We start from the raw sequence: 69,678 nt of genomic DNA, 5'->3' as shown, positions 1-69,678 counted from the left end.
TGGGGCTCTGTGCTTTCTTTCCTTCTGAACAACTGTTACTGTTTTCTGCACAAAAGCGATTCTTGCGAAGCAATGTGAACACTTCTGCTTCCCAGGCACAGAGAAGGTGCTATCAGGGAATTCTCTGCCTGCCTTTCCCCAGTGCTCTGCAAGCTCTCCAGGACAACATAAAATCTGGGGCTCTGTGCTTTCTTTCCTTCTGAACAAGTGTTACTGTTTTCTGCACAAAAGCGATTCAGCGAAGCAATGTGAACAGGCACAGAGAAGGTGCTATCAGGGAATTCTCTGCCTGCCTTTCCCCAGTGCTCTGCAAGCTCTCCAGGACAACATAAAATCTGGGGCTCTGTGCTTTCTTTCATTCTGAACAAGTGTTACTGTTTTCTGCACAAAAGCGATTCTGCGAAGCAATGTGAACACTTCTGCTTCCCAGGCACAGAGAAGGTGCTAGCAAGGAATTCTCTGCCTGCCTTTCCCCAGTGCTCTGCAAGCTCTCCAGGACAACATAAAATCTGGGGCTCTGTGCTTTCTTTCCTTCTGAACAAGTGTTTCTGTTTTCTGCACAAAAGCGATTCTGCGAAGCAATGTGAACACTTCTGCTTCCCAGGCACAGAGAAGGTGCTAGCAGGGAATTCTCTGCCTGCCTTTCCCCAGTGCTCTGCAAGCTCTCCAGGACAACATAAAATCTGGGGCTCTGTGCTTTCTTTCGTTCTGAACAAGTGTTACTGTTTTCTGCACAAAAGCGATTCTTGCGAAGCAATGTGAACAGGCACAGAGAAGGTGCTATCAGGGAATTCTCTGCCTGCCTTTCCCCAGTGCTCTGCAAGCTCTCCAGGACAACATAAAATCTGGGGCTCTGTGCTTTCTTTCCTTCTGAACAAGTGTTAGTGTTTTCTGCACAAAAGCGATTCTTGCGAAGCAATGTGAACACTTCTGCTTCCCAGGCACAGAGAAGGTGCTAGCAGGGAATTCTCTGCCTGCCTTTCCCCAGTGCTCTGCAAGCTCTCCAGGACAACATAAAATCTGGGGCTCTGTGCTTTCTTTCCTTCTGAACAAGTGTTACTGTTTTCTGCACAAAAGCGATTCTGCGAAGCAATGTGAACAGGCACAGAGAAGGTGCTAGCAGGGAATTCTCTGCCTGCCTTTCCCCAGTGCTCTGCAAGCTCTCCAGGACAACATAAAATCTGGGGCTCTGTGCTTTCTTTCCTTCTGAACAAGTGTTAGTGTTTTCTGCACAAAAGCGATTCTGCGAAGCAATGTGAACACTTCTGCTTCCCAGGCACAGAGAAGGTGCTATCAGGGAATTCTCTGCCTGCCTTTCCCCAGTGCTCTGCAAGCTCTCCAGGGCAACATAGAATCTGGGGCTCTGTGCTTTCTTTCCTTCTGAACAAGTGTTACTGTTTTCTGCACAAAAGCGATTCAGCAAAGCAATGTGAACAGGCACAGAGAAGGTGCTAGCAGGGAATTCTCTGCCTGCCTTTCCCCAGTGCTCTGCAAGCTCTCCAGGACAACATAAAATCTGGGGCTCTGTGCTTTCTTTCCTTCTGAACAAGTGTTACTGTTTTCTGCACAAAAGCGATTCTGCGAAGCAATGTGAACACTTCTGCTTCCCAGGCACAGAGAAGGTGCTAGCAAGGAATTCTCTGCCTGCCTTTCCCCAGTGCTCTGCAAGCTCTCCAGGACAACATAAAATCTGGGGCTCTGTGCTTTCTTTCCTTCTGAACAAGTGTTTCTGTTTTCTGCACAAAAGCGATTCTGCGAAGCAATGTGAACAGGCACAGAGAAGGTGCTATCAGGGAATTCTCTGCCTGCCTTTCCCCAGTGCTCTGCAAGCTCTCCAGGACAACATAAAATCTGGGGCTCTGTGCTTTCTTTCGTTCTGAACAAGTGTTACTGTTTTCTGCACAAAAGCGATTCTTGCGAAGCAATGTGAACACTTCTGATTCCCAGGCACAGAGAAGGTGCTATCAGGGAATTCTCTGCCTGCCTTTCCCCAGTGCTCTGCAAGCTCTCCAGGACAACATAGAATCTGGGGCTCTGTGCTTTCTTTCGTTCTGAACAAGTGTTACTGTTTTCTGCACAAAAGCGATTCTGCGAAGCAATGTGAACACTTCTGCTTCCCAGGCACAGAGAAGGTGCTAGCAAGGAATTCTCTGCCTGCCTTTCCCCAGTGCTCTGCAAGCTCTCCAGGACAACATAAAATCTGGGGCTCTGTGCTTTCTTTCCTTCTGAACAAGTGTTTCTGTTTTCTGCACAAAAGCGATTCTGCGAAGCAATGTGAACAGGCACAGAGAAGGTGCTATCAGGGAATTCTCTGCCTGCCTTTCCCCAGTGCTCTGCAAGCTCTCCAGGACAACATAAAATCTGGGGCTCTGTGCTTTCTTTCGTTCTGAACAAGTGTTACTGTTTTCTGCACAAAAGCGATTCTGCGAAGCAATGTGAACAGGCACAGAGAAGGTGCTAGCAGGGAATTCTCTGCCTGCCTTTCCCCAGTGCTCTGCAAGCTCTCCAGGACAACATAGAATCTGGGGCTCTGTGCTTTCTTTCCTTCTGAACAAGTGTTACTGTTTTCTGCACAAAAGCGATTCTGCGAAGCAATGTGAACACTTCTGCTTCCCAGGCACAGAGAAGGTGCTAGCAAGGAATTCTCTGCCTGCCTTTCCCCAGTGCTCTGCAAGCTCTCCAGGACAACATAAAATCTGGGGCTCTGTGCTTTCTTTCGTTCTGAACAAGTGTTACTGTTTTCTGCACAAAAGCGATTCTGCGAAGCAATGTGAACAGGCACAGAGAAGGTGCTAGCAGGGAATTCTCTGCCTGCCTTTCCCCAGTGCTCTGCAAGCTCTCCAGGACAACATAAAATCTGGGGCTCTGTGCTTTCTTTCCTTCTGAACAAATGTTACTGTTTTCTGCACAAAAGCGATTCTTGCGAAGCAATGTGAACACTTCTGCTTCCCAGGCACAGAGAAGGTGCTAGCAGGGAATTCTCTGCCTGCCTTTCCCCAGTGCTCTGCAAGCTCTCCAGGACAACATAAAATCTGGGGCTCTGTGCTTTCTTTCCTTCTGAACAAGTGTTACTGTTTTCTGCACAAAAGCGATTCTGCGAAGCAATGTGAACAGGCACAGAGAAGGTGCTAGCAGGGAATTCTCTGCCTGCCTTTCCCCAGTGCTCTGCAAGCTCTCCAGGACAACATAAAATATGGGGCTCTGTGCTTTCTTTCCTTCTGAACAAGTGTTACTGTTTTCTGCACAAAAGCGATTCTGCGAAGCAATGTGAACAGGCACAGAGAAGGTGCTAGCAGGGAATTCTCTGCCTGCCTTTCCCCAGTGCTCTGCAAGCTCTCCAGGACAACATAGAATCTGGGGCTCTGTGCTTTCTTTCCTTCTGAACAAGTGTTACTGTTTTCTGCACAAAAGCGATTCAGCAAAGCAAAGTGAACACTTCTGCTTCCCAGACACAGAGAAGGTGCTAGCAGGGAATTCTCTGCCTGCCTTTCCCCAGTGCTCTGCAAGCTCTCCAGGGCAACATAAAATCTGGGGCTCTGTGCTTTCTTTCCTTCTGAACAAGTGTTAGTGTTTTCTGCACAAAAGCGATTCTTGCGAAGCGATGTGAACACTTCTGCTTCCCAGGCACAGAGAAGGTGCTAGCAAGGAATTCTCTGCCTGCCTTTCCCCAGTGCTCTGCAAGCTCTCCAGGACAACATAGAATCTGGGGCTCTGTGCTTTCTTTCCTTCTGAACAAGTGTTACCGTTTTCTGCACAAAAGCGATTCAGCAAAGCAATGTGAACAGGCACAGAGAAGGTGCTATCAGGGAATTCTCTGCCTGCCTTTCCCCAGTGCTCTGCAAGCTCTCCAGGACAACATAAAATCTGGGGCTCTGTGCTTTCTTTCCTTCTGAACAAGTGTTACTGTTTTCTGCACAAAAGCGACTCTGCGAAGCAATGTGAACACTTCTGCTTCCCAGGCACAGAGAAGGTGCTAGCAGGGAATTCTCTGCCTGCCTTTCCCCAGTGCTCTGCAAGCTCTCCAGGACAACATAAAATCTGGGGCTCTGTGCTTTCTTTCCTTCTGAACAAGTGTTACTGTTTTCTGCACAAAAGCGATTCTGCGAAGCAATGTGAACAGGCACAGAGAAGGTGCTATCAGGGAATTCTCTGCCTGCCTTTCCCCAGTGCTCTGCAAGCTCTCCAGGACAACATAAAATCTGGGGCTCTGTGCTTTCTTTCCTTCTGAACAAGTGTTTCTGTTTTCTGCACAAAAGCGATTCTGCGAAGCAATGTGAACAGGCACAGAGAAGGTGCTATCAGGGAATTCTCTGCCTGCCTTTCCCCAGTGCTCTGCAAGCTCTCCAGGACAACATAAAATCTGGGGCTCTGTGCTTTCTTTCGTTCTGAACAAGTGTTACTGTTTTCTGCACAAAAGCGATTCTGCGAAGCAATGTGAACACTTCTGCTTCCCAGGCACAGAGGAGGTGCTAGCAAGGAATTCTCTGCCTGCCTTTCCCCAGTGCTCTGCAAGCTCTCCAGGACAACATAGAATCTGGGGCTCTGTGCTTTCTTTCCTTCTGAACAAGTGTTACTGTTTTCTGCACAAAAGCGATTCTGCGAAGCAATGTGAACAGGCACAGAGAAGGTGCTAGCAGGGAATTCTCTGCCTGCCTTTCCCCAGTGCTCTGCAAGCTCTCGAGGACAACATAAAATCTGGGGCTCTGTGCTTTCTTTCGTTCTGAACAAGTGTTACTGTTTTCTGCACAAAAGCGATTCTGCGAAGCAATGTGAACAGGCACAGAGAAGGTGCTACCAGGGAATTCTCTGCCTGCCTTTCCCCAGTGCTCTGCAAGCTCTCCAGGACAACATAGAATCTGGGGCTCTGTGCTTTCTTTCGTTCTGAACAAGTGTTACTGTTTTCTGCACAAAAGCGATTCTGCGAAGCAATGTGAACAGGCACAGAGAAGGTGCTAGCAGGGAATTCTCTGCCTGCCTTTCCCCAGTGCTCTGCAAGCTCTCCAGGACAACATAAAATCTGGGGCTCTGTGCTTTCTTTCGTTCTGAACAACTGTTACTGTTTTCTGCACAAAAGCGATTCTTGCGAAGCAATGTGAACACTTCTGCTTCCCAGGCACAGAGAAGGTGCTAGCAGGGAATTCTCTGCCTGCCTTTCCCCAGTGCTCTGCAAGCTCTCCAGGACAACATAGAATCTGGGGCTCTGTGCTTTCTTTCGTTCTGAACAAGTGTTACTGTTTTCTGCACAAAAGCGATTCTGCGAAGCAATGTGAACACTTCTGCTTCCCAGGCACAGAGAAGGTGCTAGCAAGGAATTCTCTGCCTGCCTTTCCCCAGTGCTCTGCAAGCTCTCCAGGACAACATAAAATCTGGGGCTCTGTGCTTTCTTTCCTTCTGAACAAGTGTTACTGTTTTCTGCACAAAAGCGATTCTGCGAAGCAATGTGAACAGGCACAGAGAAGGTGCTAGCAGGGAATTCTCTGCCTGCCTTTCCCCAGTGCTCTGCAAGCTCTCCAGGACAACATAGAATCTGGGGCTCTGTGCTTTCTTTCGTTCTGAACAAGTGTTACTGTTTTCTGCACAAAAGCGATTCTTGCGAAGCAATGTGAACACTTCTGATTCCCAGGCACAGAGAAGGTGCTAGCAGGGAATTCTCTGCCTGCCTTTCCCCAGTGCTCTGCAAGCTCTCCAGGACAACATAGAATCTGGGGCTCTGTGCTTTCTTTCGTTCTGAACAAGTGTTACTGTTTTCTGCACAAAAGCGATTCTGCGAAGCAATGTGAACACTTCTGCTTCCCAGGCACAGAGAAGGTGCTAGCAAGGAATTCTCTGCCTGCCTTTCCCCAGTGCTCTGCAAGCTCTCCAGGACAACATAAAATCTGGGGCTCTGTGCTTTCTTTCCTTCTGAACAAGTGTTACTGTTTTCTGCACAAAAGCGATTCTGCGAAGCAATGTGAACAGGCACAGAGCAGGTGCTATCAGGGAATTCTCTGCCTGCCTTTCCCCAGTGCTCTGCAAGCTCTCCAGGACAACATAAAATCTGGGGCTCTGTGCTTTCTTTCATTCTGAACAAGTGTTACTGTTTTCTGCACAAAAGCGATTCTGCGAAGCAATGTGAACACTTCTGATTCCCAGGCACAGAGAAGGTGCTAGCAGGGAATTCTCTGCCTGCCTTTTCCCAGTGCTCTGCAAGCTCTCCAGGACAACAGCAAATCTGGGGCTCTGTGCTTTTTATTCGTTCTGAACAAGTGTTACTGTTTTCTGCACAAAAGCGATTCTTGCGAAGCAATGTGAACACTTCTGATTCCCAGGCACAGAGAAGGTGCTATCAGGGAATTCTCTGCCTGCCTTTCCCCAGTGCTCTGCAAGCTCTCCAGGACAACATAGAATCTGGGGCTCTGTGCTTTCTTTCCTTCTGAACAAGTGTTACTGTTTTCTGCACAAAAGCGATTCTGCGAGGCAAAGTGAAGAGGCACATAGAAGGTGCTAGCAGGGAATTCTCTGCCTGCCTTTCCCCAGTGCTCTGCAAGCTCTCCAGGACAACATAGAATCTTGGGCTCTGTGCTTTCTTTCCTTCTGAACAAGTGTTACTGTTTTCTGCACAAAAGCGATTCTGCGAAGCAATGTGAACACTTCTGCTTCCCAGGCACAGAGAAGGTGCTAGCAAGGAATTCTCTGCCTGCCTTTCCCCAGTGCTCTGCAAGCTCCCCAGGACAACATAAAATCTGGGGCTCTGTGCTTTCTTTCCTTCTGAACAAGTGTTACTGTTTTCTGCACAAAAGCGATTCTGCGAAGCAATGTGAACAGGCACAGAGAAGTTGCTATCAGGGAATTCTCTGCCTGCCTTTCCCCAGTGCTCTGCAAGCTCTCCAGGACAACATAAAATCTGGGGCTCTGTGCTTTCTTTCCTTCTGAACAAGTGTTACTGTTTTCTGCACAAAAGCGATTCTGCGAAGCAATGTGAACAGGCACAGAGAAGGTGCTAGCAGGGAATTCTCTGCCTGCCTTTCCCCAGTGCTCTGCAAGCTCTCCAGGACAACATAGAATCTGGGGCTCTGTGCTTTCTTTCCTTCTGAACAAGTGTTACTGTTTTCTGCACAAAAGCGATTCTGCGAAGCAATGTGAACACTTCTGCTTCCCAGGCACAGAGAAGGTGCTAGCAGGCAATTCTCTGCCTGCCTTTCCCCAGTGCTCTGCAAGCTCTCCAGGACAACATAAAATCTGGGGCTCTGTGCTTTCTTTCCTTCTGAACAAGTGTTTCTGTTTTCTGCACAAAAGCGATTCTGCGAAGCAATGTGAACAGGCACAGAGAAGGTGCTAGCAGGGAATTCTCTGCCTGCCTTTCCCCAGTGCTCTGCAAGCTCTCCAGGACAACATAAAATCTGGGGCTCTGTGCTTTCTTTCGTTCTGAACAAGTGTTACTGTTTTCTGCACAAAAGCGATTCTTGCGAAGCAATGTGAACACTTCTGATTCCCAGGCACAGAGAAGGTGCTAGCAAGGAATTCTCTGCCTGCCTTTCCCCAGTGCTCTGCAAGCTCCCCAGGACAACATAAAATCTGGGGCTCTGTGCTTTCTTTCCTTCTGAACAAGTGTTACTGTTTTCTGCACAAAAGCGATTCTGCGAAGCAATGTGAACAGGCACAGAGAAGGTGCTATCAGGGAATTCTCTGCCTGCCTTTCCCCAGTGCTCTGCAAGCTCTCCAGGACAACATAAAATCTGGGGCTCTGTGCTTTCTTTCCTTCTGAACAAGTGTTACTGTTTTCTGCACAAAAGCGATTCTGCGAAGCAATGTGAACAGGCACAGAGAAGGTGCTAGCAGGGAATTCTCTGCCTGCCTTTCCCCAGTGCTCTGCAAGCTCTCCAGGACAACATAGAATCTGGGGCTCTGTGCTTTCTTTCCTTCTGAACAAGTGTTACTGTTTTCTGCACAAAAGCGATTCTGCGAAGCAATGTGAACACTTCTGCTTCCCAGGCACAGAGAAGGTGCTAGCAGGGAATTCTCTGCCTGCCTTTCCCCAGTGCTCTGCAAGCTCTCCAGGACAACATAAAATCTGGGGCTCTGTGCTTTCTTTCCTTCTGAACAAGTGTTTCTGTTTTCTGCACAAAAGCGATTCTGCGAAGCAATGTGAACAGGCACAGAGAAGGTGCTAGCAGGGAATTCTCTGCCTGCCTTTCCCCAGTGCTCTGCAAGCTCTCCAGGACAACATAAAATCTGGGGCTCTGTGCTTTCTTTCGTTCTGAACAAGTGTTACTGTTTTCTGCACAAAAGCGATTCTTGCGAAGCAATGTGAACACTTCTGATTCCCAGGCACAGAGAAGGTGCTAGCAAGGAATTCTCTGCCTGCCTTTCCCCAGTGCTCTGCAAGCTCCCCAGGACAACATAAAATCTGGGGCTCTGTGCTTTCTTTCCTTCTGAACAAGTGTTACTGTTTTCTGCACAAAAGCGATTCTGCGAAGCAATGTGAACAGGCACAGAGAAGGTGCTATCAGGGAATTCTCTGCCTGCCTTTCCCCAGTGCTCTGCAAGCTCTCCAGGACAACATAAAATCTGGGGCTCTGTGCTTTCTTTCCTTCTGAACAAGTGTTACTGTTTTCTGCACAAAAGCGATTCTGCGAAGCAATGTGAACAGGCATAGAGCAGGTGCTAGCAGGGAATTCTCTGCCTGCCTTTCCCCAGTGCTCTGCAAGCTCTCCAGGACAACATAAAATCTGGGGCTCTGTGCTTTCTTTCCTTCTGAACAAGTGTTACTGTTTTCTGCACAAAAGCGATTCTGCGAAGCAATGTGAACACTTCTGATTCCCAGGCACAGAGAAGGTGCTAGCAGGGAATTCTCTGCCTGCCTTTTCCCAGTGCTCTGCAAGCTCTCCAGGACAACAGCAAATCTGGGGCTCTGTGCTTTGTTTCGTTCTGAACAAGTGTTACTGTTTTCTGCACAAAAGCGATTCTGCGAGGCAATGTGAAGAGGCACATAGAAGGTGCTAGCAAGGAATTCTCTGCCTGCCTTTCCCCAGTGCTCTGCAAGCTCTCCAGGACAACATAGAATCTTGGGCTCTGTGCTTTCTTTCCTTCTGAACAAGTGTTACTGTTTTCTGCACAAAAGCGATTCTGCGAAGCAATGTGAACACTTCTGCTTCCCAGGCACAGAGAAGGTGCTAGCAAGGAATTCTCTGCCTGCCTTTCCCCAGTGCTCTGCAAGCTCTCCAGGACAACATAGAATCTGGGGCTCTGTGCTTTCTTTCCTTCTGAACAAGTGTTACTGTTTTCTGCACAAAAGCGATTCTGCGAAGCAATGTGAACAGGCACAGAGAAGGTGCTATCAGGGAATTCTCTGCCTGCCTTTCCCCAGTGCTCTGCAAGCTCTCCAGGACAACATAAAATCTGGGGCTCTGTGCTTTCTTTCCTTCTGAACAAGTGTTACTGTTTTCTGCACAAAAGCGATTCTGCGAAGCAATGTGAACAGGCACAGAGAAGGTGCTAGCAGGGAATTCTCTGCCTGCCTTTCCCCAGTGCTCTGCAAGCTCTCCAGGACAACATAGAATCTGGGGCTCTGTGCTTTCTTTCCTTCTGAACAAGTGTTACTGTTTTCTGCACAAAAGCGATTCTGCGAAGCAATGTGAACACTTCTGCTTCCCAGGCACAGAGAAGGTGCTAGCAGGGAATTCTCTGCCTGCCTTTCCCCAGTGCTCTGCAAGCTCTCCAGGACAACATAAAATCTGGGGCTCTGTGCTTTCTTTCCTTCTGAACAAGTTTTTCTGTTTTCTGCACAAAAGCGATTCTGCGAAGCAATGTGAACAGGCACAGAGAAGGTGCTATCAGGGAATTCTCTGCCTGCCTTTCCCCAGTGCTCTGCAAGCTCTCCAGGACAACATAAAATCTGGGGCTCTGTGCTTTCTTTCCTTCTGAACAAGTGTTACTGTTTTCTGCACAAAAGCGATTCTGCGAAGCAATGTGAACAGGCACAGAGAAGGTGCTAGCAGGGAATTCTCTGCCTGCCTTTCCCCAGTGCTCTGCAAGCTCTCCAGGACAACATAAAATCTGGGGCTCTGTGCTTTCTTTCCTTCTGAACAAGTGTTTCTGTTTTCTGCACAAAAGCGATTCTGCGAAGCAATGTGAACAGGCACAGAGAAGGTGCTATCAGGGAATTCTCTGCCTGCCTTTCCCCAGTGCTCTGCAAGCTCTCCAGGACAACATAAAATCTGGGGCTCTGTGCTTTCTTTCGTTCTGAACAAGTGTTACTGTTTTCTGCACAAAAGCGATTCTGCGAAGCAATGTGAACACTTCTGCTTCCCAGGCACAGAGAAGGTGCTATCAGGGAATTCTCTGCCTGCCTTTCCCCAGTGCTCTGCAAGCTCTCCAGGACAACATAGAATCTGGGGCTCTGTGCTTTCTTTCGTTCTGAACAAGTGTTACTGTTTTCTGCACAAAAGCGATTCTGCGAAGCAATGTGAACACTTCTGCTTCCCAGGCACAGAGGAGGTGCTAGCAAGGAATTCTCTGCCTGCCTTTCCCCAGTGCTCTGCAAGCTCTCCAGGACAACATAGAATCTTGGGCTCTGTGCTTTCTTTCCTTCTGAACAAGTGTTACTGTTTTCTGCACAAAAGCGATTCTGCGAAGCAATGTGAACACTTCTGCTTCCCAGGCACAGAGAAGGTGCTAGCAAGGAATTCTCTGCCTGCCTTTCCCCAGTGCTCTGCAAGCTCTCCAGGACAACATAGAATCTGGGGCTCTGTGCTTTCTTTCCTTCTGAACAAGTGTTACTGTTTTCTGCACAAAAGCGATTCTGCGAAGCAATGTGAACAGGCACAGAGAAGGTGCTATCAGGGAATTCTCTGCCTGCCTTTCCCCAGTGCTCTGCAAGCTCTCCAGGACAACATAAAATCTGGGGCTCTGTGCTTTCTTTCCTTCTGAACAAGTGTTACTGTTTTCTGCACAAAAGCGATTCTGCGAAGCAATGTGAACAGGCACAGAGAAGGTGCTAGCAGGGAATTCTCTGCCTGCCTTTCCCCAGTGCTCTGCAAGCTCTCCAGGACAACATAGAATCTGGGGCTCTGTGCTTTCTTTCCTTCTGAACAAGTGTTACTGTTTTCTGCACAAAAGCGATTCTGCGAAGCAATGTGAACACTTCTGCTTCCCAGGCACAGAGAAGGTGCTAGCAGGGAATTCTCTGCCTGCCTTTCCCCAGTGCTCTGCAAGCTCTCCAGGACAACATAAAATCTGGGGCTCTGTGCTTTCTTTCCTTCTGAACAAGTTTTTCTGTTTTCTGCACAAAAGCGATTCTGCGAAGCAATGTGAACAGGCACAGAGAAGGTGCTATCAGGGAATTCTCTGCCTGCCTTTCCCCAGTGCTCTGCAAGCTCTCCAGGACAACATAAAATCTGGGGCTCTGTGCTTTCTTTCCTTCTGAACAAGTGTTACTGTTTTCTGCACAAAAGCGATTCTGCGAAGCAATGTGAACAGGCACAGAGAAGGTGCTATCAGGGAATTCTCTGCCTGCCTTTCCCCAGTGCTCTGCAAGCTCTCCAGGACAACATAAAATCTGGGGCTCTGTGCTTTCTTTCCTTCTGAACAAGTGTTTCTGTTTTCTGCACAAAAGCGATTCTGCGAAGCAATGTGAACAGGCACAGAGAAGGTGCTATCAGGGAATTCTCTGCCTGCCTTTCCCCAGTGCTCTGCAAGCTCTCCAGGACAACATAAAATCTGGGGCTCTGTGCTTTCTTTCGTTCTGAACAAGTGTTACTGTTTTCTGCACAAAAGCGATTCTTGCGAAGCAATGTGAACACTTCTGATTCCCAGGCACAGAGAAGGTGCTATCAGGGAATTCTCTGCCTGCCTTTCCCCAGTGCTCTGCAAGCTCTCCAGGACAACATAGAATCTGGGGCTCTGTGCTTTCTTTCGTTCTGAACAAGTGTTACTGTTTTCTGCACAAAAGCGATTCTGCGAGGCAATGTGAACACTTCTGCTTCCCAGGCACAGAGGAGGTGCTAGCAAGGAATTCTCTGCCTGCCTTTCCCCAGTGCTCTGCAAGCTCTCCAGGACAACATAGAATCTGGGGCTCTGTGCTTTCTTTCCTTCTGAACAAGTGTTACTGTTTTCTGCACAAAAGCGATTCTGCGAAGCAATGTGAACACTTCTGCTTCCCAGGCACAGAGGAGGTGCTAGCAAGGAATTCTCTGCCTGCCTTTCCCCAGTGCTCTGCAAGCTCTCCAGGACAACATAAAATCTGGGGCTCTGTGCTTTCTTTCCTTCTGAACAAGTGTTACTGTTTTCTGCACAAAAGCGATTCTGCGAAGCAATGTGAACAGGCACAGAGAAGGTGCTAGCAGGGAATTCTCTGCCTGCCTTTCCCCAGTGCTCTGCAAGCTCTCCAGGACAACATAGAATCTGGGGCTCTGTGCTTTCTTTCCTTCTGAACAAGTGTTTCTGTTTTCTGCACAAAAGCGATTCTGCGAAGCAATGTGAACACTTCTGCTTCCCAGGCACAGAGAAGGTGCTAGCAGGGAATTCTCTGCCTGCCTTTCCCCAGTGCTCTGCAAGCTCTCCAGGGCAACATAAAATCTGGGGCTCTGTGCTTTCTTTCCTTCTGAACAAGTGTTAGTGTTTTCTGCACAAAAGCGATTCTTGCGAAGCGATGTGAACACTTCTGCTTCCCAGGCACAGAGAAGGTGCTAGCAAGGAATTCTCTGCCTGCCTTTCCCCAGTGCTCTGCAAGCTCTCCAGGACAACATAGAATCTGGGGCTCTGTGCTTTCTTTCGTTCTGAACAAGTGTTACTGTTTTCTGCACAAAAGCGATTCTGCGAAGCAATGTGAACAGGCACAGAGAAGGTGCTATCAGGGAATTCTCTGCCTGCCTTTCCCCAGTGCTCTGCAAGCTCTCCAGGACAACATAAAATCTGGGGCTCTGTGCTTTCTTTCCTTCTGAACAAGTGTTACTGTTTTCTGCACAAAAGCGATTCTGCGAAGCAATGTGAACAGGCACAGAGCAGGTGCTAGCAGGGAATTCTCTGCCTGCCTTTCCCCAGTGCTCTGCAAGCTCTCCAGGACAACATAAAATCTGGGGCTCTGTGCTTTCTTTCCTTCTGAACAAGTGTTACTGTTTTCTGCACAAAAGCGATTCTGCGAAGCAATGTGAACACTTCTGATTCCCAGGCACAGAGAAGGTGCTAGCAGGGAATTCTCTGCCTGCCTTTTCCCAGTGCTCTGCAAGCTCTCCAGGACAACAGCAAATCTGGGGCTCTGTGCTTTGTTTCGTTCTGAACAAGTGTTACTGTTTTCTGCACAAAAGCGATTCTGCGAGGCAATGTGAAGAGGCACATAGAAGGTGCTAGCAAGGAATTCTCTGCCTGCCTTTCCCCAGTGCTCTGCAAGCTCTCCAGGACAACATAGAATCTGGGGCTCTGTGCTTTCTTTCCTTCTGAACAAGTGTTACTGTTTTCTGCACAAAAGCGATTCTGCGAAGCAATGTGAACACTTCTGCTTCCCAGGCACAGAGAAGGTGCTAGCAAGGAATTCTCTGCCTGCCTTTCCCCAGTGCTCTGCAAGCTCTACAGGACAACATAAAATCTGGGGCTCTGTGCTTTCTTTCCTTCTGAACAAGTGTTACTGTTTTCTGCACAAAAGCGATTCTGCGAAGCAATGTGAACAGGCACAGAGAAGGTGCTATCAGGGAATTCTCTGCCTGCCTTTCCCCAGTGCTCTGCAAGCTCTCCAGGACAACATAAAATCTGGGGCTCTGTGCTTTCTTTCCTTCTGAACAAGTGTTACTGTTTTCTGCACAAAAGCGATTCTGCGAAGCAATGTGAACAGGCACAGAGAAGGTGCTAGCAGGGAATTCTCTGCCTGCCTTTCCCCAGTGCTCTGCAAGCTCTCCAGGACAACATAGAATCTGGGGCTCTGTGCTTTCTTTCCTTCTGAACAAGTGTTACTGTTTTCTGCACAAAAGCGATTCTGCGAAGCAATGTGAACACTTCTGCTTCCCAGGCACAGAGAAGGTGCTAGCAGGGAATTCTCTGCCTGCCTTTCCCCAGTGCTCTGCAAGCTCTCCAGGACAACATAAAATCTGGGGCTCTGTGCTTTCTTTCCTTCTGAACAAGTTTTTCTGTTTTCTGCACAAAAGCGATTCTGCGAAGCAATGTGAACAGGCACAGAGAAGGTGCTATCAGGGAATTCTCTGCCTGCCTTTCCCCAGTGCTCTGCAAGCTCTCCAGGACAACATAAAATCTGGGGCTCTGTGCTTTCTTTCCTTCTGAACAAGTGTTACTGTTTTCTGCACAAAAGCGATTCTGCGAAGCAATGTGAACAGGCACAGAGAAGGTGCTAGCAGGGAATTCTCTGCCTGCCTTTCCCCAGTGCTCTGCAAGCTCTCCAGGACAACATAAAATCTGGGGCTCTGTGCTTTCTTTCCTTCTGAACAAGTGTTTCTGTTTTCTGCACAAAAGCGATTCTGCGAAGCAATGTGAACAGGCACAGAGAAGGTGCTATCAGGGAATTCTCTGCCTGCCTTTCCCCAGTGCTCTGCAAGCTCTCCAGGACAACATAGAATCTGGGGCTCTGTGCTTTCTTTCGTTCTGAACAAGTGTTACTGTTTTCTGCACAAAAGCGATTCTGCGAGGCAATGTGAACACTTCTGCTTCCCAGGCACAGAGGAGGTGCTAGCAAGGAATTCTCTGCCTGCCTTTCCCCAGTGCTCTGCAAGCTCTCCAGGACAACATAGAATCTGGGGCTCTGTGCTTTCTTTCCTTCTGAACAAGTGTTACTGTTTTCTGCACAAAAGCGATTCTGCGAAGCAATGTGAACACTTCTGCTTCCCAGCACAGAGGAGGTGCTAGCAAGGAATTCTCTGCCTGCCTTTCCCCAGTGCTCTGCAAGCTCTCCAGGACAACATAGAATCTGGGGCTCTGTGCTTTCTTTCCTTCTGAACAAGTGTTACTGTTTTCTGCACAAAAGCGATTCTGCGAAGCAATGTGAACAGGCACAGAGAAGGTGCTACCAGGGAATTCTCTGCCTGCCTTTCCCCAGTGCTCTGCAAGCTCTCCAGGACAACATAAAATCTGGGGCTCTGTGCTTTCTTTCCTTCTGAACAAGTGTTACTGTTTTCTGCACAAAAGCGATTCTGCGAAGCAATGTGAACAGGCACAGAGAAGGTGCTAGCAGGGAATTCTCTGCCTGCCTTTCCCCAGTGCTCTGCAAGCTCTCCAGGACAACATAGAATCTGGGGCTCTGTGCTTTCTTTCCTTCTGAACAAGTGTTTCTGTTTTCTGCACAAAAGCGATTCTGCGAAGCAATGTGAACACTTCTGCTTCCCAGGCACAGAGAAGGTGCTAGCAGGGAATTCTCTGCCTGCCTTTCCCCAGTGCTCTGCAAGCTCTCCAGGGCAACATAAAATCTGGGGCTCTGTGCTTTCTTTCCTTCTGAACAAGTGTTAGTGTTTTCTGCACAAAAGCGATTCTTGCGAAGCGATGTGAACACTTCTGCTTCCCAGGCACAGAGAAGGTGCTAGCAAGGAATTCTCTGCCTGCCTTTCCCCAGTGCTCTGCAAGCTCTCCAGGACAACATAGAATCTGGGGCTCTGTGCTTTCTTTCGTTCTGAACAAGTGTTACAGTTTTCTGCACAAAAGCGATTCTGCGAAGCAATGTGAACAGGCACAGAGAAGGTGCTAGCAGGGAATTCTCTGCCTGCCTTTCCCCAGTGCTCTGCAAGCTCTCCAGGACAACATAGAATCTGGGGCTCTGTGCTTTCTTTCCTTCTGAACAAGTGTTACTGTTTTCTGCACAAAAGCGATTCTGCGAAGCAATGTGAACAGGCACAGAGAAGGTGCTAGCAGGGAATTCTCTGCCTGCCTTTCCCCAGTGCTCTGCAAGCTCTCCAGGACAACATAGAATCTGGGGCTCTGTGCTTTCTTTCCTTCTGAACAACTGTTACTGTTTTCTGCACAAAAGCGACTCTGCGAAGCAATGTGAACACTTCTGCTTCCCAGGCACAGAGAAGGTGTTAGCAAGGAATTCTCTGCCTGCCTTTCCCCAGTGCTCTGCAAGCTCTCCAGGACAACATAAAATCTGGGGCTCTGTGCTTTCTTTCCTTCTGAAAAAGTGTTTCTGTTTTCTGCACAAAAGCGATTCTGCGAAGCAATGTGAACAGGCACAGAGAAGGTGCTAGCAGGGAATTCTCTGCCTGCCTTTCCCCAGTGCTCTGCAAGCTCTCCAGGACAACATAAAATCTGGGGCTCTGTGCTTTCTTTCGTTCTGAACAACTGTTACTGTTTTCTGCACAAAAGCGATTCTTGCGAAGCAATGTGAACACTTCTGCTTCCCAGGCACAGAGAAGGTGCTAGCAGGGAATTCTCTGCCTGCCTTTCCCCAGTGCTCTGCAAGCTCTCCAGGACAACATAAAATCTGGGGCTCTGTGCTTTCTTTCCTTCTGAACAAGTGTTACTGTTTTCTGCACAAAAGCGATTCTGCGAAGCAATGTGAACAGGCACAGAGAAGGTGCTATCAGGGAATTCTCTGCCTGCCTTTCCCCAGTGCTCTGCAAGCTCTCCAGGACAACATAAAATCTGGGGCTCTGTGCTTTCTTTCCTTCTGAACAAGTGTTTCTGTTTTCTGCACAAAAGCGATTCTGCGAAGCAATGTGAACACTTCTGCTTCCCAGGCACAGAGAAGGTGCTAGCAGGGAATTCTCTGCCTGCCTTTCCCCAGTGCTCTGCAAGCTCTCCAGGACAACATAAAATCTGGGGCTCTGTGCTTTCTTTCGTTCTGAACAACTGTTACTGTTTTCTGCACAAAAGCGATTCTTGCGAAGCAATGTGAACAGGCACAGAGAAGGTGCTATCAGGGAATTCTCTGCCTGCCTTTCCCCAGTGCTCTGCAAGCTCTCCAGGACAACATAAAATCTGGGGCTCTGTGCTTTCTTTCCTTCTGAACAAGTGTTACTGTTTTCTGCACAAAAGCGATTCTGCGAAGCAATGTGAACACTTCTGCTTCCCAGGCACAGAGGAGGTGCTAGCAAGGAATTCTCTGCCTGCCTTTCCCCAGTGCTCTGCAAGCTCTCCAGGACAACATAGAATCTGGGGCTCTGTGCTTTCTTTCCTTCTGAACAAGTGTTACTGTTTTCTGCACAAAAGCGATTCTGCGAAGCAATGTGAACAGGCACAGAGAAGGTGCTACCAGGGAATTCTCTGCCTGCCTTTCCCCAGTGCTCTGCAAGCTCTCCAGGACAACATAAAATCTGGGGCTCTGTGCTTTCTTTCCTTCTGAACAAGTGTTACTGTTTTCTGCACAAAAGCGATTCTGCGAAGCAATGTGAACAGGCACAGAGAAGGTGCTAGCAGGGAATTCTCTGCCTGCCTTTCCCCAGTGCTCTGCAAGCTCTCCAGGACAACATAGAATCTGGGGCTCTGTGCTTTCTTTCCTTCTGAACAAGTGTTTCTGTTTTCTGCACAAAAGCGATTCTGCGAAGCAATGTGAACACTTCTGCTTCCCAGGCACAGAGAAGGTGCTAGCAGGGAATTCTCTGCCTGCCTTTCCCCAGTGCTCTGCAAGCTCTCCAGGGCAACATAAAATCTGGGGCTCTGTGCTTTCTTTCCTTCTGAACAAGTGTTAGTGTTTTCTGCACAAAAGCGATTCTTGCGAAGCAATGTGAACACTTCTGCTTCCCAGGCACAGAGAAGGTGCTAGCAAGGAATTCTCTGCCTGCCTTTCCCCAGTGCTCTGCAAGCTCTCCAGGACAACATAGAATCTGGGGCTCTGTGCTTTCTTTCGTTCTGAACAAGTGTTACAGTTTTCTGCACAAAAGCGATTCTGCGAAGCAATGTGAACAGGCACAGAGAAGGTGCTAGCAGGGAATTCTCTGCCTGCCTTTCCCCAGTGCTCTGCAAGCTCTCCAGGACAACATAGAATCTGGGGCTCTGTGCTTTCTTTCCTTCTGAACAAGTGTTACTGTTTTCTGCACAAAAGCGATTCTGCGAAGCAATGTGAACAGGCACAGAGAAGGTGCTAGCAGGGAATTCTCTGCCTGCCTTTCCCCAGTGCTCTGCAAGCTCTCCAGGACAACATAGAATCTGGGGCTCTGTGCTTTCTTTCCTTCTGAACAACTGTTACTGTTTTCTGCACAAAAGCGACTCTGCGAAGCAATGTGAACACTTCTGCTTCCCAGGCACAGAGAAGGTGTTAGCAAGGAATTCTCTGCCTGCCTTTCCCCAGTGCTCTGCAAGCTCTCCAGGACAACATAAAATCTGGGGCTCTGTGCTTTCTTTCCTTCTGAAAAAGTGTTTCTGTTTTCTGCACAAAAGCGATTCTGCGAAGCAATGTGAACAGGCACAGAGAAGGTGCTAGCAGGGAATTCTCTGCCTGCCTTTCCCCAGTGCTCTGCAAGCTCTCCAGGACAACATAAAATCTGGGGCTCTGTGCTTTCTTTCGTTCTGAACAACTGTTACTGTTTTCTGCACAAAAGCGATTCTTGCGAAGCAATGTGAACACTTCTGCTTCCCAGGCACAGAGAAGGTGCTAGCAGGGAATTCTCTGCCTGCCTTTCCCCAGTGCTCTGCAAGCTCTCCAGGACAACATAAAATCTGGGGCTCTGTGCTTTCTTTCCTTCTGAACAAGTGTTACTGTTTTCTGCACAAAAGCGATTCTGCGAAGCAATGTGAACAGGCACAGAGAAGGTGCTAGCAGGGAATTCTCTGCCTGCCTTTCCCCAGTGCTCTGCAAGCTCTCCAGGACAACATAAAATCTGGGGCTCTGTGCTTTCTTTCCTTCTGAACAAGTGTTTCTGTTTTCTGCACAAAAGCGATTCTGCGAAGCAATGTGAACACTTCTGCTTCCCAGGCACAGAGAAGGTGCTAGCAGGGAATTCTCTGCCTGCCTTTCCCCAGTGCTCTGCAAGCTCTCCAGGACAACATAAAATCTGGGGCTCTGTGCTTTCTTTCGTTCTGAACAACTGTTACTGTTTTCTGCACAAAAGCGATTCTTGCGAAGCAATGTGAACAGGCACAGAGAAGGTGCTATCAGGGAATTCTCTGCCTGCCTTTCCCCAGTGCTCTGCAAGCTCTCCAGGACAACATAAAATCTGGGGCTCTGTGCTTTCTTTCCTTCTGAACAAGTGTTACTGTTTTCTGCACAAAAGCGATTCTTGCGAAGCAATGTGAACACTTCTGATTCCCAGGCACAGAGAAGGTGCTATCAGGGAATTCTCTGCCTGCCTTTCCCCAGTGCTCTGCAAGCTCTCCAGGACAACATAGAATCTGGGGCTCTGTGCTTTCTTTCGTTCTGAACAAGTGTTACTGTTTTCTGCACAAAAGCGATTCTGCGAAGCAATGTGAACACTTCTGCTTCCCAGGCACAGAGGAGGTGCTAGCAAGGAATTCTCTGCCTGCCTTTCCCCAGTGCTCTGCAAGCTCTCCAGGACAACATAGAATCTGGGGCTCTGTGCTTTCTTTCCTTCTGAACAAGTGTTACTGTTTTCTGCACAAAAGCGATTCTTGCGAAGCAATGTGAACACTTCTGCTTCCCAGGCACAGAGGAGGTGCTAGCAAGGAATTCTCTGCCTGCCTTTCCCCAGTGCTCTGCAAGCTCTCCAGGACAACATAGAATCTGGGGCTCTGTGCTTTCTTTCCTTCTGAACAAGTGTTACTGTTTTCTGCACAAAAGCGATTCTGCGAAGCAATGTGAACAGGCACAGAGAAGGTGCTACCAGGCAATTCTCTGCCTGCCTTTCCCCAGTGCTCTGCAAGCTCTCCAGGACAACATAAAATCTGGGGCTCTGTGCTTTCTTTCCTTCTGAACAAGTGTTACTGTTTTCTGCACAAAAGCGATTCTGCGAAGCAATGTGAACAGGCACAGAGAAGGTGCTAGCAAGGAATTCTCTGCCTGCCTTTCCCCAGTGCTCTGCAAGCTCTCCAGGACAACATAAAATCTGGGGCTCTGTGCTTTCTTTCCTTCTGAACAAGTGTTTCTGTTTTCTGCACAAAAGCGATTCTGCGAAGCAATGTGAACACTTCTGCTTCCCAGGCACAGAGAAGGTGCTAGCAAGGAATTCTCTGCCTGCCTTTCCCCAGTGCTCTGCAAGCTCTCCAGGACAACATAAAATCTGGGGCTCTGTGCTTTCTTTCCTTCTGAACAAGTGTTTCTGTTTTCTGCACAAAAGCGATTCTGCGAAGCAATGTGAACAGGCACAGAGAAGGTGCTATCAGGGAATTCTCTGCCTGCCTTTCCCCAGTGCTCTGCAAGCTCTCCAGGACAACATAAAATCTGGGGCTCTGTGCTTTCTTTCGTTCTGAACAAGTGTTACTGTTTTCTGCACAAAAGCGATTCTGCGAAGCAATGTGAACAGGCACAGAGAAGGTGCTAGCAGGGAATTCTCTGCCTGCCTTTCCCCAGTGCTCTGCAAGCTCTCCAGGACAACATAGAATCTGGGGCTCTGTGCTTTCTTTCCTTCTGAACAAGTGTTACTGTTTTCTGCACAAAAGCGATTCTGCGAAGCAATGTGAACACTTCTGCTTCCCAGGCACAGAGAAGGTGCTAGCAAGGAATTCTCTGCCTGCCTTTCCCCAGTGCTCTGCAAGCTCTCCAGGACAACATAAAATCTGGGGCTCTGTGCTTTCTTTCCTTCTGAACAAGTGTTACTGTTTTCTGCACAAAAGCGATTCTGCGAAGCAATGTGAACAGGCACAGAGAAGGTGCTAGCAGGGAATTCTCTGCCTGCCTTTCCCCAGTGCTCTGCAAGCTCTCCAGGACAACATAAAATCTGGGGCTCTGTGCTTTCTTTCCTTCTGAACAAGTGTTACTGTTTTCTGCACAAAAGCGATTCTGCGAAGCAATGTGAACAGGCACAGAGAAGGTGCTAGCAGGGAATTCTCTGCCTGCCTTTCCCCAGTGCTCTGCAAGCTCTCCAGGGCAACATAAAATCTGGGGCTCTGTGCTTTCTTTCCTTCTGAACAAGTGTTAGTGTTTTCTGCACAAAAGCGATTCTTGCGAAGCGATGTGAACACTTCTGCTTCCCAGGCACAGAGAAGGTGCTAGCAAGGAATTCTCTGCCTGCCTTTCCCCAGTGCTCTGCAAGCTCTCCAGGACAACATAGAATCTGGGGCTCTGTGCTTTCTTTCCTTCTGAACAAGTGTTACTGTTTTCTGCACAAAAGCGATTCAGCAAAGCAATGTGAACAGGCACAGAGAAGGTGCTATCAGGGAATTCTCTGCCTGCCTTTCCCCAGTGCTCTGCAAGATCTCCAGGACAACATAAAATCTGGGGCTCTGTGCTTTCTTTCCTTCTGAACAAGTGTTACTGTTTTCTGCACAAAAGCGACTCTGCGAAGCAATGTGAACACTTCTGCTTCCCAGGCACAGAGAAGGTGCTATCAGGGAATTCTCTGCCTGCCTTTCCCCAGTGCTCTGCAAGCTCTCCAGGACAACATAAAATCTGGGGCTCTGTGCTTTCTTTCCTTCTGAACAAGTGTTACTGTTTTCTGCACAAAAGCGATTCTGTGAAGCAATGTGAACAGGCACAGAGAAGGTGCTATCAGGGAATTCTCTGCCTGCCTTTCCCCAGTGCTCTGCAAGCTCTCCAGGACAACATAAAATCTGGGGCTCTGTGCTTTCTTTCCTTCTGAACAAGTGTTTCTGTTTTCTGCACAAAAGCGATTCTGCGAAGCAATGTGAACAATCACAGAGAAGGTGCTATCAGGGAATTCTCTGCCTGCCTTTCCCCAGTGCTCTGCAAGCTCTCCAGGACAACATAAAATCTGGGGCTCTGTGCTTTCTTTCGTTCTGAACAAGTGTTACTGTTTTCTGCACAAAAGCGATTCTTGCGAAGCAATGTGAACACTTCTGATTCCCAGGCACAGAGAAGGTGCTAGCAGGGAATTCTCTGCCTGCCTTTCCCCAGTGCTCTGCAAGCTCTCCAGGACAACATAGAATCTGGGGCTCTGTGCTTTCTTTCCTTCTGAACAAGTGTTACTGTTTTCTGCACAAAAGCGATTCTGCGAAGCAATGTGAACACTTCTGCTTCCCAGGCACAGAGGAGGTGCTAGCAAGGAATTCTCTGCCTGCCTTTCCCCAGTGCTCTGCAAGCTCTCCAGGACAACATAGAATCTGGGGCTCTGTGCTTTCTTTCCTTCTGAACAAGTGTTACTGTTTTCTGCACAAAAGCGATTCTGCGAAGCAATGTGAACAGGCACAGAGAAGGTGCTAGCAAGGAATTCTCTGCCTGCCTTTCCCCAGTGCTCTGCAAGCTCTCCAGGACAACATAAAATCTGGGGCTCTGTGCTTTCTTTCCTTCTGAACAAGTGTTTCTGTTTTCTGCACAAAAGCGATTCTGCGAAGCAATGTGAACAGGCACAGAGAAGGTGCTACCAGGGAATTCTCTGCCTGCCTTTCCCCAGTGCTCTGCAAGCTCTCCAGGACAACATAGAATCTGGGGCTCTGTGCTTTCTTTCGTTCTGAACAAGTGTTACTGTTTTCTGCACAAAAGCGATTCTGCGAAGCAATGTGAACAGGCACAGAGAAGGTGCTAGCAGGGAATTCTCTGCCTGCCTTTCCCCAGTGCTCTGCAAGCTCTCCAGGACAACATAAAATCTGGGGCTCTGTGCTTTCTTTCCTTCTGAACAAGTGTTTCTGTTTTCTGCACAAAAGCGATTCTGCGAAGCAATGTGAACACTTCTGCTTCCCAGGCACAGAGAAGGTGCTAGCAGGGAATTCTCTGCCTGCCTTTCCCCAGTGCTCTGCAAGCTCTCCAGGACAACATAAAATCTGGGGCTCTGTGCTTTCTTTCCTTCTGAACAAGTGTTTCTGTTTTCTGCACAAAAGCGATTCTGCGAAGCAATGTGAACAGGCACAGAGAAGGTGCTATCAGGGAATTCTCTGCCTGCCTTTCCCCAGTGCTCTGCAAGCTCTCCAGGACAACATAAAATCTGGGGCTCTGTGCTTTCTTTCGTTCTGAACAAGTGTTACTGTTTTCTGCACAAAAGCGATTCTGCGAAGCAATGTGAACAGGCACAGAGAAGGTGCTAGCAGGGAATTCTCTGCCTGCCTTTCCCCAGTGCTCTGCAAGCTCTCCAGGACAACATAGAATCTGGGGCTCTGTGCTTTCTTTCCTTCTGAACAAGTGTTACTGTTTTCTGCACAAAAGCGATTCTGCGAAGCAATGTGAACACTTCTGCTTCCCAGGCACAGAGAAGGTGCTAGCAAGGAATTCTCTGCCTGCCTTTCCCCAGTGCTCTGCAAGCTCTCCAGGACAACATAAAATCTGGGGCTCTGTGCTTTCTTTCCTTCTGAACAAGTGTTACTGTTTTCTGCACAAAAGCGATTCTGCGAAGCAATGTGAACAGGCACAGAGAAGGTGCTAGCAGGGAATTCTCTGCCTGCCTTTCCCCAGTGCTCTGCAAGCTCTCCAGGACAACATAAAATCTGGGGCTCTGTGCTTTCTTTCCTTCTGAACAAGTGTTACTGTTTTCTGCACAAAAGCGATTCTGCGAAGCAATGTGAACACTTCTGCTTCCCAGGCACAGAGAAGGTGCTAGCAAGGAATTCTCTGCCTGCCTTTCCCCAGTGCTCTGCAAGCTCTCCAGGACAACATAGAATCTGGGGCTCTGTGCTTTCTTTCCTTCTGAACAAGTGTTACTGTTTTCTGCACAAAAGCGATTCAGCAAAGCAATGTGAACAGGCACAGAGAAGGTGCTATCAGGGAATTCTCTGCCTGCCTTTCCCCAGTGCTCTGCAAGATCTCCAGGACAACATAAAATCTGGGGCTCTGTGCTTTCTTTCATTCTGAACAAGTGTTACTGTTTTCTGCACAAAAGCGACTCTGCGAAGCAATGTGAACACTTCTGCTTCCCAGGCACAGAGAAGGTGCTATCAGGGAATTCTCTGCCTGCCTTTCCCCAGTGCTCTGCAAGCTCTCCAGGACAACATAAAATCTGGGGCTCTGTGCTTTCTTTCCTTCTGAACAAGTGTTTCTGTTTTCTGCACAAAAGCGATTCTGCGAAGCAATGTGAACAGGCACAGAGAAGGTGCTATCAGGGAATTCTCTGCCTGCCTTTCCCCAGTGCTCTGCAAGCTCTCCAGGACAACATAAAATCTGGGGCTCTGTGCTTTCTTTCGTTCTGAACAAGTGTTACTGTTTTCTGCACAAAAGCGATTCTTGCGAAGCAATGTGAACACTTCTGATTCCCAGGCACAGAGAAGGTGCTAGCAGGGAATTCTCTGCCTGCCTTTCCCCAGTGCTCTGCAAGCTCTCCAGGACAACATAGAATCTGGGGCTCTGTGCTTTCTTTCCTTCTGAACAAGTGTTACTGTTTTCTGCACAAAAGCGATTCTGCGAAGCAATGTGAACACTTCTGCTTCCCAGACACAGAGGAGGTGCTAGCAAGGAATTCTCTGCCTGCCTTTCCCCAGTGCTCTGCAAGCTCTCCAGGACAACATAGAATCTGGGGCTCTGTGCTTTCTTTCCTTCTGAACAAGTGTTACTGTTTTCTGCACAAAAGCGATTCTGCGAAGCAATGTGAACAGGCACAGAGAAGGTGCTAGCAAGGAATTCTCTGCCTGCCTTTCCCCAGTGCTCTGCAAGCTCTCCAGGACAACATAAAATCTGGGGCTCTGTGCTTTCTTTCCTTCTGAACAAGTGTTTCTGTTTTCTGCACAAAAGCGATTCTGCGAAGCAATGTGAACAGGCACAGAGAAGGTGCTACCAGGGAATTCTCTGCCTGCCTTTCCCCAGTGCTCTGCAAGCTCTCCAGGACAACATAGAATCTGGGGCTCTGTGCTTTCTTTCGTTCTGAACAAGTGTTACTGTTTTCTGCACAAAAGCGATTCTGCGAAGCAATGTGAACAGGCACAGAGAAGGTGCTAGCAGGGAATTCTCTGCCTGCCTTTCCCCAGTGCTCTGCAAGCTCTCCAGGACAACATAAAATCTGGGGCTCTGTGCTTTCTTTCGTTCTGAACAACTGTTACTGTTTTCTGCACAAAAGCGATTCTTGCGAAGCAATGTGAACACTTCTGCTTCCCAGGCACAGAGAAGGTGCTATCAGGGAATTCTCTGCCTGCCTTTCCCCAGTGCTCTGCAAGCTCTCCAGGACAACATAGAATCTGGGGCTCTGTGCTTTCTTTCCTTCTGAACAAGTGTTACTGTTTTCTGCACAAAAGCGATTCAGCAAAGCAATGTGAACAGGCACAGAGAAGGTGCTAGCAGGGAATTCTCTGCCTGCCTTTCCCCAGTGCTCTGCAAGCTCTCCAGGACAACATAAAATCTGGGGCTCTGTGCTTTCTTTCGTTCTGAACAAGTGTTACTGTTTTCTGCACAAAAGCGATTCTGCGAAGCAATGTGAACACTTCTGCTTCCCAGGCACAGAGAAGGTGCTAGCAAGGAATTCTCTGCCTGCCTTTCCCCAGTGCTCTGCAAGCTCTCCAGGACAACATAAAATCTGGGGCTCTGTGCTTTCTTTCCTTCTGAACAAGTGTTACTGTTTTCTGCACAAAAGCGATTCTGCGAAGCAATGTGAACAGGCACAGAGAAGGTGCTAGCAGGGAATTCTCTGCCTGCCTTTCCCCAGTGCTCTGCAAGCTCTCCAGGACAACATAGAATCTGGGGCTCTGTGCTTTCTTTCCTTCTGAACAAGTGTTACTGTTTTCTGCACAAAAGCGATTCTGCGAAGCAATGTGAACACTTCTGATTCCCAGGCACAGAGAAGGTGCTATCAGGGAATTCTCTGCCTGCCTTTCCCCAGTGCTCTGCAAGCTCTCCAGGACAACATAGAATCTGGGGCTCTGTGCTTTCTTTCGTTCTGAACAAGTGTTACTGTTTTCTGCACAAAAGCGATTCTGCGAAGCAATGTGAACACTTCTGCTTCCCAGGCACAGAGAAGGTGCTAGCAAGGAATTCTCTGCCTGCCTTTCCCCAGTGCTCTGCAAGCTCTCCAGGACAACATAAAATCTGGGGCTCTGTGCTTTCTTTCCTTCTGAACAAGTGTTACTGTTTTCTGCACAAAAGCGATTCTGCGAAGCAATGTGAACAGGCACAGAGCAGGTGCTAGCAGGGAATTCTCTGCCTGCCTTTCCCCAGTGCTCTGCAAGCTCTCCAGGACAACATAAAATCTGGGGCTCTGTGCTTTCTTTCCTTCTGAACAAGTGTTACTGTTTTCTGCACAAAAGCGATTCTGCGAAGCAATGTGAACAGGCACAGAGCAGGTGCTAGCAGGGAATTCTCTGCCTGCCTTTCCCCAGTGCTCTGCAAGCTCTCCAGGACAACATAAAATCTGGGGCTCTGTGCTTTCTTTCCTTCTGAACAAGTGTTAGTGTTTTCTGCACAAAAGCGATTCTGCGAAGCAATGTGAACACTTCTGCTTCCCAGGCACAGAGAAGGTGATAGCAAGGAATTCTCTTCCTGCCTTTCCCCAGTGCTCTGCAAGCTCTCCAGGACAACATAAAATCTGGGGCTCTGTGCTTTCTTTCGTTCTGAACAAGTGTTACTGTTTTCTGCACAAAAGCGATTCTGCGAAACAATGTGAACAGGCACAGAGAAGGTGCTAGCAGGGAATTCTCTGCCTGCCTTTCCCCAGTGCTCTGCAAGCTCTCCAGGACAACATAGAATCTGGGGCTCTGTGCTTTCTTTCGTTCTGAACAAGTGTTAGTGTTTTCTGCACAAAAGCGATTCTTGCGAAGCAATGTGAACACTTCTGCTTCCCAGGCACAGAGAAGGTGCTAGCAGGGAATTCTCTGCCTGCCTTTCCCCAGTGCTCTGCAAGCTCTCCAGGACAACATAGAATCTGGGGCTCTGTGCTTTCTTTCGTTCTGAACAAGTGTTACTGTTTTCTGCACAAAAGCGATTCTGCGAAGCAATGTGAACAGGCACAGAGAAGGTGCTAGCAGGGAATTCTCTGCCTGCCTTTCCCCAGTGCTCTGCAAGCTCTCCAGGACAACATAAAGTCTGGGGCTCTGTGCTTTCTTTCCTTCTGAACAAGTGTTACTGTTTTCTGCACAAAAGCGATTCTTGCGAAGCAATGTGAACACTTCTGCTTCCCAGGCACAGAGAAGGTGCTAGCAAGGAATTCTCTGCCTGCCTTTCCCCAGTGCTCTGCAAACTCTCCAGGACAACATAGAATCTGGGGCTCTGTGCTTTCTTTCCTTCTGAACAAGTGTTACTGTTTTCTGCACAAAAGCGATTCTGCGAAGCAATGTGAACAGGCACAGAGAAGGTGCTAGCAGGGAATTCTCTGCCTGCCTTTCCCCAGTGCTCTGCAAGCTCTCCAGGACAACATAAAATCTGGGGCTCTGTGCTTTCTTTCCTTCTAAACAAGTGTTAGTGTTTTCTGCACAAAAGCGATTCTGCGAAGCAATGTGAACAGGCACAGAGAAGGTGCTAGCAGGGAATTCTCTGCCTGCCTTTCCCCAGTGCTCTGCAAGCTCTCCAGGACAACATAGAATCTGGGGCTCTGTGCTTTCTTTCGTTCTGAACAAGTGTTACTGTTTTCTGCACAAAAGCGATTCTGCGAAGCAATGTGAACACTTCTGCTTCCCAGGCACAGAGAAGGTGCTAGCAAGGAATTCTCTGCCTGCCGTTACCCAGTGCTCTGCAAGCTCTCCAGGACAACATAAAATCTGGGGCTCTGTGGTTTCTTTCCTTCTGAACAAGCGTTACTGTTTTCTGCACAAAAGCGATTCTGCGAAGCAATGTGAACAGGCACAGAGAAGGTGCTATCAGGGAATTCTCTGCCTGCCTTTCCCCAGTGCTCTGCAAGCTCTCCAGGACAACATAAAATCTGGGGCTCTGTGCTTTCTTTCCTTCTGAACAAGTGTTAGTGTTTTCTGCACAAAAGCGATTCTTGCGAAGCAATGTGAACACTTCTGCTTCCCAGGCACAGAGAAGGTGCTAGCAGGGAATTCTCTGCCTGCCTTTCCCCAGTGCTCTGCAAGCTCTCCAGGACAACATAGAATCTGGGGCTCTGTACTTTCTTTCGTTCTGAACAAGTGTTACTGTTTTCTGCACAAAAGCGATTCTGCGAAGCAATGTGAACAGGCACAGAGAAGGTGCTATCAGGGAATTCTCTGCCTGCCTTTCCCCAGTGCTCTGCAAGCTCTCCAGGACAACATAGAATCTGGGGCTCTGTGCTTTCTTTCCTTCTGAACAAGTGTTAGTGTTTTCTGCACAAAAGCGATTCTGCGAAGCAATGTGAACACTTCTGCTTCCCAGGCACAGAGAAGGTGCTAGCAGGGAATACTCTGCCTGCCTTTCCCCAGTGCTCTGCAAGCTCTCCAGGACAACATAGAATCTGGGGCTCTGTGCTTTCTTTCCTTCTGAACAAGTGTTACTGTTTTCTGCACAAAAGCGATTCTGCGAAGCAATGTGAACAGGCACAGAGAAGGTGCTAGCAGGGAATTCTCTGCCTGCCTTTCCCCAGTGCTCTGCAAGCTCTCCAGGACAACATAAAATCTGGGGCTCTGTGCTTTCTTTCCTTCTGAACAAGTGTTAGTGTTTTCTGCACAAAAGCGATTCTTGCGAAGCAATCTGAACACTTCTGCTTCCCAGGCACAGAGAAGGTGCTAGCAGGGAATTCTCTGCCTGCCTTTCCCCAGTGCTCTGCAAGCTCTGCAGGACAACATAAAATCTGGGGCTCTGTGCTTTCTTTCCTTCTGAACAAGTGTTACTGTTTTCTGCACAAAAGCGATTCTGCAAAGCAATGTGAACAGGCACAGAGAAGGTGCTATCAGGGAATTCTCTGCCTGCCTTTCCCCAGTGCTCTGCAAGCTCTCCAGGACAACACAGAATCTGGGACTCTGTGCTTTCTTTCCTTCTGAACAAGTGTTACTGTTTTCTGCACAAAAGCGATTCTGCGAAGCAATGTGAACACTTCTGCTTCCCAGGCACAGAGAAGGTGCTAGCAAGGAATTCTCTGCCTGCCTTTCCCCAGTGCTCTGCAAGCTCTCCAGGACCTCATAAAATCTGGGGCTCTGTGCTTTCTTTCCTTCTGAACAAGTGTTAGTGTTTTCTGCACAAAAGCGATTCTGCAAAGCAATGTGAACACTTCTGCTTCCCAGGCACAGAGAAGGTGCTATCAGGGAATTCTCTGCCTGCCTTTCCCCAGTGCTCTGCAAGCTCTCCAGGACAACATAGAATCTGGGGCTCTGTGCTTTCTTTCCTTCTGAACAAGTGTTACTGTTTTCTGCACAAAAGCGATTCTGCGAAGCAATGTGAACAGGCACAGAGAAGGTGCTAGCAGGGAATTCTCTGCCTGCCTTTCCCCAGTGCTCTGCAAGCTCTCCAGGACAACATAAAATCTGGGGCTCTGTGCTTTCTTTCCTTCTGAACAAGTGTTAGTGTTTTCTGCACAAAAGCGATTCTGCGAAGCAATGTGAACACTTCTGCTTCCCAGGCACAGAGAAGGTGATAGCAAGGAATTCTCTGCCTGCCTTTCCCCAGTGCTCTGCAAGCTCTCCAGGACAACATAAAATCTGGGGCTCTGTGCTTTCTTTCCTTCTGAACAAGTGTTTCTGTTTTCTGCACAAAAGCGATTCTGCGAAGCAATGTGAACACTTCTGCTTCCCAGGCACAGAGAAGGTGCTAGCAGGGAATTCTCTGCCTGCCTTTCCCCAGTGCTCTGCAAGCTCTCCAGGACAACATAAAATCTGGGGCTCTGTGCTTTCTTTCCTTCTGAACAAGTGTTTCTGTTTTCTGCACAAAAGCGATTCTGCGAAGCAATGTGAACAGGCACAGAGAAGGTGCTATCAGGGAATTCTCTGCCTGCCTTTCCCCAGTGCTCTGCAAGCTCTCCAGGACAACATAAAATCTGGGGCTCTGTGCTTTCTTTCGTTCTGAACAAGTGTTACTGTTTTCTGCACAAAAGCGATTCTGCGAAGCAATGTGAACAGGCACAGAGAAGGTGCTAGCAGGGAATTCTCTGCCTGCCTTTCCCCAGTGCTCTGCAAGCTCTCCAGGACAACATAGAATCTGGGGCTCTGTGCTTTCTTTCCTTCTGAACAAGTGTTACTGTTTTCTGCACAAAAGCGATTCTGCGAAGCAATGTGAACACTTCTGCTTCCCAGGCACAGAGAAGGTGCTAGCAAGGAATTCTCTGCCTGCCTTTCCCCAGTGCTCTGCAAGCTCTCCAGGACAACATAAAATCTGGGGCTCTGTGCTTTCTTTCCTTCTGAACAAGTGTTACTGTTTTCTGCACAAAAGCGATTCTGCGAAGCAATGTGAACAGGCACAGAGAAGGTGCTAGCAGGGAATTCTCTGCCTGCCTTTCCCCAGTGCTCTGCAAGCTCTCCAGGACAACATAAAATCTGGGGCTCTGTGCTTTCTTTCCTTCTGAACAAGTGTTACTGTTTTCTGCACAAAAGCGATTCTGCGAAGCAATGTGAACACTTCTGCTTCCCAGGCACAGAGAAGGTGCTAGCAAGGAATTCTCTGCCTGCCTTTCCCCAGTGCTCTGCAAGCTCTCCAGGACAACATAGAATCTGGGGCTCTGTGCTTTCTTTCCTTCTGAACAAGTGTTACTGTTTTCTGCACAAAAGCGATTCAGCAAAGCAATGTGAACAGGCACAGAGAAGGTGCTATCAGGGAATTCTCTGCCTGCCTTTCCCCAGTGCTCTGCAAGATCTCCAGGACAACATAAAATCTGGGGCTCTGTGCTTTCTTTCATTCTGAACAAGTGTTACTGTTTTCTGCACAAAAGCGACTCTGCGAAGCAATGTGAACACTTCTGCTTCCCAGGCACAGAGAAGGTGCTATCAGGGAATTCTCTGCCTGCCTTTCCCCAGTGCTCTGCAAGCTCTCCAGGACAACATAAAATCTGGGGCTCTGTGCTTTCTTTCCTTCTGAACAAGTGTTACTGTTTTCTGCACAAAAGCGATTCTGTGAAGCAATGTGAACAGGCACAGAGAAGGTGCTATCAGGGAATTCTCTGCCTGCCTTTCCCCAGTGCTCTGCAAGCTCTCCAGGACAACATAAAATCTGGGGCTCTGTGCTTTCTTTCCTTCTGAACAAGTGTTTCTGTTTTCTGCACAAAAGCGATTCTGCGAAGCAATGTGAACAGGCACAGAGAAGGTGCTAGCAGGGAATTCTCTGCCTGCCTTTCCCCAGTGCTCTGCAAGCTCTCCAGGACAACATAAAATCTGGGGCTCTGTGCTTTCTTTCGTTCTGAACAAGTGTTACTGTTTTCTGCACAAAAGCGATTCTTGCGAAGCAATGTGAACACTTCTGATTCCCAGGCACAGAGAAGGTGCTAGCAGGGAATTCTCTGCCTGCCTTTCCCCAGTGCTCTGCAAGCTCTCCAGGACAACATAGAATCTGGGGCTCTGTGCTTTCTTTCCTTCTGAACAAGTGTTACTGTTTTCTGCACAAAAGCGATTCTGCGAAGCAATGTGAACACTTCTGCTTCCCAGGCACAGAGGAGGTGCTAGCAAGGAATTCTCTGCCTGCCTTTCCCCAGTGCTCTGCAAGCTCTCCAGGACAACATAGAATCTGGGGCTCTGTGCTTTCTTTCCTTCTGAACAAGTGTTACTGTTTTCTGCACAAAAGCGATTCTGCGAAGCAATGTGAACAGGCACAGAGAAGGTGCTAGCAAGGAATTCTCTGCCTGCCTTTCCCCAGTGCTCTGCAAGCTCTCCAGGACAACATAAAATCTGGGGCTCTGTGCTTTCTTTCCTTCTGAACAAGTGTTTCTGTTTTCTGCACAAAAGCGATTCTGCGAAGCAATGTGAACAGGCACAGAGAAGGTGCTACCAGGGAATTCTCTGCCTGCCTTTCCCCAGTGCTCTGCAAGCTCTCCAGGACAACATAGAATCTGGGGCTCTGTGCTTTCTTTCGTTCTGAACAAGTGTTACTGTTTTCTGCACAAAAGCGATTCTGCGAAGCAATGTGAACAGGCACAGAGAAGGTGCTAGCAGGGAATTCTCTGCCTGCCTTTCCCCAGTGCTCTGCAAGCTCTCCAGGACAACATAAAATCTGGGGCTCTGTGCTTTCTTTCCTTCTGAACAAGTGTTACTGTTTTCTGCACAAAAGCGATTCTGCGAAGCAATGTGAACACTTCTGCTTCCCAGGCACAGAGAAGGTGCTAGCAAGGAATTCTCTGCCTGCCTTTCCCCAGTGCTCTGCAAGCTCTCCAGGACAACATAGAATCTGGGGCTCTGTGCTTTCTTTCCTTCTGAACAAGTGTTACTGTTTTCTGCACAAAAGCGATTCAGCAAAGCAATGTGAACAGGCACAGAGAAGGTGCTATCAGGGAATTCTCTGCCTGCCTTTCCCCAGTGCTCTGCAAGATCTCCAGGACAACATAAAATCTGGGGCTCTGTGCTTTCTTTCATTCTGAACAAGTGTTACTGTTTTCTGCACAAAAGCGACTCTGCGAAGCAATGTGAACACTTCTGCTTCCCAGGCACAGAGAAGGTGCTATCAGGGAATTCTCTGCCTGCCTTTCCCCAGTGCTCTGCAAGCTCTCCAGGACAACATAAAATCTGGGGCTCTGTGCTTTCTTTCCTTCTGAACAAGTGTTACTGTTTTCTGCACAAAAGCGATTCTGTGAAGCAATGTGAACAGGCACAGAGAAGGTGCTATCAGGGAATTCTCTGCCTGCCTTTCCCCAGTGCTCTGCAAGCTCTCCAGGACAACATAAAATCTGGGGCTCTGTGCTTTCTTTCCTTCTGAACAAGTGTTTCTGTTTTCTGCACAAAAGCGATTCTGCGAAGCAATGTGAACAGGCACAGAGAAGGTGCTAGCAGGGAATTCTCTGCCTGCCTTTCCCCAGTGCTCTGCAAGCTCTCCAGGACAACATAAAATCTGGGGCTCTGTGCTTTCTTTCGTTCTGAACAAGTGTTACTGTTTTCTGCACAAAAGCGATTCTTGCGAAGCAATGTGAACACTTCTGATTCCCAGGCACAGAGAAGGTGCTAGCAGGGAATTCTCTGCCTGCCTTTCCCCAGTGCTCTGCAAGCTCTCCAGGACAACATAGAATCTGGGGCTCTGTGCTTTCTTTCCTTCTGAACAAGTGTTACTGTTTTCTGCACAAAAGCGATTCTGCGAAGCAATGTGAACACTTCTGCTTCCCAGGCACAGAGGAGGTGCTAGCAAGGAATTCTCTGCCTGCCTTTCCCCAGTGCTCTGCAAGCTCTCCAGGACAACATAGAATCTGGGGCTCTGTGCTTTCTTTCCTTCTGAACAAGTGTTACTGTTTTCTGCACAAAAGCGATTCTGCGAAGCAATGTGAACAGGCACAGAGAAGGTGCTAGCAAGGAATTCTCTGCCTGCCTTTCCCCAGTGCTCTGCAAGCTCTCCAGGACAACATAAAATCTGGGGCTCTGTGCTTTCTTTCCTTCTGAACAAGTGTTTCTGTTTTCTGCACAAAAGCGATTCTGCGAAGCAATGTGAACAGGCACAGAGAAGGTGCTACCAGGGAATTCTCTGCCTGCCTTTCCCCAGTGCTCTGCAAGCTCTCCAGGACAACATAGAATCTGGGGCTCTGTGCTTTCTTTCGTTCTGAACAAGTGTTACTGTTTTCTGCACAAAAGCGATTCTGCGAAGCAATGTGAACAGGCACAGAGAAGGTGCTAGCAGGGAATTCTCTGCCTGCCTTTCCCCAGTGCTCTGCAAGCTCTCCAGGACAACATAAAATCTGGGGCTCTGTGCTTTCTTTCGTTCTGAACAACTGTTACTGTTTTCTGCACAAAAGCGATTCTTGCGAAGCAATGTGAACACTTCTGCTTCCCAGGCACAGAGAAGGTGCTATCAGGGAATTCTCTGCCTGCCTTTCCCCAGTGCTCTGCAAGCTCTCCAGGACAACATAGAATCTGGGGCTCTGTGCTTTCTTTCCTTCTGAACAAGTGTTACTGTTTTCTGCACAAAAGCGATTCAGCAAAGCAATGTGAACAGGCACAGAGAAGGTGCTAGCAGGGAATTCTCTGCCTGCCTTTCCCCAGTGCTCTGCAAGCTCTCCAGGACAACATAAAATCTGGGGCTCTGTGCTTTCTTTCGTTCTGAACAAGTGTTACTGTTTTCTGCACAAAAGCGATTCTGCGAAGCAATGTGAACACTTCTGCTTCCCAGGCACAGAGAAGGTGCTAGCAAGGAATTCTCTGCCTGCCTTTCCCCAGTGCTCTGCAAGCTCTCCAGGACAACATAAAATCTGGGGCTCTGTGCTTTCTTTCCTTCTGAACAAGTGTTACTGTTTTCTGCACAAAAGCGATTCTGCGAAGCAATGTGAACAGGCACAGAGAAGGTGCTAGCAGGGAATTCTCTGCCTGCCTTTCCCCAGTGCTCTGCAAGCTCTCCAGGACAACATAGAATCTGGGGCTCTGTGCTTTCTTTCCTTCTGAACAAGTGTTACTGTTTTCTGCACAAAAGCGATTCTGCGAAGCAATGTGAACACTTCTGATTCCCAGGCACAGAGAAGGTGCTATCAGGGAATTCTCTGCCTGCCTTTCCCCAGTGCTCTGCAAGCTCTCCAGGACAACATAGAATCTGGGGCTCTGTGCTTTCTTTCGTTCTGAACAAGTGTTACTGTTTTCTGCACAAAAGCGATTCTGCGAAGCAATGTGAACACTTCTGCTTCCCAGGCACAGAGAAGGTGCTAGCAAGGAATTCTCTGCCTGCCTTTCCCCAGTGCTCTGCAAGCTCTCCAGGACAACATAAAATCTGGGGCTCTGTGCTTTCTTTCCTTCTGAACAAGTGTTACTGTTTTCTGCACAAAAGCGATTCTGCGAAGCAATGTGAACAGGCACAGAGCAGGTGCTAGCAGGGAATTCTCTGCCTGCCTTTCCCCAGTGCTCTGCAAGCTCTCCAGGACAACATAAAATCTGGGGCTCTGTGCTTTCTTTCCTTCTGAACAAGTGTTACTGTTTTCTGCACAAAAGCGATTCTGCGAAGCAATGTGAACAGGCACAGAGCAGGTGCTAGCAGGGAATTCTCTGCCTGCCTTTCCCCAGTGCTCTGCAAGCTCTCCAGGACAACATAAAATCTGGGGCTCTGTGCTTTCTTTCCTTCTGAACAAGTGTTAGTGTTTTCTGCACAAAAGCGATTCTGCGAAGCAATGTGAACACTTCTGCTTCCCAGGCACAGAGAAGGTGATAGCAAGGAATTCTCTTCCTGCCTTTCCCCAGTGCTCTGCAAGCTCTCCAGGACAACATAAAATCTGGGGCTCTGTGCTTTCTTTCGTTCTGAACAAGTGTTACTGTTTTCTGCACAAAAGCGATTCTGCGAAACAATGTGAACAGGCACAGAGAAGGTGCTAGCAGGGAATTCTCTGCCTGCCTTTCCCCAGTGCTCTGCAAGCTCTCCAGGACAACATAGAATCTGGGGCTCTGTGCTTTCTTTCGTTCTGAACAAGTGTTAGTGTTTTCTGCACAAAAGCGATTCTTGCGAAGCAATGTGAACACTTCTGCTTCCCAGGCACAGAGAAGGTGCTAGCAGGGAATTCTCTGCCTGCCTTTCCCCAGTGCTCTGCAAGCTCTCCAGGACAACATAGAATCTGGGGCTCTGTGCTTTCTTTCGTTCTGAACAAGTGTTACTGTTTTCTGCACAAAAGCGATTCTGCGAAGCAATGTGAACAGGCACAGAGAAGGTGCTAGCAGGGAATTCTCTGCCTGCCTTTCCCCAGTGCTCTGCAAGCTCTTCAGGACAACATAAAATCTGGGGCTCTGTGCTTTCTTTCCTTCTGAACAAGTGTTACTGTTTTCTGCACAAAAGCGATTCTTGCGAAGCAATGTGAACACTTCTGCTTCCCAGGCACAGAGAAGGTGCTAGCAAGGAATTCTCTGCCTGCCTTTCCCCAGTGCTCTGCAAACTCTCCAGGACAACATAGAATCTGGGGCTCTGTGCTTTCTTTCCTTCTGAACAAGTGTTACTGTTTTCTGCACAAAAGCGATTCTGCGAAGCAATGTGAACAGGCACAGAGAAGGTGCTAGCAGGGAATTCTCTGCCTGCCTTTCCCCAGTGCTCTGCAAGCTCTCCAGGACAACATAAAATCTGGGGCTCTGTGCTTTCTTTCCTTCTGAACAAGTGTTAGTGTTTTCTGCACAAAAGCGATTCTGCGAAGCAATGTGAACAGGCACAGAGAAGGTGCTAGCAGGGAATTCTCTGCCTGCCTTTCCCCAGTGCTCTGCAAGCTCTCCAGGACAACATAGAATCTGGGGCTCTGTGCTTTCTTTCGTTCTGAACAAGTGTTACTGTTTTCTGCACAAAAGCGATTCTGCGAAGCAATGTGAACACTTCTGCTTCCCAGGCACAGAGAAGGTGCTAGCAAGGAATTCTCTGCCTGCCGTTACCCAGTGCTCTGCAAGCTCTCCAGGACAACATAAAATCTGGGGCTCTGTGGTTTCTTTCCTTCTGAACAAGCGTTACTGTTTTCTGCACAAAAGCGATTCTTGCGAAGCAATGTGAACAGGCACAGAGAAGGTGCTATCAGGGAATTCTCTGCCTGCCTTTCCCCAGTGCTCTGCAAGCTCTCCAGGACAACATAAAATCTGGGGCTCTGTGCTTTCTTTCCTTCTGAACAAGTGTTAGTGTTTTCTGCACAAAAGCGATTCTTGCGAAGCAATGTGAACACTTCTGCTTCCCAGGCACAGAGAAGGTGCTAGCAGGGAATTCTCTGCCTGCCTTTCCCCAGTGCTCTGCAAGCTCTCCAGGACAACATAGAATCTGGGGCTCTGTACTTTCTTTCGTTCTGAACAAGTGTTACTGTTTTCTGCACAAAAGCGATTCTGCGAAGCAATGTGAACAGGCACAGAGAAGGTGCTATCAGGGAATTCTCTGCCTGCCTTTCCCCAGTGCTCTGCAAGCTCTCCAGGACAACATAGAATCTGGGGCTCTGTGCTTTCTTTCCTTCTGAACAAGTGTTAGTGTTTTCTGCACAAAAGCGATTCTGCGAAGCAATGTGAACACTTCTGCTTCCCAGGCACAGAGAAGGTGCTAGCAGGGAATACTCTGCCTGCCTTTCCCCAGTGCTCTGCAAGCTCTCCAGGACAACATAGAATCTGGGGCTCTGTGCTTTCTTTCCTTCTGAACAAGTGTTACTGTTTTCTGCACAAAAGCGATTCTGCGAAGCAATGTGAACAGGCACAGAGAAGGTGCTAGCAGGGAATTCTCTGCCTGCCTTTCCCCAGTGCTCTGCAAGCTCTCCAGGACAACATAAAATCTGGGGCTCTGTGCTTTCTTTCCTTCTGAACAAGTGTTAGTGTTTTCTGCACAAAAGCGATTCTTGCGAAGCAATCTGAACACTTCTGCTTCCCAGGCACAGAGAAGGTGCTAGCAGGGAATTCTCTGCCTGCCTTTCCCCAGTGCTCTGCAAGCTCTGCAGGACAACATAAAATCTGGGGCTCTGTGCTTTCTTTCCTTCTGAACAAGTGTTACTGTTTTCTGCACAAAAGCGATTCTGCAAAGCAATGTGAACAGGCACAGAGAAGGTGCTATCAGGGAATTCTCTGCCTGCCTTTCCCCAGTGCTCTGCAAGCTCTCCAGGACAACACAGAATCTGGGACTCTGTGCTTTCTTTCCTTCTGAACAAGTGTTACTGTTTTCTGCACAAAAGCGATTCTGCGAAGCAATGTGAACACTTCTGCTTCCCAGGCACAGAGAAGGTGCTAGCAAGGAATTCTCTGCCTGCCTTTCCCCAGTGCTCTGCAAGCTCTCCAGGACCTCATAAAATCTGGGGCTCTGTGCTTTCTTTCCTTCTGAACAAGTGTTAGTGTTTTCTGCACAAAAGCGATTCTGCAAAGCAATGTGAACACTTCTGCTTCCCAGGCACAGAGAAGGTGCTATCAGGGAATTCTCTGCCTGCCTTTCCCCAGTGCTCTGCAAGCTCTCCAGGACAACATAGAATCTGGGGCTCTGTGCTTTCTTTCCTTCTGAACAAGTGTTACTGTTTTCTGCACAAAAGCGATTCTGCGAAGCAATGTGAACAGGCACAGAGAAGGTGCTAGCAGGGAATTCTCTGCCTGCCTTTCCCCAGTGCTCTGCAAGCTCTCCAGGACAACATAAAATCTGGGGCTCTGTGCTTTCTTTCCTTCTGAACAAGTGTTAGTGTTTTCTGCACAAAAGCGATTCTGCGAAGCAATGTGAACACTTCTGCTTCCCAGGCACAGAGAAGGTGATAGAAAGGAATTCTCTTCCTGCCTTTCCCCAGTGCTCTGCAAGCTCTCCAGGACAACATAAAATCTGGGGCTCTGTGCTTTCTTTCGTTCTGAACAAGTGTTACTGTTTTCTGCACAAAAGCGATTCTGCGAAACAATGTGAACAGGCACAGAGAAGGTGCTAGCAGGGAATTCTCTGCCTGCCTTTCCCCAGTGCTCTGCAAGCTCTCCAGGACAACATAGAATCTGGGGCTCTGTGCTTTCTTTCGTTCTGAACAAGTGTTAGTGTTTTCTGCACAAAAGCGATTCTTGCGAAGCAATGTGAACACTTCTGCTTCCCAGGCACAGAGAAGGTGCTAGCAGGGAATTCTCTGCCTGCCTTTCCCCAGTGCTCTGCAAGCTCTCCAGGACAACATAGAATCTGGGGCTCTGTGCTTTCTTTCGTTCTGAACAAGTGTTACTGTTTTCTGCACAAAAGCGATTCTGCGAAGCAATGTGAACAGGCACAGAGAAGGTGCTAGCAGGGAATTCTCTGCCTGCCTTTCCCCAGTGCTCTGCAAGCTCTTCAGGACAACATAAAATCTGGGGCTCTGTGCTTTCTTTCCTTCTGAACAAGTGTTACTGTTTTCTGCACAAAAGCGATTCTTGCGAAGCAATGTGAACACTTCTGCTTCCCAGGCACAGAGAAGGTGCTAGCAAGGAATTCTCTGCCTGCCTTTCCCCAGTGCTCTGCAAACTCTCCAGGACAACATAGAATCTGGGGCTCTGTGCTTTCTTTCCTTCTGAACAAGTGTTACTGTTTTCTGCACAAAAGCGATTGTGCGAAGCAATGTGAACAGGCACAGAGAAGGTGCTAGCAGGGAATTCTCTGCCTGCCTTTCCCCAGTGCTCTGCAAGCTCTCCAGGACAACATAAAATCTGGGGCTCTGTGCTTTCTTTCCTTCTGAACAAGTGTTAGTGTTTTCTGCACAAAAGCGATTCTGCGAAGCAATGTGAACAGGCACAGAGAAGGTGCTAGCAGGGAATTCTCTGCCTGCCTTTCCCCAGTGCTCTGCAAGCTCTCCAGGACAACATAGAATCTGGGGCTCTGTGCTTTCTTTCCTTCTGAACAAGTGTTAGTGTTTTCTGCACAAAAGCGATTCTGCGAAGCAATGTGAACACTTCTGCTTCCCAGGCACAGAGAAGGTGCTAGCAAGGAATTCTCTGCCTGCCGTTACCCAGTGCTCTGCAAGCTCTCCAGGACAACATAAAATCTGGGGCTCTGTGGTTTCTTTCCTTCTGAACAAGCGTTACTGTTTTCTGCACAAAAGCGATTCTGCGAAGCAATGTGAACAGGCACAGAGAAGGTGCTATCAGGGAATTCTCTGCCTGCCTTTCCCCAGTGCTCTGCAAGCTCTCCAGGACAACATAAAATCTGGGGCTCTGTGCTTTCTTTCCTTCTGAACAAGTGTTACTGTTTTCTGCACAAAAGCGATTCTTGCGAAGCAATGTGAACACTTCTGCTTCCCAGGCACAGAGAAGGTGCTAGCAGGGAATTCTCTGCCTGCCTTTCCCCAGTGCTCTGCAAGCTCTCCAGGACAACATAGAATCTGGGGCTCTGTACTTTCTTTCGTTCTGAACAAGTGTTACTGTTTTCTGCACAAAAGCGATTCTGCGAAGCAATGTGAACAGGCACAGAGAAGGTGCTATCAGGGAATTCTCTGCCTGCCTTTCCCCAGTGCTCTGCAAGCTCTCCAGGACAACATAGAATCTGGGGCTCTGTGCTTTCTTTCCTTCTGAACAAGTGTTAGTGTTTTCTGCACAAAAGCGATTCTGCGAAGCAATGTGAACACTTCTGCTTCCCAGGCACAGAGAAGGTGCTAGCAGGGAATACTCTGCCTGCCTTTCCCCAGTGCTCTGCAAGCTCTCCAGGACAACATAGAATCTGGGGCTCTGTGCTTTCTTTCCTTCTGAACAAGTGTTACTGTTTTCTGCACAAAAGCGATTCTGCGAAGCAATGTGAACAGGCACAGAGAAGGTGCTAGCAGGGAATTCTCTGCCTGCCTTTCCCCAGTGCTCTGCAAGCTCTCCAGGACAACATAAAATCTGGGGCTCTGTGCTTTCTTTCCTTCTGAACAAGTGTTAGTGTTTTCTGCACAAAAGCGATTCTTGCGAAGCAATCTGAACACTTCTGCTTCCCAGGCACAGAGAAGGTGCTAGCAGGGAATTCTCTGCCTGCCTTTCCCCAGTGCTCTGCAAGCTCTGCAGGACAACATAAAATCTGGGGCTCTGTGCTTTCTTTCCTTCTGAACAAGTGTTACTGTTTTCTGCACAAAAGCGATTCTGCGAAGCAATGTGAACACTTCTGCTTCCCAGGCACAGAGAAGGTGCTAGCAAGGAATTCTCTGCCTGCCTTTCCCCAGTGCTCTGCAAGCTCTCCAGGACAACATAAAATCTGGGGCTCTGTGCTTTCTTTCGTTCTGAACAAGTGTTACTGTTTTCTGCACAAAAGCGATTCTGCAAAGCAATGTGAACACTTCTGCTTCCCAGGCACAGAGAAGGTGCTAGCAAGGAATTCTCTGCCTGCCTTTCCCCAGTGCTCTGCAAGCTCTCCAGGACAACATAAAATCTGGGGCTCTGTGCTTTCTTTCCTTCTGAACAAGTGTTAGTGTTTTCTGCACAAAAGCGATTCTTGCGAAGCAATGTGAACACTTCTGCTTCCCAGGCACAGAGAAGGTGCTAGAGTGGAATTCTCTGCCTGCCTTTCCCCAGTGCTCTGCAAGCTCTCCAGGACAACCTAAAATCTGGGGCTCTGTGCTTTCTTTTGTTCTGAACAAGTGTTAGTGTTTTCTGCACAAAAGCGATTCTGCGAAGCAATGTGAACACTTCTGCTTCCCAGGCACAGAGAAGGTGCTAGCAAGGAATTCTCTGCCTGCCGTTACCCAGTGCTCTGCAAGCTCTCCAGGACAACATAAAATCTGGGGCTCTGTGCTTTCTTTCCTTCTGAACAAGTGTTACTGTTTTCTGCACAAAAGCGATTCTGCGAAGCAATGTGAACAGGCACAGAGAAGGTGCTAGCAGGGAATTCTCTGCCTGCCTTTCCCCAGTGCTCTGCAAGCTCTCCAGGACAACATAGAATCTGGGGCTCTGTGCTTTCTTTCGTTCTGAACAAGTGTTACTGTTTTCTGCACAAAAGCGATTCTGCGAAGCAATGTGAACACTTCTGCTTCCCAGGCACAGAGAAGGTGCTAGCAAGGAATTCTCTGCCTGCCTTTCCCCAGTGCTCTGCAAGCTCTCCAGGACAACATAAAATCTGGGGCTCTGTGCTTTCTTTCCTTCTAAACAAGTGTTACTGTTTTCTGCACAAAAGCGATTCTGCGAAGCAATGTGAACAGGCACAGAGAAGGTGCTAGCAGGGAATTCTCTGCCTGCCTTTCCCCAGTGCTCTGCAAGCTCTCCAGGACAACATAAAATCTGGGGCTCTGTGCTTTCTTTCCTTCTGAACAAGTGTTACTGTTTTCTGCACAAAAGCGATTCTGCGAAGCAATGTGAACACTTCTGCTTCCCAGGCACAGAGAAGGTGCTAGCAAGGAATTCTCTGCCTGCCTTTCCCCAGTGCTCTGCAAGCTCTCCAGGACAACATAAAATCTGGGGCTCTGTGCTTTCTTTCGTTCTGAACAACTGTTACTGTTTTCTGCACAAAAGCGATTCTGCGAAGCAATGTGAACAGTTCTGCTTCCCAGGCACAGAGAAGGTGCTATCAGGGAATTCTCTGCCTGCCTTTCCCCAGTGCTCTGCAAGCTCTCCAGGACAACATAGAATCTGGGGCTCTGTGCTTTCTTTCCTTCTGAACAAGTGTTACTGTTTTCTGCACAAAAGCGATTCTGCGAAGCAATGTGAACAGGCACAGAGAAGGTGCTAGCAGGGAATTCTCTGCCTGCCTTTCCCCAGTGCTCTGCAAGCTCTCCAGGACAACATAAAATCTGGGGCTCTGTGCTTTCTTTCCTTCTGAACAAGTGTTAGTGTTTTCTGCACAAAAGCGATTCTGCGAAGCAATGTGAACACTTCTGCTTCCCAGGCACAGAGAAGGTGCTAGCAAGGAATTCTCTTCCTGCCTTTCCCCAGTGCTCTGCAAGCTCTCCAGGACAACATAAAATCTGGGGCTCTGTGCTTTCTTTCGTTCTGAACAAGTGTTACTGTTTTCTGCACAAAAGCGATTCTGCGAAACAATGTGAACAGGCACAGAGAAGGTGCTAGCAGGGAATTCTCTGCCTGCCTTTCCCCAGTGCTCTGCAAGCTCTCCAGGACAACATAGAATCTGGGGCTCTGTGCTTTCTTTCGTTCTGAACAAGTGTTAGTGTTTTCTGCACAAAAGCGATTCTTGCGAAGCAATGTGAACACTTCTGCTTCCCAGGCACAGAGAAGGTGCTAGCAGGGAATTCTCTGCCTGCCTTTCCCCAGTGCTCTGCAAGCTCTCCAGGACAACATAGAATCTGGGGCTCTGTGCTTTCTTTCGTTCTGAACAAGTGTTACTGTTTTCTGCACAAAAGCGATTCTGCGAAGCAATGTGAACAGGCACAGAGAAGGTGCTAGCAGGGAATTCTCTGCCTGCCTTTCCCCAGTGCTCTGCAAGCTCTCCAGGACAACATAAAATCTGGGGCTCTGTGCTTTCTTTCCTTCTGAACAAGTGTTACTGTTTTCTGCACAAAAGCGATTCTTGCGAAGCAATGTGAACACTTCTGCTTCCCAGGCACAGAGAAGGTGCTAGCAAGGAATTCTCTGCCTGCCTTTCCCCAGTGCTCTGCAAACTCTCCAGGACAACATAGAATCTGGGGCTCTGTGCTTTCTTTCCTTCTGAACAAGTGTTACTGTTTTCTGCACAAAAGCGATTCTGCGAAGCAATGTGAACAGGCACAGAGAAGGTGCTAGCAGGGAATTCTCTGCCTGCCTTTCCCCAGTGCTCTGCAAGCTCTCCAGGACAACATAAAATCTGGGGCTCTGTGCTTTCTTTCCTTCTGAACAAGTGTTAGTGTTTTCTGCACAAAAGCGATTCTGCGAAGCAATGTGAACAGGCACAGAGAAGGTGCTAGCAGGGAATTCTCTGCCTGCCTTTCCCCAGTGCTCTGCAAGCTCTCCAGGACAACATAGAATCTGGGGCTCTGTGCTTTCTTTCCTTCTGAACAAGTGTTAGTGTTTTCTGCACAAAAGCGATTCTGCGAAGCAATGTGAACACTTCTGCTTCCCAGGCACAGAGAAGGTGCTAGCAAGGAATTCTCTGCCTGCCGTTACCCAGTGCTCTGCAAGCTCTCCAGGACAACATAAAATCTGGGGCTCTGTGGTTTCTTTCCTTCTGAACAAGCGTTACTGTTTTCTGCACAAAAGCGATTCTGCGAAGCAATGTGAACAGGCACAGAGAAGGTGCTATCAGGGAATTCTCTGCCTGCCTTTCCCCAGTGCTCTGCAAGCTCTCCAGGACAACATAAAATCTGGGGCTCTGTGCTTTCTTTTGTTCTGAACAAGTGTTAGTGTTTTCTGCACAAAAGCGATTCTTGCGAAGCAATGTGAACACTTCTGCTTCCCAGGCACAGAGAAGGTGCTAGCAGGGAATTCTCTGCCTGCCTTTCCCCAGTGCTCTGCAAGCTCTCCAGGACAACATAGAATCTGGGGCTCTGTACTTTCTTTCGTTCTGAACAAGTGTTACTGTTTTCTGCACAAAAGCGATTCTGCGAAGCAATGTGAACAGGCACAGAGAAGGTGCTATCAGGGAATTCTCTGCCTGCCTTTCCCCAGTGCTCTGCAAGCTCTCCAGGACAACATAGAATCTGGGGCTCTGTGCTTTCTTTCCTTCTGAACAAGTGTTAGTGTTTTCTGCACAAAAGCGATTCTGCGAAGCAATGTGAACACTTCTGCTTCCCAGGCACAGAGAAGGTGCTAGCAGGGAATACTCTGCCTGCCTTTCCCCAGTGCTCTGCAAGCTCTCCAGGACAACATAGAATCTGGGGCTCTGTGCTTTCTTTCCTTCTGAACAAGTGTTACTGTTTTCTGCACAAAAGCGATTCTGCGAAGCAATGTGAACAGGCACAGAGAAGGTGCTAGCAGGGAATTCTCTGCCTGCCTTTCCCCAGTGCTCTGCAAGCTCTCCAGGACAACATAAAATCTGGGGCTCTGTGCTTTCTTTCCTTCTGAACAAGTGTTAGTGTTTTCTGCACAAAAGCGATTCTTGCGAAGCAATCTGAACACTTCTGCTTCCCAGGCACAGAGAAGGTGCTAGCAGGGAATTCTCTGCCTGCCTTTCCCCAGTGCTCTGCAAGCTCTGCAGGACAACATAAAATCTGGGGCTCTGTGCTTTCTTTCCTTCTGAACAAGTGTTACTGTTTTCTGCACAAAAGCGATTCTGCAAAGCAATGTGAACAGGCACAGAGAAGGTGCTAGCAGGGAATTCTCTGCCTGCCTTTCCCCAGTGCTCTGCAAGCTCTCCAGGACAACATAAAATCTGGGGCTCTGTGCTTTCTTTCCTTCTGAACAAGTGTTACTGTTTTCTGCACAAAAGCGATTCTGCGAAGCAATGTGAACACTTCTGCTTCCCAGGCACAGAGAAGGTGCTAGCAAGGAATTCTCTGCCTGCCTTTCCCCAGTGCTCTGCAAGCTCTCCAGGACAACATAAAATCTGGGGCTCTGTGCTTTCTTTCGTTCTGAACAACTGTTACTGTTTTCTGCACAAAAGCGATTCTGCGAAGCAATGTGAACAGTTCTGCTTCCCAGGCACAGAGAAGGTGCTATCAGGGAATTCTCTGCCTGCCTTTCCCCAGTGCTCTGCAAGCTCTCCAGGACAACATAGAATCTGGGGCTCTGTGCTTTCTTTCCTTCTGAACAAGTGTTACTGTTTTCTGCACAAAAGCGATTCTGCGAAGCAATGTGAACAGGCACAGAGAAGGTGCTAGCAGGGAATTCTCTGCCTGCCTTTCCCCAGTGCTCTGCAAGCTCTCCAGGACAACATAAAATCTGGGGCTCTGTGCTTTCTTTCCTTCTGAACAAGTGTTAGTGTTTTCTGCACAAAAGCGATTCTGCGAAGCAATGTGAACACTTCTGCTTCCCAGGCACAGAGAAGGTGATAGCAAGGAATTCTCTTCCTGCCTTTCCCCAGTGCTCTGCAAGCTCTCCAGGACAACATAAAATCTGGGGCTCTGTGCTTTCTTTCGTTCTGAACAAGTGTTACTGTTTTCTGCACAAAAGCGATTCTGCGAAACAATGTGAACAGGCACAGAGAAGGTGCTAGCAGGGAATTCTCTGCCTGCCTTTCCCCAGTGCTCTGCAAGCTCTCCAGGACAACATAGAATCTGGGGCTCTGTGCTTTCTTTCGTTCTGAACAAGTGTTAGTGTTTTCTGCACAAAAGCGATTCTTGCGAAGCAATGTGAACACTTCTGCTTCCCAGGCACAGAGAAGGTGCTAGCAGGGAATTCTCTGCCTGCCTTTCCCCAGTGCTCTGCAAGCTCTCCAGGACAACATAGAATCTGGGGCTCTGTGCTTTCTTTCGTTCTGAACAAGTGTTACTGTTTTCTGCACAAAAGCGATTCTGCGAAGCAATGTGAACAGGCACAGAGAAGGTGCTAGCAGGGAATTCTCTGCCTGCCTTTCCCCAGTGCTCTGCAAGCTCTCCAGGACAACATAAAATCTGGGGCTCTGTGCTTTCTTTCCTTCTGAACAAGTGTTACTGTTTTCTGCACAAAAGCGATTCTTGCGAAGCAATGTGAACACTTCTGCTTCCCAGGCACAGAGAAGGTGCTAGCAAGGAATTCTCTGCCTGCCTTTCCCCAGTGCTCTGCAAACTCTCCAGGACAACATAGAATCTGGGGCTCTGTGCTTTCTTTCCTTCTGAACAAGTGTTACTGTTTTCTGCACAAAAGCGATTCTGCGAAGCAATGTGAACAGGCACAGAGAAGGTGCTAGCAGGGAATTCTCTGCCTGCCTTTCCCCAGTGCTCTGCAAGCTCTCCAGGACAACATAAAATCTGGGGCTCTGTGCTTTCTTTCCTTCTGAACAAGTGTTAGTGTTTTCTGCACAAAAGCGATTCTGCGAAGCAATGTGAACAGGCACAGAGAAGGTGCTAGCAGGGAATTCTCTGCCTGCCTTTCCCCAGTGCTCTGCAAGCTCTCCAGGACAACATAGAATCTGGGGCTCTGTGCTTTCTTTCCTTCTGAACAAGTGTTAGTGTTTTCTGCACAAAAGCGATTCTGCGAAGCAATGTGAACACTTCTGCTTCCCAGGCACAGAGAAGGTGCTAGCAAGGAATTCTCTGCCTGCCGTTACCCAGTGCTCTGCAAGCTCTCCAGGACAACATAAAATCTGGGGCTCTGTGGTTTCTTTCCTTCTGAACAAGCGTTACTGTTTTCTGCACAAAAGCGATTCTGCGAAGCAATGTGAACAGGCACAGAGAAGGTGCTATCAGGGAATTCTCTGCCTGCCTTTCCCCAGTGCTCTGCAAGCTCTCCAGGACAACATAAAATCTGGGGCTCTGTGCTTTCTTTTGTTCTGAACAAGTGTTAGTGTTTTCTGCACAAAAGCGATTCTTGCGAAGCAATGTGAACACTTCTGCTTCCCAGGCACAGAGAAGGTGCTAGCAGGGAATTCTCTGCCTGCCTTTCCCCAGTGCTCTGCAAGCTCTCCAGGACAACATAGAATCTGGGGCTCTGTACTTTCTTTCGTTCTGAACAAGTGTTACTGTTTTCTGCACAAAAGCGATTCTGCGAAGCAATGTGAACAGGCACAGAGAAGGTGCTATCAGGGAATTCTCTGCCTGCCTTTCCCCAGTGCTCTGCAAGCTCTCCAGGACAACATAGAATCTGGGGCTCTGTGCTTTCTTTCCTTCTGAACAAGTGTTAGTGTTTTCTGCACAAAAGCGATTCTGCGAAGCAATGTGAACACTTCTGCTTCCCAGGCACAGAGAAGGTGCTAGCAGGGAATACTCTGCCTGCCTTTCCCCAGTGCTCTGCAAGCTCTCCAGGACAACATAGAATCTGGGGCTCTGTGCTTTCTTTCCTTCTGAACAAGTGTTACTGTTTTCTGCACAAAAGCGATTCTGCGAAGCAATGTGAACAGGCACAGAGAAGGTGCTAGCAGGGAATTCTCTGCCTGCCTTTCCCCAGTGCTCTGCAAGCTCTCCAGGACAACATAAAATCTGGGGCTCTGTGCTTTCTTTCCTTCTGAACAAGTGTTAGTGTTTTCTGCACAAAAGCGATTCTTGCGAAGCAATCTGAACACTTCTGCTTCCCAGGCACAGAGAAGGTGCTAGCAGGGAATTCTCTGCCTGCCTTTCCCCAGTGCTCTGCAAGCTCTGCAGGACAACATAAAATCTGGGGCTCTGTGCTTTCTTTCCTTCTGAACAAGTGTTACTGTTTTCTGCACAAAAGCGATTCTGCAAAGCAATGTGAACAGGCACAGAGAAGGTGCTATCAGGGAATTCTCTGCCTGCCTTTCCCCAGTGCTCTGCAAGCTCTCCAGGACAACACAGAATCTGGGACTCTGTGCTTTCTTTCCTTCTGAACAAGTGTTACTGTTTTCTGCACAAAAGCGATTCTGCGAAGCAATGTGAACACTTCTGCTTCCCAGGCACAGAGAAGGTGCTAGCAAGGAATTCTCTGCCTGCCTTTCCCCAGTGCTCTGCAAGCTCTCCAGGACCTCATAAAATCTGGGGCTCTGTGCTTTCTTTCCTTCTGAACAAGTGTTAGTGTTTTCTGCACAAAAGCGATTCTGCAAAGCAATGTGAACACTTCTGCTTCCCAGGCACAGAGAAGGTGCTATCAGGGAATTCTCTGCCTGCCTTTCCCCAGTGCTCTGCAAGCTCTCCAGGACAACATAGAATCTGGGGCTCTGTGCTTTCTTTCCTTCTGAACAAGTGTTACTGTTTTCTGCACAAAAGCGATTCTGCGAAGCAATGTGAACAGGCACAGAGAAGGTGCTAGCAGGGAATTCTCTGCCTGCCTTTCCCCAGTGCTCTGCAAGCTCTCCAGGACAACATAAAATCTGGGGCTCTGTGCTTTCTTTCCTTCTGAACAAGTGTTAGTGTTTTCTGCACAAAAGCGATTCTGCGAAGCAATGTGAACACTTCTGCTTCCCAGGCACAGAGAAGGTGATAGCAAGGAATTCTCTTCCTGCCTTTCCCCAGTGCTCTGCAAGCTCTCCAGGACAACATAAAATCTGGGGCTCTGTGCTTTCTTTCGTTCTGAACAAGTGTTACTGTTTTCTGCACAAAAGCGATTCTGCGAAACAATGTGAACAGGCACAGAGAAGGTGCTAGCAGGGAATTCTCTGCCTGCCTTTCCCCAGTGCTCTGCAAGCTCTCCAGGACAACATAGAATCTGGGGCTCTGTGCTTTCTTTCGTTCTGAACAAGTGTTAGTGTTTTCTGCACAAAAGCGATTCTTGCGAAGCAATGTGAACACTTCTGCTTCCCAGGCACAGAGAAGGTGCTAGCAGGGAATTCTCTGCCTGCCTTTCCCCAGTGCTCTGCAAGCTCTCCAGGACAACATAGAATCTGGGGCTCTGTGCTTTCTTTCGTTCTGAACAAGTGTTACTGTTTTCTGCACAAAAGCGATTCTGCGAAGCAATGTGAACAGGCACAGAGAAGGTGCTAGCAGGGAATTCTCTGCCTGCCTTTCCCCAGTGCTCTGCAAGCTCTTCAGGACAACATAAAATCTGGGGCTCTGTGCTTTCTTTCCTTCTGAACAAGTGTTACTGTTTTCTGCACAAAAGCGATTCTTGCGAAGCAATGTGAACACTTCTGCTTCCCAGGCACAGAGAAGGTGCTAGCAAGGAATTCTCTGCCTGCCTTTCCCCAGTGCTCTGCAAACTCTCCAGGACAACATAGAATCTGGGGCTCTGTGCTTTCTTTCCTTCTGAACAAGTGTTACTGTTTTCTGCACAAAAGCGATTCTGCGAAGCAATGTGAACAGGCACAGAGAAGGTGCTAGCAGGGAATTCTCTGCCTGCCTTTCCCCAGTGCTCTGCAAGCTCTCCAGGACAACATAAAATCTGGGGCTCTGTGCTTTCTTTCCTTCTGAACAAGTGTTAGTGTTTTCTGCACAAAAGCGATTCTGCGAAGCAATGTGAACAGGCACAGAGAAGGTGCTAGCAGGGAATTCTCTGCCTGCCTTTCCCCAGTGCTCTGCAAGCTCTCCAGGACAACATAGAATCTGGGGCTCTGTGCTTTCTTTCCTTCTGAACAAGTGTTAGTGTTTTCTGCACAAAAGCGATTCTGCGAAGCAATGTGAACACTTCTGCTTCCCAGGCACAGAGAAGGTGCTAGCAAGGAATTCTCTGCCTGCCGTTACCCAGTGCTCTGCAAGCTCTCCAGGACAACATAAAATCTGGGGCTCTGTGGTTTCTTTCCTTCTGAACAAGCGTTACTGTTTTCTGCACAAAAGCGATTCTGCGAAGCAATGTGAACAGGCACAGAGAAGGTGCTATCAGGGAATTCTCTGCCTGCCTTTCCCCAGTGCTCTGCAAGCTCTCCAGGACAACATAAAATCTGGGGCTCTGTGCTTTCTTTCCTTCTGAACAAGTGTTAGTGTTTTCTGCACAAAAGCGATTCTTGCGAAGCAATGTGAACACTTCTGCTTCCCAGGCACAGAGAAGGTGCTAGCAGGGAATTCTCTGCCTGCCTTTCCCCAGTGCTCTGCAAGCTCTCCAGGACAACATAGAATCTGGGGCTCTGTACTTTCTTTCGTTCTGAACAAGTGTTACTGTTTTCTGCACAAAAGCGATTCTGCGAAGCAATGTGAACAGGCACAGAGAAGGTGCTATCAGGGAATTCTCTGCCTGCCTTTCCCCAGTGCTCTGCAAGCTCTCCAGGACAACATAGAATCTGGGGCTCTGTGCTTTCTTTCCTTCTGAACAAGTGTTAGTGTTTTCTGCACAAAAGCGATTCTGCGAAGCAATGTGAACACTTCTGCTTCCCAGGCACAGAGAAGGTGCTAGCAGGGAATACTCTGCCTGCCTTTCCCCAGTGCTCTGCAAGCTCTCCAGGACAACATAGAATCTGGGGCTCTGTGCTTTCTTTCCTTCTGAACAAGTGTTACTGTTTTCTGCACAAAAGCGATTCTGCGAAGCAATGTGAACAGGCACAGAGAAGGTGCTAGCAGGGAATTCTCTGCCTGCCTTTCCCCAGTGCTCTGCAAGCTCTCCAGGACAACATAAAATCTGGGGCTCTGTGCTTTCTTTCCTTCTGAACAAGTGTTAGTGTTTTCTGCACAAAAGCGATTCTTGCGAAGCAATCTGAACACTTCTGCTTCCCAGGCACAGAGAAGGTGCTAGCAGGGAATTCTCTGCCTGCCTTTCCCCAGTGCTCTGCAAGCTCTGCAGGACAACATAAAATCTGGGGCTCTGTGCTTTCTTTCCTTCTGAACAAGTGTTACTGTTTTCTGCACAAAAGCGATTCTGCGAAGCAATGTGAACACTTCTGCTTCCCAGGCACAGAGAAGGTGCTAGCAAGGAATTCTCTGCCTGCCTTTCCCCAGTGCTCTGCAAGCTCTCCAGGACAACATAAAATCTGGGGCTCTGTGCTTTCTTTCTTTCTGAACAAGTGTTACTGTTTTCTGCACAAAAGCGATTCTGCAAAGCAATGTGAACACTTCTGCTTCCCAGGCACAGAGAAGGTGCTAGCAAGGAATTCTCTGCCTGCCTTTCCCCAGTGCTCTGCAAGCTCTCCAGGACAACATAAAATCTGGGGCTCTGTGCTTTCTTTCCTTCTGAACAAGTGTTAGTGTTTTCTGCACAAAAGCGATTCTTGCGAAGCAATGTGAACACTTCTGCTTCCCAGGCACAGAGAAGGTGCTAGAGTGGAATTCTCTGCCTGCCTTTCCCCAGTGCTCTGCAAGCTCTCCAGGACAACCTAAAATCTGGGGCTCTGTGCTTTCTTTTGTTCTGAACAAGTGTTAGTGTTTTCTGCACAAAAGCGATTCTGCGAAGCAATGTGAACACTTCTGCTTCCCAGGCACAGAGAAGGTGCTAGCAAGGAATTCTCTGCCTGCGTTACCCAGTGCTCTGCAAGCTCTCCAGGACAACATAAAATCTGGGGCTCTGTGCTTTCTTTCCTTCTGAACAAGTGTTACTGTTTTCTGCACAAAAGCGATTCTGCGAAGCAATGTGAACAGGCACAGAGAAGGTGCTAGCAGGGAATTCTCTGCCTGCCTTTCCCCAGTGCTCTGCAAGCTCTCCAGGACAACATAGAATCTGGGGCTCTGTGCTTTCTTTCGTTCTGAACAAGTGTTACTGTTTTCTGCACAAAAGCGATTCTGCGAAGCAATGTGAACACTTCTGCTTCCCAGGCACAGAGAAGGTGCTAGCAAGGAATTCTCTGCCTGCCTTTCCCCAGTGCTCTGCAAGCTCTCCAGGACAACATAAAATCTGGGGCTCTGTGCTTTCTTTCCTTCTGAACAAGTGTTACTGTTTTCTGCACAAAAGCGATTCTTGCGAAGCAATGTGAACACTTCTGCTTCCCAGGCACAGAGAAGGTGCTAGCAAGGAATTCTCTGCCTGCCTTTCCCCAGTGCTCTGCAAACTCTCCAGGACAACATAGAATCTGGGGCTCTGTGCTTTCTTTCCTTCTGAACAAGTGTTACTGTTTTCTGCACAAAAGCGATTCTGCGAAGCAATGTGAACAGGCACAGAGAAGGTGCTAGCAGGGAATTCTCTGCCTGCCTTTCCCCAGTGCTCTGCAAGCTCTCCAGGACAACATAAAATCTGGGGCTCTGTGCTTTCTTTCCTTCTGAACAAGTGTTAGTGTTTTCTGCACAAAAGCGATTCTGCGAAGCAATGTGAACAGGCACAGAGAAGGTGCTAGCAGGGAATTCTCTGCCTGCCTTTCCCCAGTGCTCTGCAAGCTCTCCAGGACAACATAGAATCTGGGGCTCTGTGCTTTCTTTCCTTCTGAACAAGTGTTAGTGTTTTCTGCACAAAAGCGATTCTGCGAAGCAATGTGAACACTTCTGCTTCCCAGGCACAGAGAAGGTGCTAGGAAGGAATTCTCTGCCTGCCTTTCCCCAGTGCTCTGCAAGCTCTCCAGGACAACATAAAATCTGGGGCTCTGTGGTTTCTTTCCTTCTGAACAAGCGTTACTGTTTTCTGCACAAAAGCGATTCTGCGAAGCAATGTGAACAGGCACAGAGAAGGTGCTATCAGGGAATTCTCTGCCTGCCTTTCCCCAGTGCTCTGCAAGCTCTCCAGGACAACATAAAATCTGGGGCTCTGTGCTTTCTTTCCTTCTGAACAAGTGTTAGTGTTTTCTGCACAAAAGCGATTCTTGCGAAGCAATGTGAACACTTCTGCTTCCCAGGCACAGAGAAGGTGCTAGCAGGGAATTCTCTGCCTGCCTTTCCCCAGTGCTCTGCAAGCTCTCCAGGACAACATAGAATCTGGGGCTCTGTACTTTCTTTCGTTCTGAACAAGTGTTACTGTTTTCTGCACAAAAGCGATTCTGCGAAGCAATGTGAACAGGCACAGAGAAGGTGCTAGCAGGGAATTCTCTGCCTGCCTTTCCCCAGTGCTCTGCAAGCTCTCCAGGACAACATAGAATCTGGGGCTCTGTGCTTTCTTTCCTTCTGAACAAGTGTTAGTGTTTTCTGCACAAAAGCGATTCTGCGAAGCAATGTGAACACTTCTGCTTCCCAGGCACAGAGAAGGTGCTAGCAGGGAATACTCTGCCTGCCTTTCCCCAGTGCTCTGCAAGCTCTCCAGGACAACATAGAATCTGGGGCTCTGTGCTTTCTTTCCTTCTGAACAAGTGTTACTGTTTTCTGCACAAAAGCGATTCTGCGAAGCAATGTGAACAGGCACAGAGAAGGTGCTAGCAGGGAATTCTCTGCCTGCCTTTCCCCAGTGCTCTGCAAGCTCTCCAGGACAACATAAAATCTGGGGCTCTGTGCTTTCTTTCCTTCTGAACAAGTGTTAGTGTTTTCTGCACAAAAGCGATTCTTGCGAAGCAATCTGAACACTTCTGCTTCCCAGGCACAGAGAAGGTGCTAGCAGGGAATTCTCTGCCTGCCTTTCCCCAGTGCTCTGCAAGCTCTGCAGGACAACATAAAATCTGGGGCTCTGTGCTTTCTTTCCTTCTGAACAAGTGTTACTGTTTTCTGCACAAAAGCGATTCTGCGAAGCAATGTGAACACTTCGGCTTCCCAGGCACAGAGAAGGTGCTAGCAAGGAATTCTCTGCCTGCCTTTCCCCAGTGCTCTGCAAGCTCTCCAGGACAACATAAAATCTGGGGCTCTGTGCTTTCTTTCGTTCTGAACAAGTGTTACTGTTTTCTGCACAAAAGCGATTCTGCAAAGCAATGTGAACACTTCTGCTTCCCAGGCACAGAGAAGGTGCTAGCAAGGAATTCTCTGCCTGCCTTTCCCCAGTGCTCTGCAAGCTCTCCAGGACAACATAAAATCTGGGGCTCTGTGCTTTCTTTCCTTCTGAACAAGTGTTAGTGTTTTCTGCACAAAAGCGATTCTTGCGAAGCAATGTGAACACTTCTGCTTCCCAGGCACAGAGAAGGTGCTAGAGTGGAATTCTCTGCCTGCCTTTCCCCAGTGCTCTGCAAGCTCTCCAGGACAACCTAAAATCTGGGGCTCTGTGCTTTCTTTTGTTCTGAACAAGTGTTAGTGTTTTCTGCACAAAAGCGATTCTGCGAAGCAATGTGAACACTTCTGCTTCCCAGGCACAGAGAAGGTGCTAGCAAGGAATTCTCTGCCTGCCGTTACCCAGTGCTCTGCAAGCTCTCCAGGACAACATAGAATCTGGGGCTCTGTGCTTTCTTTCCTTCTGAACAAGTGTTACTGTTTTCTGCACAAAAGCGATTCTGCGAAGCAATGTGAACAGGCACAGAGAAGGTGCTATCAGGGAATTCTCTGCCTGCCTTTCCCCAGTGCTCTGCAAGCTCTCCAGGACAACATAGAATCTGGGGCTCTGTGCTTTCTTTCGTTCTGAACAAGTGTTACTGTTTTCTGCACAAAAGCGATTCTGCGAAGCAATGTGAACACTTCTGCTTCCCAGGCACAGAGAAGGTGCTAGCAAGGAATTCTCTGCCTGCCTTTCCCCAGTGCTCTGCAAGCTCTCCAGGACAACATAAAATCTGGGGCTCTGTGCTTTCTTTCCTTCTAAACAAGTGTTACTGTTTTCTGCACAAAAGCGATTCTGCGAAGCAATGTGAACAGGCACAGAGAAGGTGCTAGCAGGGAATTCTCTGCCTGCCTTTCCCCAGTGCTCTGCAAGCTCTCCAGGACAACATAAAATCTGGGGCTCTGTGCTTTCTTTCCTTCTGAACAAGTGTTACTGTTTTCTGCACAAAAGCGATTCTGCGAAGCAATGTGAACACTTCTGCTTCCCAGGCACAGAGAAGGTGCTAGCAAGGAATTCTCTGCCTGCCTTTCCCCAGTGCTCTGCAAGCTCTCCAGGACAACATAAAATCTGGGGCTTTGTGCTTTCTTTCCTTCTGAACAAGTGTTAGTGTTTTCTGCACAAAAGCGATTCTTGCGAAGCAATGTGAACACTTATACTTCCCAGGCACAGAGAAGGTGCTATCAGGGAATTCTCTGCCTGCCTCTCCCCAGTGCTCTGCAAGCTCTCCAGGACAACATAGAATCTGGGGCTCTGTGCTTTCTTTCCTTCTGAACAAGTGTTACTGTTTTCTGCACAAAAGCGATTCTGCGAAGCAATGTGAACAGGCACAGAGAAGGTGCTAGCAGGGAATTCTCTGCCTGCCTTTCCCCAGTGCTCTGCAAGCTCTTCAGGACAACATAAAATCTGGGGCTCTGTGCTTTCTTTCCTTCTGAACAAGTGTTACTGTTTTCTGCACATAAGCGATTCTTGCGAAGCAATGTGAACACTTCTGCTTCCCAGGCACAGAGAAGGTGCTATCAGGGAATTCTCTGCCTGCCTTTCCCCAGTGCTCTGCAAGCTCTCCAGGACAACATAAAATCTGGGGCTCTGTGCTTTCTTTCCTTCTGAACAAGTGTTAATGTTTTCTGCACAAAAGCGATTCTGCGAAACAATGTGAACACTTCTGCTTCCCAGGCACAGAGAAGGTGCTAGCAAGGAATTCTCTGCCTGCCTTTCCCCAGTGCTCTGCAAACACTCCAGGACAACATAAAATCTGGGGCTCTGTGCTTTCTTTCCTTCTGAACAAGTGTTACTGTTTTCTGCACAAAAGCGATTCTGCGAAGCAATGTGAACAGGCACAGAGAAGGTGCTATCAGGGAATTCTCTGCCTGCCTTTCCCCAGTGCTCTGCAAGCTCTCCAGGACAACATAAAATCTGGGGCTCTGTGCTTTCTTTCGTTCTGAACAAGTGTTAGTGTTTTCTGCACAAAAGCGATTCTGCGAAGCAATGTGAACAGGCACAGAGAAGGTGCTAGCAGGGAATTCTCTGCCTGCCTTTCCCCAGTGCTCTGCAAGCTCTCCAGGACAACATAGAATCTGGGGCTCTGTGCTTTCTTTCCTTCTGAACAAGTGTTACTGTTTTCTGCACAAAAGCGATTCTGCGAAGCAATGTGAACAGTCACAGAGAAGGTGCTAGCAGGGAATTCTCTGCCTGCCTTTCCGCAGTGCTCTGCAAGCTCTCCAGGACAACATAGAATCTGGGGCTCTGTGCTTTCTTTCCTTCTGAACAAGTGTTACTGTTTTCTGCACAAAAGCGATTCTGCGAAGCAATGTGAACACTTCTGCTTCCCAGGCACAGAGAAGGTGCTAGCAAGGAATTCTCTGCCTGCCTTTCCCCAGTGCTCTGCAAGCTCTCCAGGACAACATAAAATCTGGGGCTCTGTGCTTTCTTTCGTTCTGAACAAGTGTTACTGTTTTCTGCACAAAAGCGATACTGCGAAACAATGTAAACAGGCACAGAGAAGGTGCTAGCAGGGAATTCTCTGCCTGCCTTTCCCCAGTGCTCTGCAAGCTCTCCAGGACAACATAGAATCTGGGGCTCTGTGCTTTCTTTCCTTCTGAACAAGTGTTACTGTTTTCTGCACAAAAGCGATTCTTGCGAAGCAATGTGAACACTTCTGCTTCCCAGGCACAGAGAAGGTGCTAGCAGGGAATTCTCTGCCTGCCTTTCCCCAGTGCTCTGCAAGCTCTCCAGGACAACATAGAATCTGGGGCTCTATGCTTTCTTTCGTTCTGAACAAGTGTTACTGTTTTCTGCACAAAAGCGATTCTGCGAAGCAATGTGAACAGGCACAGAGAAGGTGCTAGCAGGGAATTCTCTGCCTGCCTTTCCCCAGTGCTCTGCAAGCTCTCCAGGACAACATAAAATCTGGGGCTCTGTGCTTTCTTTCCTTCTGAACAAGTGTTAATGTTTTCTGCACAAAAGCGATTCTGCGAAACAATGTGAACACTTCTGCTTCCCAGGCACAGAGAAGGTGCTAGCAAGGAATTCTCTGCCTGCCTTTCCCCAGTGCTCTGCAAACTCTCCAGGACAACATAAAATCTGGGGCTCTGTGCTTTCTTTCCTTCTGAACAAGTGTTAGTGTTTTCTGCACAAAAGCGATTCTGCGAAGCAATGTGAACAGGCACAGAGAAGGTGCTAGCAGGGAATTCTCTGCCTGCCTTTCCCCAGTGCTCTGCAAGCTCTCCAGGACAACATAAAATCTGGGGCTCTGTGCTTTCTTTCCTTCTGAACAAGTGTTAGTGTTTTCTGCACAAAAGCGATTCTGCGAAGCAATGTGAACAGGCACAGAGAAGGTGCTAGCAGGGAATTCTCTGCCTGCCTTTCCCCAGTGCTCTGCAAGCTCTCCAGGACAACATAGAATCTGGGGCTCTGTGCTTTCTTTCCTTCTGAACAAGTGTTACTGTTTTCTGCACAAAAGCGATTCTGCGAAGCAATGTGAACAGGCACAGAGAAGGTGCTAGCAGGGAATTCTCTGCCTGCCTTTCCCCAGTGCTCTGCAAGCTCTCCAGGACAACATAGAATCTGGGGCTCTGTGCTTTCTTTCCTTCTGAACAAGTGTTACTGTTTTCTGCACAAAAGCGATTCTGCGAAGCAATGTGAACACTTCTGCTTCCCAGGCACAGAGAAGGTGCTAGGAAGGAATTCTCTGCCTGCCTTTCCCCAGTGCTCTGCAAGCTCTCCAGGACAACATAGAATCTGGGGCTCTGTGCTTTCTTTCCTTCTGAACAAGTGTTACTGTTTTCTGCACAAAAGCGATTCTTGCGAAGCAATGTGAACACTTCTGCTTCCCAGGCACAGAGAAGGTGCTAGCAAGGAATTCTCTGCCTGCCTTTCCCCAGTGCTCTGCAAGCTCTCCAGGACAACATAGAATCTGGGGCTCTGTGCTTTCTTTCGTTCTGAACAAGTGTTACTGTTTTCTGCACAAAAGCGATTCTGCGAAGCAATGTGAACAGGCACAGAGAAGGTGCTAGCAGGGAATTCTCTGCCTGCCTTTCCCCAGTGCTCTGCAAGCTCTCCAGGACAACATAGAATCTGGGGCTCTGTGCTTTCTTTCCTTCTGAACAAGTGTTACTGTTTTCTGCACAAAAGCGATTCTTGCGAAGCAATGTGAACACTTCTGCTTCCCAGGCACAGAGAAGGTGCTAGCAGGGAATTCTCTGCCTGCCTTTCCCCAGTGCTCTGCAAGCTCTCCAGGACAACATAGAATCTGGGGCTCTGTGCTTTCTTTCCTTCTGAACAAGTGTTACTGTTTTCTGCACAAAAGCGATTCTGCGAAGCAATGTGAACAGGCACAGAGAAGGTGCTAGCAGGGAATTCTCTGCCTGCCTTTCCCCAGTGCTCTGCAAGCTCTCCAGGACAACATAGAATCTGGGGCTCTGTGCTTTCTTTCCTTCTGAACAAGTGTTACTGTTTTCTGCACAAAAGCGATTCTGCGAAGCAATGTGAACACTTCTGCTTCCCAGGCACAGAGAAGGTGCTAGGAAGGAATTCTCTGCCTGCCTTTCCCCAGTGCTCTGCAAGCTCTCCAGGACAACATAGAATCTGGGGCTCTGTGCTTTCTTTCCTTCTGAACAAGTGTTACTGTTTTCTGCACAAAAGCGATTCTTGCGAAGCAATGTGAACACTTCTGCTTCCCAGGCACAGAGAAGGTGCTAGCAGGGAATTCTCTGCCTGCCTTTCCCCAGTGCTCTGCAAGCTCTCCAGGACAACATAGAATCTGGGGCTCTGTGCTTTCTTTCGTTCTGAACAAGTGTTACTGTTTTCTGCACAAAAGCGATTCTGCGAAGCAATGTGAACAGGCACAGAGAAGGTGCTAGCAGGGAATTCTCTGCCTGCCTTTCCCCAGTGCTCTGCAAGCTCTCCAGGACAACATAGAATCTGGGGCTCTGTGCTTTCTTTCCTTCTGAACAAGTGTTAGTGTTTTCTGCACAAAAGCGATTCTTGCGAAGCAATGTGAACACTTCTGCTTCCCAGGCACAGAGAAGGTGCTAGCAGGGAATTCTCTGCCTGCCTTTCCCCAGTGCTCTGCAAGCTCTCCAGGACAACATAGAATCTGGGGCTCTGTGCTTTCTTTCGTTCTGAACAAGTGTTAGTGTTTTCTGCACAAAAGCGATTCTGCGAAGCAATGTGAACAGGCACAGAGAAGGTGCTAGCAGGGAATTCTCTGCCTGCCTTTCCCCAGTGCTCTGCAAGCTCTCCAGGACAACATAGAATCTGGGGCTCTGTGCTTTCTTTCCTTCTGAACAAGTGTTACTGTTTTCTGCACAAAAGCGATTCTTGCGAAGCAATGTGAACACTTCTGCTTCCCAGGCACAGAGAAGGTGCTAGCAGGGAATTCTCTGCCTGCCTTTCCCCAGTGCTCTGCAAGCTCTCCAGGACAACATAGAATCTGGGGCTCTGTGCTTTCTTTCCTTCTGAACAAGTGTTAGTGTTTTCTGCACAAAGGCGATTCTGCGAAGCAATGTGAACACTTCTGCTTCCCAGGCACAGAGAAGGTGCTAGCAGGGAATTCTCTGCCTGCCTTTCCCCAGTGCTCTGCAAGCTCTCCAGGACAACATAAAATCTGGGGCTCTGTGCTTTCTTTCCTTCTGAGCAAGTGTTACTGTTTTCTGCACAAAAGCGATTCTGCGAAGCAATGTGAACACTTCTGCTTCCCAGGCACAGAGAAGGTGCTAGCAGGGAATTCTCTGCCTGCCTTTCCCCAGTGCTCTGCAAGCTCTCCAGGACAACATAAAATCTGGGGCTCTGTGCTTTCTTTTGTTCTGAACAAGTGTTAGTGTTTTCTGCACAAAAGCGATTCTTGCGAAGCAATGTGAACACTTCTGCTTCCCAGGCACAGAGAAGGTGCTAGCAGGGAATTCTCTGCCTGCCTTTCCCCAGTGCTCTGCAAGCTCTCCAGGACAACATAGAATCTGGGGCTCTGTACTTTCTTTCGTTCTGAACAAGTGTTACTGTTTTCTGCACAAAAGCGATTCTGCGAAGCAATGTGAACAGGCACAGAGAAGGTGCTATCAGGGAATTCTCTGCCTGCCTTTCCCCAGTGCTCTGCAAGCTCTCCAGGACAACATAGAATCTGGGGCTCTGTGCTTTCTTTCCTTCTGAACAAGTGTTAGTGTTTTCTGCACAAAAGCGATTCTGCGAAGCAATGTGAACACTTCTGCTTCCCAGGCACAGAGAAGGTGCTAGCAGGGAATACTCTGCCTGCCTTTCCCCAGTGCTCTGCAAGCTCTCCAGGACAACATAGAATCTGGGGCTCTGTGCTTTCTTTCCTTCTGAACAAGTGTTACTGTTTTCTGCACAAAAGCGATTCTGCGAAGCAATGTGAACAGGCACAGAGAAGGTGCTAGCAGGGAATTCTCTGCCTGCCTTTCCCCAGTGCTCTGCAAGCTCTCCAGGACAACATAAAATCTGGGGCTCTGTGCTTTCTTTCCTTCTGAACAAGTGTTAGTGTTTTCTGCACAAAAGCGATTCTTGCGAAGCAATCTGAACACTTCTGCTTCCCAGGCACAGAGAAGGTGCTAGCAGGGAATTCTCTGCCTGCCTTTCCCCAGTGCTCTGCAAGCTCTGCAGGACAACATAAAATCTGGGGCTCTGTGCTTTCTTTCCTTCTGAACAAGTGTTACTGTTTTCTGCACAAAAGCGATTCTGCAAAGCAATGTGAACAGGCACAGAGAAGGTGCTAGCAGGGAATTCTCTGCCTGCCTTTCCCCAGTGCTCTGCAAGCTCTCCAGGACAACATAAAATCTGGGGCTCTGTGCTTTCTTTCCTTCTGAACAAGTGTTACTGTTTTCTGCACAAAAGCGATTCTGCGAAGCAATGTGAACACTTCTGCTTCCCAGGCACAGAGAAGGTGCTAGCAAGGAATTCTCTGCCTGCCTTTCCCCAGTGCTCTGCAAGCTCTCCAGGACAACATAAAATCTGGGGCTCTGTGCTTTCTTTCGTTCTGAACAACTGTTACTGTTTTCTGCACAAAAGCGATTCTGCGAAGCAATGTGAACAGTTCTGCTTCCCAGGCACAGAGAAGGTGCTATCAGGGAATTCTCTGCCTGCCTTTCCCCAGTGCTCTGCAAGCTCTCCAGGACAACATAGAATCTGGGGCTCTGTGCTTTCTTTCCTTCTGAACAAGTGTTACTGTTTTCTGCACAAAAGCGATTCTGCGAAGCAATGTGAACAGGCACAGAGAAGGTGCTAGCAGGGAATTCTCTGCCTGCCTTTCCCCAGTGCTCTGCAAGCTCTCCAGGACAACATAAAATCTGGGGCTCTGTGCTTTCTTTCCTTCTGAACAAGTGTTAGTGTTTTCTGCACAAAAGCGATTCTGCGAAGCAATGTGAACACTTCTGCTTCCCAGGCACAGAGAAGGTGATAGCAAGGAATTCTCTTCCTGCCTTTCCCCAGTGCTCTGCAAGCTCTCCAGGACAACATAAAATCTGGGGCTCTGTGCTTTCTTTCGTTCTGAACAAGTGTTACTGTTTTCTGCACAAAAGCGATTCTGCGAAACAATGTGAACAGGCACAGAGAAGGTGCTAGCAGGGAATTCTCTGCCTGCCTTTCCCCAGTGCTCTGCAAGCTCTCCAGGACAACATAGAATCTGGGGCTCTGTGCTTTCTTTCGTTCTGAACAAGTGTTAGTGTTTTCTGCACAAAAGCGATTCTTGCGAAGCAATGTGAACACTTCTGCTTCCCAGGCACAGAGAAGGTGCTAGCAGGGAATTCTCTGCCTGCCTTTCCCCAGTGCTCTGCAAGCTCTCCAGGACAACATAGAATCTGGGGCTCTGTGCTTTCTTTCGTTCTGAACAAGTGTTACTGTTTTCTGCACAAAAGCGATTCTGCGAAGCAATGTGAACAGGCACAGAGAAGGTGCTAGCAGGGAATTCTCTGCCTGCCTTTCCCCAGTGCTCTGCAAGCTCTCCAGGACAACATAAAATCTGGGGCTCTGTGCTTTCTTTCCTTCTGAACAAGTGTTACTGTTTTCTGCACAAAAGCGATTCTTGCGAAGCAATGTGAACACTTCTGCTTCCCAGGCACAGAGAAGGTGCTAGCAAGGAATTCTCTGCCTGCCTTTCCCCAGTGCTCTGCAAACTCTCCAGGACAACATAGAATCTGGGGCTCTGTGCTTTCTTTCCTTCTGAACAAGTGTTACTGTTTTCTGCACAAAAGCGATTCTGCGAAGCAATGTGAACAGGCACAGAGAAGGTGCTATCAGGGAATTCTCTGCCTGCCTTTCCCCAGTGCTCTGCAAGCTCTCCAGGACAACATAAAATCTGGGGCTCTGTGCTTTCTTTCCTTCTGAACAAGTGTTAGTGTTTTCTGCACAAAAGCGATTCTGCGAAGCAATGTGAACAGGCACAGAGAAGGTGCTAGCAGGGAATTCTCTGCCTGCCTTTCCCCAGTGCTCTGCAAGCTCTCCAGGACAACATAGAATCTGGGGCTCTGTGCTTTCTTTCCTTCTGAACAAGTGTTAGTGTTTTCTGCACAAAAGCGATTCTGCGAAGCAATGTGAACACTTCTGCTTCCCAGGCACAGAGAAGGTGCTAGCAAGGAATTCTCTGCCTGCCGTTACCCAGTGCTCTGCAAGCTCTCCAGGACAACATAAAATCTGGGGCTCTGTGGTTTCTTTCCTTCTGAACAAGCGTTACTGTTTTCTGCACAAAAGCGATTCTGCGAAGCAATGTGAACAGGCACAGAGAAGGTGCTATCAGGGAATTCTCTGCCTGCCTTTCCCCAGTGCTCTGCAAGCTCTCCAGGACAACATAAAATCTGGGGCTCTGTGCTTTCTTTTGTTCTGAACAAGTGTTAGTGTTTTCTGCACAAAAGCGATTCTTGCGAAGCAATGTGAACACTTCTGCTTCCCAGGCACAGAGAAGGTGCTAGCAGGGAATTCTCTGCCTGCCTTTCCCCAGTGCTCTGCAAGCTCTCCAGGACAACATAGAATCTGGGGCTCTGTACTTTCTTTCGTTCTGAACAAGTGTTACTGTTTTCTGCACAAAAGCGATTCTGCGAAGCAATGTGAACAGGCACAGAGAAGGTGCTATCAGGGAATTCTCTGCCTGCCTTTCCCCAGTGCTCTGCAAGCTCTCCAGGACAACATAGAATCTGGGGCTCTGTGCTTTCTTTCCTTCTGAACAAGTGTTAGTGTTTTCTGCACAAAAGCGATTCTGCGAAGCAATGTGAACACTTCTGCTTCCCAGGCACAGAGAAGGTGCTAGCAGGGAATACTCTGCCTGCCTTTCCCCAGTGCTCTGCAAGCTCTCCAGGACAACATAGAATCTGGGGCTCTGTGCTTTCTTTCCTTCTGAACAAGTGTTACTGTTTTCTGCACAAAAGCGATTCTGCGAAGCAATGTGAACAGGCACAGAGAAGGTGCTAGCAGGGAATTCTCTGCCTGCCTTTCCCCAGTGCTCTGCAAGCTCTCCAGGACAACATAAAATCTGGGGCTCTGTGCTTTCTTTCCTTCTGAACAAGTGTTAGTGTTTTCTGCACAAAAGCGATTCTTGCGAAGCAATCTGAACACTTCTGCTTCCCAGGCACAGAGAAGGTGCTAGCAGGGAATTCTCTGCCTGCCTTTCCCCAGTGCTCTGCAAGCTCTGCAGGACAACATAAAATCTGGGGCTCTGTGCTTTCTTTCCTTCTGAACAAGTGTTACTGTTTTCTGCACAAAAGCGATTCTGCAAAGCAATGTGAACAGGCACAGAGAAGGTGCTATCAGGGAATTCTCTGCCTGCCTTTCCCCAGTGCTCTGCAAGCTCTCCAGGACAACACAGAATCTGGGACTCTGTGCTTTCTTTCCTTCTGAACAAGTGTTACTGTTTTCTGCACAAAAGCGATTCTGCGAAGCAATGTGAACACTTCTGCTTCCCAGGCACAGAGAAGGTGCTAGCAAGGAATTCTCTGCCTGCCTTTCCCCAGTGCTCTGCAAGCTCTCCAGGACCTCATAAAATCTGGGGCTCTGTGCTTTCTTTCCTTCTGAACAAGTGTTAGTGTTTTCTGCACAAAAGCGATTCTGCAAAGCAATGTGAACACTTCTGCTTCCCAGGCACAGAGAAGGTGCTATCAGGGAATTCTCTGCCTGCCTTTCCCCAGTGCTCTGCAAGCTCTCCAGGACAACATAGAATCTGGGGCTCTGTGCTTTCTTTCCTTCTGAACAAGTGTTACTGTTTTCTGCACAAAAGCGATTCTGCGAAGCAATGTGAACAGGCACAGAGAAGGTGCTAGCAGGGAATTCTCTGCCTGCCTTTCCCCAGTGCTCTGCAAGCTCTCCAGGACAACATAAAATCTGGGGCTCTGTGCTTTCTTTCCTTCTGAACAAGTGTTAGTGTTTTCTGCACAAAAGCGATTCTGCGAAGCAATGTGAACACTTCTGCTTCCCAGGCACAGAGAAGGTGATAGCAAGGAATTCTCTTCCTGCCTTTCCCCAGTGCTCTGCAAGCTCTCCAGGACAACATAAAATCTGGGGCTCTGTGCTTTCTTTCGTTCTGAACAAGTGTTACTGTTTTCTGCACAAAAGCGATTCTGCGAAACAATGTGAACAGGCACAGAGAAGGTGCTAGCAGGGAATTCTCTGCCTGCCTTTCCCCAGTGCTCTGCAAGCTCTCCAGGACAACATAGAATCTGGGGCTCTGTGCTTTCTTTCGTTCTGAACAAGTGTTAGTGTTTTCTGCACAAAAGCGATTCTTGCGAAGCAATGTGAACACTTCTGCTTCCCAGGCACAGAGAAGGTGCTAGCAGGGAATTCTCTGCCTGCCTTTCCCCAGTGCTCTGCAAGCTCTCCAGGACAACATAGAATCTGGGGCTCTGTGCTTTCTTTCGTTCTGAACAAGTGTTACTGTTTTCTGCACAAAAGCGATTCTGCGAAGCAATGTGAACAGGCACAGAGAAGGTGCTAGCAGGGAATTCTCTGCCTGCCTTTCCCCAGTGCTCTGCAAGCTCTTCAGGACAACATAAAATCTGGGGCTCTGTGCTTTCTTTCCTTCTGAACAAGTGTTACTGTTTTCTGCACAAAAGCGATTCTTGCGAAGCAATGTGAACACTTCTGCTTCCCAGGCACAGAGAAGGTGCTAGCAAGGAATTCTCTGCCTGCCTTTCCCCAGTGCTCTGCAAACTCTCCAGGACAACATAGAATCTGGGGCTCTGTGCTTTCTTTCCTTCTGAACAAGTGTTACTGTTTTCTGCACAAAAGCGATTCTGCGAAGCAATGTGAACAGGCACAGAGAAGGTGCTAGCAGGGAATTCTCTGCCTGCCTTTCCCCAGTGCTCTGCAAGCTCTCCAGGACAACATAAAATCTGGGGCTCTGTGCTTTCTTTCCTTCTGAACAAGTGTTAGTGTTTTCTGCACAAAAGCGATTCTGCGAAGCAATGTGAACAGGCACAGAGAAGGTGCTAGCAGGGAATTCTCTGCCTGCCTTTCCCCAGTGCTCTGCAAGCTCTCCAGGACAACATAGAATCTGGGGCTCTGTGCTTTCTTTCCTTCTGAACAAGTGTTAGTGTTTTCTGCACAAAAGCGATTCTGCGAAGCAATGTGAACACTTCTGCTTCCCAGGCACAGAGAAGGTGCTAGCAAGGAATTCTCTGCCTGCCGTTACCCAGTGCTCTGCAAGCTCTCCAGGACAACATAAAATCTGGGGCTCTGTGGTTTCTTTCCTTCTGAACAAGCGTTACTGTTTTCTGCACAAAAGCGATTCTGCGAAGCAATGTGAACAGGCACAGAGAAGGTGCTATCAGGGAATTCTCTGCCTGCCTTTCCCCAGTGCTCTGCAAGCTCTCCAGGACAACATAAAATCTGGGGCTCTGTGCTTTCTTTCCTTCTGAACAAGTGTTAGTGTTTTCTGCACAAAAGCGATTCTTGCGAAGCAATGTGAACACTTCTGCTTCCCAGGCACAGAGAAGGTGCTAGCAGGGAATTCTCTGCCTGCCTTTCCCCAGTGCTCTGCAAGCTCTCCAGGACAACATAGAATCTGGGGCTCTGTACTTTCTTTCGTTCTGAACAAGTGTTACTGTTTTCTGCACAAAAGCGATTCTGCGAAGCAATGTGAACAGGCACAGAGAAGGTGCTATCAGGGAATTCTCTGCCTGCCTTTCCCCAGTGCTCTGCAAGCTCTCCAGGACAACATAGAATCTGGGGCTCTGTGCTTTCTTTCCTTCTGAACAAGTGTTAGTGTTTTCTGCACAAAAGCGATTCTGCGAAGCAATGTGAACACTTCTGCTTCCCAGGCACAGAGAAGGTGCTAGCAGGGAATACTCTGCCTGCCTTTCCCCAGTGCTCTGCAAGCTCTCCAGGACAACATAGAATCTGGGGCTCTGTGCTTTCTTTCCTTCTGAACAAGTGTTACTGTTTTCTGCACAAAAGCGATTCTGCGAAGCAATGTGAACAGGCACAGAGAAGGTGCTAGCAGGGAATTCTCTGCCTGCCTTTCCCCAGTGCTCTGCAAGCTCTCCAGGACAACATAAAATCTGGGGCTCTGTGCTTTCTTTCCTTCTGAACAAGTGTTAGTGTTTTCTGCACAAAAGCGATTCTTGCGAAGCAATCTGAACACTTCTGCTTCCCAGGCACAGAGAAGGTGCTAGCAGGGAATTCTCTGCCTGCCTTTCCCCAGTGCTCTGCAAGCTCTGCAGGACAACATAAAATCTGGGGCTCTGTGCTTTCTTTCCTTCTGAACAAGTGTTACTGTTTTCTGCACAAAAGCGATTCTGCGAAGCAATGTGAACACTTCTGCTTCCCAGGCACAGAGAAGGTGCTAGCAAGGAATTCTCTGCCTGCCTTTCCCCAGTGCTCTGCAAGCTCTCCAGGACAACATAAAATCTGGGGCTCTGTGCTTTCTTTCGTTCTGAACAAGTGTTACTGTTTTCTGCACAAAAGCGATTCTGCAAAGCAATGTGAACACTTCTGCTTCCCAGGCACAGAGAAGGTGCTAGCAAGGAATTCTCTGCCTGCCTTTCCCCAGTGCTCTGCAAGCTCTCCAGGACAACATAAAATCTGGGGCTCTGTGCTTTCTTTCCTTCTGAACAAGTGTTAGTGTTTTCTGCACAAAAGCGATTCTTGCGAAGCAATGTGAACACTTCTGCTTCCCAGGCACAGAGAAGGTGCTAGAGTGGAATTCTCTGCCTGCCTTTCCCCAGTGCTCTGCAAGCTCTCCAGGACAACCTAAAATCTGGGGCTCTGTGCTTTCTTTTGTTCTGAACAAGTGTTAGTGTTTTCTGCACAAAAGCGATTCTGCGAAGCAATGTGAACACTTCTGCTTCCCAGGCACAGAGAAGGTGCTAGCAAGGAATTCTCTGCCTGCGTTACCCAGTGCTCTGCAAGCTCTCCAGGACAACATAAAATCTGGGGCTCTGTGCTTTCTTTCCTTCTGAACAAGTGTTACTGTTTTCTGCACAAAAGCGATTCTGCGAAGCAATGTGAACAGGCACAGAGAAGGTGCTAGCAGGGAATTCTCTGCCTGCCTTTCCCCAGTGCTCTGCAAGCTCTCCAGGACAACATAGAATCTGGGGCTCTGTGCTTTCTTTCGTTCTGAACAAGTGTTACTGTTTTCTGCACAAAAGCGATTCTGCGAAGCAATGTGAACACTTCTGCTTCCCAGGCACAGAGAAGGTGCTAGCAAGGAATTCTCTGCCTGCCTTTCCCCAGTGCTCTGCAAGCTCTCCAGGACAACATAAAATCTGGGGCTCTGTGCTTTCTTTCCTTCTGAACAAGTGTTACTGTTTTCTGCACAAAAGCGATTCTTGCGAAGCAATGTGAACACTTCTGCTTCCCAGGCACAGAGAAGGTGCTAGCAAGGAATTCTCTGCCTGCCTTTCCCCAGTGCTCTGCAAACTCTCCAGGACAACATAGAATCTGGGGCTCTGTGCTTTCTTTCCTTCTGAACAAGTGTTACTGTTTTCTGCACAAAAGCGATTCTGCGAAGCAATGTGAACAGGCACAGAGAAGGTGCTAGCAGGGAATTCTCTGCCTGCCTTTCCCCAGTGCTCTGCAAGCTCTCCAGGACAACATAAAATCTGGGGCTCTGTGCTTTCTTTCCTTCTGAACAAGTGTTAGTGTTTTCTGCACAAAAGCGATTCTGCGAAGCAATGTGAACAGGCACAGAGAAGGTGCTAGCAGGGAATTCTCTGCCTGCCTTTCCCCAGTGCTCTGCAAGCTCTCCAGGACAACATAGAATCTGGGGCTCTGTGCTTTCTTTCCTTCTGAACAAGTGTTAGTGTTTTCTGCACAAAAGCGATTCTGCGAAGCAATGTGAACACTTCTGCTTCCCAGGCACAGAGAAGGTGCTAGCAAGGAATTCTCTGCCTGCCGTTACCCAGTGCTCTGCAAGCTCTCCAGGACAACATAAAATCTGGGGCTCTGTGGTTTCTTTCCTTCTGAACAAGCGTTACTGTTTTCTGCACAAAAGCGATTCTGCGAAGCAATGTGAACAGGCACAGAGAAGGTGCTAGCAGGGAATTCTCTGCCTGCCTTTCCCCAGTGCTCTGCAAGCTCTCCAGGACAACATAAAATCTGGGGCTCTGTGCTTTCTTTCCTTCTGAACAAGTGTTAGTGTTTTCTGCACAAAAGCGATTCTTGCGAAGCAATGTGAACACTTCTGCTTCCCAGGCACAGAGAAGGTGCTAGCAGGGAATTCTCTGCCTGCCTTTCCCCAGTGCTCTGCAAGCTCTCCAGGACAACATAGAATCTGGGGCTCTGTACTTTCTTTCGTTCTGAACAAGTGTTACTGTTTTCTGCACAAAAGCGATTCTGCGAAGCAATGTGAACAGGCACAGAGAAGGTGCTATCAGGGAATTCTCTGCCTGCCTTTCCCCAGTGCTCTGCAAGCTCTCCAGGACAACATAGAATCTGGGGCTCTGTGCTTTCTTTCCTTCTGAACAAGTGTTAGTGTTTTCTGCACAAAAGCGATTCTGCGAAGCAATGTGAACACTTCTGCTTCCCAGGCACAGAGAAGGTGCTAGCAGGGAATACTCTGCCTGCCTTTCCCCAGTGCTCTGCAAGCTCTCCAGGACAACATAGAATCTGGGGCTCTGTGCTTTCTTTCCTTCTGAACAAGTGTTACTGTTTTCTGCACAAAAGCGATTCTGCGAAGCAATGTGAACAGGCACAGAGAAGGTGCTAGCAGGGAATTCTCTGCCTGCCTTTCCCCAGTGCTCTGCAAGCTCTCCAGGACAACATAAAATCTGGGGCTCTGTGCTTTCTTTCCTTCTGAACAAGTGTTAGTGTTTTCTGCACAAAAGCGATTCTTGCGAAGCAATCTGAACACTTCTGCTTCCCAGGCACAGAGAAGGTGCTAGCAGGGAATTCTCTGCCTGCCTTTCCCCAGTGCTCTGCAAGCTCTGCAGGACAACATAAAATCTGGGGCTCTGTGCTTTCTTTCCTTCTGAACAAGTGTTACTGTTTTCTGCACAAAAGCGATTCTGCGAAGCAATGTGAACACTTCGGCTTCCCAGGCACAGAGAAGGTGCTAGCAAGGAATTCTCTGCCTGCCTTTCCCCAGTGCTCTGCAAGCTCTCCAGGACAACATAAAATCTGGGGCTCTGTGCTTTCTTTCGTTCTGAACAAGTGTTACTGTTTTCTGCACAAAAGCGATTCTGCAAAGCAATGTGAACACTTCTGCTTCCCAGGCACAGAGAAGGTGCTAGCAAGGAATTCTCTGCCTGCCTTTCCCCAGTGCTCTGCAAGCTCTCCAGGACAACATAAAATCTGGGGCTCTGTGCTTTCTTTCCTTCTGAACAAGTGTTAGTGTTTTCTGCACAAAAGCGATTCTTGCGAAGCAATGTGAACACTTCTGCTTCCCAGGCACAGAGAAGGTGCTAGAGTGGAATTCTCTGCCTGCCTTTCCCCAGTGCTCTGCAAGCTCTCCAGGACAACCTAAAATCTGGGGCTCTGTGCTTTCTTTTGTTCTGAACAAGTGTTAGTGTTTTCTGCACAAAAGCGATTCTGCGAAGCAATGTGAACACTTCTGCTTCCCAGGCACAGAGAAGGTGCTAGCAAGGAATTCTCTGCCTGCCGTTACCCAGTGCTCTGCAAGCTCTCCAGGACAACATAGAATCTGGGGCTCTGTGCTTTCTTTCCTTCTGAACAAGTGTTACTGTTTTCTGCACAAAAGCGATTCTGCGAAGCAATGTGAACAGGCACAGAGAAGGTGCTATCAGGGAATTCTCTGCCTGCCTTTCCCCAGTGCTCTGCAAGCTCTCCAGGACAACATAGAATCTGGGGCTCTGTGCTTTCTTTCGTTCTGAACAAGTGTTACTGTTTTCTGCACAA

The sequence above is a fragment of the Strix aluco genome, chromosome 12 (genome assembly GCF_031877795.1).
Source record: "Strix aluco isolate bStrAlu1 chromosome 12, bStrAlu1.hap1, whole genome shotgun sequence".
Taxonomy (NCBI): domain Eukaryota; kingdom Metazoa; phylum Chordata; class Aves; order Strigiformes; family Strigidae; genus Strix; species Strix aluco.
Note: the sequence above shows the minus strand (reverse complement) of the source record.